The sequence below is a fragment of the Acinonyx jubatus genome, chromosome B4 (assembly GCF_027475565.1).
Source record: "Acinonyx jubatus isolate Ajub_Pintada_27869175 chromosome B4, VMU_Ajub_asm_v1.0, whole genome shotgun sequence".
NCBI classification, from domain to species: domain Eukaryota; kingdom Metazoa; phylum Chordata; class Mammalia; order Carnivora; family Felidae; genus Acinonyx; species Acinonyx jubatus.
In genome coordinates, this window is record NC_069387.1 from 116,559,109 (window position 1) to 116,631,197 (window position 72,089).

The window sequence follows — 72,089 nt, forward strand, 5'->3', positions numbered from 1 at the left end:
TATATAAACACATCACTTGAGTGGGTCAGAAATCCAGGCATGGTTTAGCTAGGTCTCTGTTTCATGGTTTCTTGTAAGTCTACAATTGAGGTGTTAGTCCAGGTATGCAGCCTCATCTGAAAGCTCTACTGGGGACAAGATTCACTGTCAAGCTCTGTGGCTGTTGGCAGAATTCATTTCTGTGTGCACTATTGGACTGAGGACACTAATTCTTCCCTGTTGGCTGGAAGCGGCCCTTGGTTCCTTGCCATGTGGACCTCTCCAGCATAGCAACTTAGCAACTTGCTTCATCAAAACACACAAGCCAGGAAGACAAAAGAGAGAGCCTACTTGCAAGATGGACATCATAATTACCATGGAAGTGACACCCCATCATTTTTGCCATACTAATAATCCCATTACTTTTGCCAGTCCTGGGCAAGTCACTAAGTTCAGCCCATTATTAAGGGGAGGAGATTATAGAAGGGCATAAATACTAGGAGGCAGAGGCCATGGGAGCCCTTATTAGAAGTCAGCCTACCCCAAAAGAACTCTTGAACTGATCCTTAAAGCAGAAGGAGTCAATATGAGTCTGTGTGGGAAGAAAGTAGAAGGTTGCGGAAGAGACAGAGCAAGCAAACAAGAAAAAGGGGGGAAAGATAAATAAGTTATCTTATTTCTTAAGATGTTATCTTAGAGGAAAAGAATGGGGAAAAAGAGGCTCTTAAATAATGGAAGGAAATTTGACAATGGATATAGATTAAGGGAAGAATTGGGGTGAATTTTGAAAGGAAAAACAGAGACTATTAGTCTTACCTGTGGAGTAGTTTGAAAGCCACGCTGCTGATGAGGGTTATTTTCTTAAATTTATTTTGAATTAGTAAGTGGATAGGAGGTCAGAGTGACAGAGGTGGGCATGTGCTGAAGCAAGGGTGGCAGTCACAGTTTGTTCCCTCAGCTTTTTATTTTTATTTATTCAATAAATAGACCTCTTCTTTAGACTACACTCTGATGGCCATTTAATTAGTTAATTAATCACTTAATGCCAGTCATGATACTTTTCCTGTGTCCCTTTAGTTTTTAGTGTACCCTATGTTCTCATGTCCTTATTGATCTCCTGATGTACTTGTAAAAGGAAAGCTTGCAAAGAATCACTAGAATTTGACATTCTTGCTGGTCCTCATTATCCCAGCCAAGATTTAAGTTATAATGAGGAAGAATTGAACTTCGGGGTTCCATTTGGTCACTCTCTTCTGCCTCAATATCCATGGCTATACAATGGGAATAACAGGACCCACCACCCCTGTCTTTTCTGGTTGATGCCAATATTGAATGAGATAATGTAGTAAATACAGTTTTTAATTTTTAATCATACATATAATATACAAGAAAGTAATTCACTCCACAAATGGTTATTGAGTGTACTGCACAAGACACAATGGAAATTGTGTACATGGAAATGTCTAGAATAGAACCCAGTCCTTATGTGTGAGCAGTTAACAGTAGTAAGAGACAGACAGATTTCAACATATCCTTAGAATACGATTTCCTCAATGTGATAATAGAGACTTATACAAAGGCCATTAGGGCCATGGACAAATTTATCACATTGTATTTTAAATATTTGTTCTACTTTCGTGAGGTCACACAACATTTAGCAAATACTACTGAGCATCTGTTTGTGTGGATGTGGCATAATGTGCTAGTTAAGCACATGGACTCTGAAGAGAGCCCGCCTGAGTTCAAGTCCTGGCTATGATCCTTACCAACCGTGTGAAGTGGTCGAGTTACTTAACCATGTTATACCTCAGTTTCCCCTTTTGTAAAACGTGGATGATAATAGTAGATCTCATAGAGGTGTTGCAAAAATTGAACAAGTTAGTGTAAGCAAAGTTCTTAGAACAGTGCATGGCCTGTAGCATGCACAGCCCAAGTGTGTGCTTTTGTAACTTTAGGCAAAGACATATGCGAGGCCCAAAGGATCTAACACCAAAAAGAAGAATATAGTCCCTGCCTTCCAGTAACTTTGAGCTTATTGGATGAGTCCCATGCTCCTTCCACCCCAAATCATTCAGGCCAGGGACCTGGAAGTTACCTGAGACGGGTTGCTCTTCCTCAGTTCCACCACTACACTCCCAGCTCTCATAATTGATCGCTGAGTCAGATCATCCAAAGATCTCTTATCTGTTCCCTCCTCCCCCACCCCAGTCCCAGTGACTTCCAGTAACCCATCTTCCCTCACCTAGACCAGTGCCTCCTCTGTGCTTCTGGCAGCATGTCAATCTGAGCATCTATACCTTTCATTGAAAACTCTACAGTGTTTCCCTACCGATTCCTGGAACGAATTCAAATTCCTCAATGAGACCTTTCATAATCTCCTCCTTGCACACCTCAATACTTGCCCAAAGACTAGGTTGTGTAGTGGTTAAAGACACAGACTCAGGGGCCAGACAATTGGGATCCAGTTCCACCATTTGCAAGCTATACAACCTCAGTCAAGTTATCTAACTTCTCTGAGTTTCTGCCTGTCTTAATGGTGATAATATCTATCTCTTGGGGTTTTTGTAAGGATTCTATGATTTAACATATATAAAGTACCCTGGCATGGATTAAGCGTTATCTAAATGTTAGCAGTGATCATTCCTGCCTTGAGTCTTACCTTGACTCACTCTTCCTTCACTCCTCCATCCCATTGCAGCTATACAGAACCATTGTTCATTCCCTACACAATCTCTTATCTACCTGCTTCTCCCATTCCTCTTATCACCCCATGTGGGGCACACACCTTAGGGTGACCCCCAATGAGTTGCTCCTTGTGTTCATGCCTTTGTATAATCTCCTCTCCTTGGGTGCAGGTAAGACCTGTGATTTACTTCTAAACAATAGAGTATGTCAAAGGTGATGGAATGTCCTTTCATGATTTTGTTACATTACATAAGACTCTTTTAGCAGACTAGACTAGAGACTATCCTTGTTGGCTTAATGAAGTAAGAAGTCATGTAGGAGAAGACCACACAGCTAGGAACTTCTGGCAGCCTCTAAAAATGAAAGCTGTCTTCTAGGACCTGAGGACAGCCTCTGTCTAATAGCCAGCAAAACTATGGGGCCCTCAGTCAGACAACCATGAGGCAATGAAAGCCGACAACAATGTGAATGAGCTTCAAAATAGATTATTCCCCAGTCAAGCCTATAGATGAGAATGCAGCCCACCCAATATCCTGAATTTAGCTTTGTGTGACCTTGAACAGAGAACCAAGCTCACGTACACCCAGAGGCCTGACCTACAGCAACTATGAGATAATAAGTGTTTATTGTTTTAAACTACTACAAAGTGGTAATTTGTTACATGGAGACAGAAAACTAATATACTCCCAATCCTGTTCGCTTGTAGAATCCTACTCAAACTTCTATCTAAGTGTTATCTGCCTAACCCAATGCTCCCATGCACAGATAGACTCTCCCTCCTCATACCCCCATTGTACCTCTTGCACCCTTCCATAACAGAACAGTTGCATTGCATTATTACTGTTTATTAAACTCTAAGTCCTTAAGAGTCCTTCATTTTCTTCATCTTTAAATTGCAAGTTTCTGAGATACAATGCCAACTTTGTAGGAGAGAGGAAGAGAGAAAATGGGGTGGGGGGAAGACAACAAAAAGAAAGAAAGGGAAGATAGCAGGGCAACTAGATGCTCAATAAATAAATAAACAGTATTTTGATTATTTTCTTCTCAAGTCTATAGAGCTCTCCAGAGATGCTTTCATTTCACTCTTCAAGGCATCTCAAAAACTGAGGCTTTTATCATAACAGAAGATATTGAATTATCACTAAGTTAGATTGCAAGCAAAATAAAAACAGAAAACAGCATTTAGAGAAAAAGATGATACACTGAGGAAAAATATTTTTATTTACTTTTATTTTTAAAAGAAAAACCTTGGCAGAATGAAGTCCAAATATTAGATTAAGAAGTGATAGGGGCAATTTTTCCAGTAGGCCAAATGCTTGAAATGCATATCGAAATAGGCCAATTGATGGGAAACATGGATACAACTCAACCAACTTGGAAAATATGTCATTTAATTTCATTCAACAGTTGTTAACAATAGAAGAGCTGGTAGATTCTCAATCTCTCAAAATTTTTGCGAGAAAACAAGGTAGAAGTATTTAATTTCCTTGAAGGAAAAGGAAAACAGTTAAATGACCACTTCTTCTTTTTCTAGGATCCTTGTTACTTTGGAGCTTAAGTCATCTATTCTTATGTACATACTTACTGTGTACTGTGTGTGTCATGCTGTGTCCAAGAAGATACAAAAGCAAAAGCCGTCCACTATGGTTTAAAAATAAATATAGTAGGGGCGCCAGGGTGGGTCAGTCAGTTAAGCGTCCAACTATGGATTTCAGCTCGGGTCATGGTCTCACGGCTCATGAGATTGAGCCCTGAGTGGGGCTCTGTTCTGACAGGGCAGATCTTGCTTGAGATTCTCTCTCTCTCTCTCTCTCTCTCTCTCTCTGCCCCTCCCCTGCTCGTGCTCTCTCTCTCCAAATAAATAAACATTAAAATATATACATTAAATTTGGTCCAACCATAATTTAGCCACAGGTAAAGCCTGAATTTTTCCTGGTGTCTGTTTTCTGCACATCACAGCCACTGCAGGCAGGCAAATAGACAATCCAGCTGCTGATGTGGTAGGGTCCCTCCCTAAGAAATGTGGTGAAAACCTCAAGACAAGGGAAGGCAACCTGGCTATGTGCACGTGTGCACTATTCCTCACAACTCTGCAATGCAGACTGCACATTCAGACTGTATGTTACCATATATGGAGACAAAGGGGCAAAAATTGTACAAAAGGCAACTGACCGCTGTGCTCAAGTCTCAGCCTTTTGGGCTGAGTCTTAGCCCGCTGAGCCCAAGCTGGCATGAATAAAGCTGCCTCCTGGAAAGAAAAGACTCAGTGTCCCCGGGTTCTCTCTGTGTGACACATCACTACATTTTGTGGGGACATCGCCCGGGAGGCGGGGACGGTGTTTTACCTCCCTTGTCACCAAGCACGAACCTCAGGGCACTGGGAGAGGCAACCTTGACTGGCGCTGGTGGACCGCTTGGTCCATAGGAGATTAGCGCCTCCCAGCACACTGGGGCGAGGGCCCCAGATCCACAAAGGAAGCTGGTGAGGCCCAGGAACCAGCTCAGAGAACATCGCCCATCAGACTGGTAAGAACCCAGGTTCATTTTGGTAGACCTGCCCCTAAGAGGCCGAAGGGGAGCCTGATCACCTCCCAGAGTTGCCCGGGTAGTTCCATAAGGAATGAAACCACAACTCTAAGATACCAGGCACTGGGCAGCGGGTTGGAGTCACTGTGTGACTGTGTGTAAATGAGACGGACAGAGGAAATTTTCTGACCCTGACCCATTAAATGGGTCAAAGTGAATTCTGAGTCCCAGTCTGTGGTTCCGCGGCAACCTCATATGGCTTAGGGCAGCGTCAGACTTCCTCAGGAGTCTGATCCGGGTCAGCGCTTCATACTGAACCCACCAATGCTAAGTGGCGCCTGAAATATCTCTGAGAGGAGAACAGCCGAAAATGGACGAAGCAAGTGTGTGTCCTCTCCAAATTAGTCCCTTCTTTCCCCTTTTTTCCTCTCTTGTGCATGAAAGTTGTCCATTATGGGGAGGAAATGGGTGGAAAGCAGAGTAAACGACTCCCATAGAGTGTATTCTGAGGAATTTCAAAAAGGGATATTCAGGAGATTACAGTGTGAAATTAACTCCCGGAAAGCTCTGGACATTCTATGAAATTGATTAGCCACCGTTTGGGGTGGGCTGGCCCTCTGAGGGCTCACTTGATAGGGAACTAGTTGGTCCAGTATTCAAGGTCATTGTGGGGGATTCAGGCCACCCCCAACCAATTTCTTCACATTGAATGTTGGCAAGACCTAGTCCTATCCCGGTCGCCTTGGCTAAAAGTCTGTATTGAAGAGAACTATAAAATTACGATGGCTCGCATCATGGCATCCTCCAAATGCTGGCCAAAAACTGAAAAACCCATACTGTTGGGAGAGCCTGAGGGGACCCCACTGCCATATGCCCCCACTGTACCCCTCACTGCCACCTGTGCCTCCAGCCATCCCAGCTGCTGAAACCCCACAGGAGCCTGCCCCTAGTCCTGACACCTCACCACCTCTAGCACCACCGGCTTCTCTGGATGTGACCAGCTCAACTGGACCACCCGTCCTAACCCCATATATCCCTCCTAGAGGGCGATTAGAGGATCAGGCCAGCGGAGACAGTCACTCCCTGCAGCAACACTGGGGACCCCTAAAGATGCCACTGAGGGAAATTAGGGGACCCATCTATGATGATCAGGAAAGCCAGATCCGAGGACACCAGCATGTTTTTGTGTACCAACCCTTTACCACTATGGACCTCCTAAATTGGAAGCACCACACTCCCTCCTGTACAGAGAAGCCCCAGGCTATGACTGAACTAATGCAGTCCATAATTCAAACCCATAAACCTACCTGCATGGACTGCTGCCAACTCCTCCTGACCCTCAAATTACCCAGGAGGCCCTAGCATGGTTAGAGGAGAATGGCCCGGCTGCGACGCTTATGCTCGGGCTCACTTCCCTGGAGAGGACCCCAAATGGGACCCAAATGACTCATGTGTAGATGGAGGGCTCATGAGTACTAACCAGTATCAAGAAGCCCTTCTAAATGGCATGCAGGAACCGGGGGGGGGGGGGGGGGGGGCGGCAAAGGCCCAAATCTGTCAAAAGAAAGTCAAGTACCTTAGCTTTCACCTCTCCCAGGGGCAGTGCCAACTCGGCCCAGAGAAAACACAGGCCGTTTGTTTGATCCTGGTCCTGTTGACCTGACATTAGGTTTGGGAGTTTTTCAGGGCTGCAGGTTTCTGTAGAATCCAGATACCTAACTTCTCAGTCTTGGCAAAACCTCTTTATGAGGCCACAGAGCAGGGAGGGCGGGAACCTCTAATTATGGGAGCAAGCACAGCAAAAGGCCTTTGAAGAGATCAAATGGGCCCTCACCTACGTGCCTGGTCTGGGGCTCCCAGACATGTCCAAGCCCTTCTTCTTGTACGTTCATGAATGTACTGGCATCACGTGACAGTCCTAACCCAGATGTTGAGGTCCTGGCATTGTCCGGTGGCATATCTCTCCAAACAGCTTGAGTCTGTTGCCCAAGGCTGGCCACACTGCTATAGGCACTTGCAGCCATGGCCCCCTTAGTGTCTGAGGCTGACAAGTTAACTATGGGATAAGAATTGACTGTCTGAGTGCCACATTCAGTATTGACGTTAATGGAGTACTGACTAACCAATGCCAGGATGGTCAGATATCAGGGAATGAATGCTATGTGAGAACCCATGCATTCACCTAGAAGTAGTGTGGACCCTAAACTCTGCAACCCTACTGCCTGTTGGGCCAGATCAACCAGATTATGACTGCATTGAAATCATGAATGAGGTGTTCTCCAGCAGACCAGACTTGAGGGACCAGCCCCTCAAGGACCCTGACACTGAGTATTTCACTGACAGTAGCAGCTTTGTGAAAGAGGGAGAATGCCTTTTGGGGTACTCTGTGGTGACCCTGAATTCTATCATTGAGGCCAAATCCCTGCCAAAGAGGACTTTGGCATAGAAGGCAGAGCTCATCACATTAACCCGAGCTCTCCAACTGGTGGCAGGGATAGGTGTTAATATATATACAGACTCTAAGTATGCCTTCACCACCCTCCACGTACATGGGGCTTTATATAAAGAGAAGGGTCTAATAAACTCAGGAGGAAAAGACATAAAGTATGGTAAGGAAATCCTTGAACTCTTACATGCTGTGTGGGCCCCTAAAGAGTGGCAGTCATGCATTGTTGGGGACATCATGGCTGCACAGGGAAACCGTAAAGCAGACGGAGAGGCAAAGCTTGCAGCTTCCAAAGGACAGCGGAATCTGCGACTTTAATGGCCACACTGTTCCCTAGTCCACTGGCAAAATGGGACCCTAATGACACAACATGAGAATACCTGGTTTAAGACTGAAAATGGAAGCTACCTCCCAGGTGGATGGTAGAAATTTGAAGACGGCCAAGTTGGCAATTCCTGAGGCCCTGGCCCAAGCTTTTGTCAAGGAGTTCCATCAGGACACTATGCTGGCCAGACAGCTCTCAAGACTACATTGAGCCAACATTTCTACATCCCTCGACTGTCCAGCATAGCCTGAGCAGTATGCGAGCAATGTGAAATGTGTGCCCGGAATAACCCACGTCAGGGACTCAAGGCTGCCCTTGGGGTGCAGAGTGTTGGGGGAGCCCCATTTGAAAATATGATGGTGGACTTCACTGATCTTCCCTGGGTCTGAGGCTATAAATATCTGTTGGTCTTTGTGTGTACTTTCTCAGGCTGGGTGGAATCCTTCCCTGCTCACATAGAAAAGGCACAGAAAGTGGCCCAACTTCTTCTAAAAATATCATTCCTCTATTTGGAATCCCTATCACTATGGGATCAGATAATGGGCCAGCATTCACGGCTGAGGTGATGTGGCTAGTGGCAAAGGGGTTAAAGATTACCTAGAAATTACATACAGAATACCAACCCCTGATCTTTGGGAAGATGGAACGAATGAACCGAACCCTGAAGCTGCAATTAAGTAAACTATGTCAGGAAACAAGGTATTGCCATCACCTTGTTAAGAATCAGGTGTAGCCCCACTAAGCAGATGACGTTCTCCCGTTAAGAAATCCATTCTGGGTGCCCTCCCTCCATTATCAAGGGCATAAGTGGGGATCTAAATTAGATAGGCAGTTTAACCCTGAGGCAACAGATGTGGGCCCTTGGCTCTACCCTAACCACCTTACACCACTGGGTTGGGGAGGGATTACCTATGAGTCTGGTCACAGACGCTCACCCCTTTAAACCAGGAGATGCTGTATGGGTGAAGGAGTGGAATGTCCAACCCCTAAAACCCTCCTGAAGGGCCCATTCACTGTCACCTAGTGCAGTAAAGGTAGCCGAGGTGGGTCCCTGGATTCACCACAGCACAGTGAAGGCAGCGTCTCAAAACTGGGAGTACATTCCTGATCCATCAACACCGTGCAAGCTGACCATATGGAGGGAGCAATCTGCAACTCCAGAGGCTCTGGGATACTACAGCCCTGCTTTAGTCACTCTAGAAGCTGACTAATCTATGCATGGCAGAACCCTGAGGAATCGATGGTCTGGTGGGACAAATCCACTGTCCTTATTTTCTATATCTGTTTCCTTACTGGGATGCACTGTCACCCTTGTTTCTTGCTATTACTGTGATTCTTGCTTTACCTTTTGCCATAGGACTGGCAGTGGCTGCCCGGCTGGCTGCATGTGTGGTGAGAGGTTTCTGTTAGCGCCACCTTCCCTTTGTGGAGAGGATGCTTCATTGGTATTGGTTGCTTCTAATCTGGACCCCTTCTGTAGACCTAGATCCCTCATCATGTGACCCATGTATTCATATAACCAGGTCAGGCCAGAGAGTCACTTGGACTTTACCATACCCACTTCTCATGCCAGGGAAAAGGCCTGGGGACCTGCAGACATAAGACCACCTATTCTATCTGCCAATGGGAGAGTCAATAACACTTGCTTCACCCCACAGTACTCCCCCAGTGAAGATTGGTTAGAAGTCTGATCCTACCAAGGTTCCAGAGGGGGAAGGGAGGCCTTGGTCAGCTGGACACAAATTACTAACCCGAAAAGACCAGTGTCAATGTTGTTAGACGTATGTGTCGTTATAGGTATTGGCGCAGAGGCATCTGTCATAAGAAAAAAGTGGGCACTTATCACAGAGGGCCCAAAAACTCTTTATATACCATGTGGAGGCTTAGACTGGGAGTGGGTTTACTGACTCAATGACAAGTGCATGTGTGAGGAAAATGGTTTATGTGCCTATACACCTGAGTTTTTATGCCCCAGCTGGAGCTGTGTTTCATGGGCTACTTGGAAAAAAGAAAGCACAACAGTGCTCCTTCAGAAGGGGGCTGCTATATCAGGTTGTCAATGAAAGGTCTGTAATCCTGTTAATTTTACCATCATTAACCCAGGAGATTCCAAATGGCAATGGGGCACCTGAATTGGCATCCGGATCCCTGGGGGAGGCAGAGACCCAGGGACTGTGCTATATTTCAAGACAGTCACTACCGCCCATCCAACCATGTCCCATCAAGTCTTCCACTCCTTCTATGAAGAAATAAGAAGTAGCCCCACTCCCATTTCAGTCACAGCAAGGAACTTGTTTCTAGCCCTAGCAGAGACTATAGCCCAGACTCTGAAGATCTCTTATTGCCATGTATGCGTGGGAACCAACATGGGAGATCAATGACCATGGGAGGCTAGAGAATTAGATCCCCGCAAACCTGCTAATGGAACAGAATAATCCAGTCCTACCAGGGTTTGGCTCTTTAAAACCTCAATTATTGAGACAAACTGCCTTGCCTGGTGGGGAAGAAAGTTCACCATCTCTGTTGGAAGCTTCACGTGTCTCGGCCAAAGATTTTATAACTCAGCCCCCCCGGGAAACACAATGGTGGGGATCCCCAGATCACCTTGAGTCAGACAGATTCCCACCCCTTGTCTAACTTCTCTCATCTCCAAGAGGCCTGGGAGAATGTCAATGCAGCCATTGAATGGCGGGCCCCAGGTTGACTATACTGGATATGTGGAAGGATAGCCTATATAGTACTCCCCTCAGGCTGGTCAGGGTCATGTGTGCTGGGAACCTTTCATCCACCTTTCTTCCTGCTCCCCCTCGCCAGAGGGGAGGATTTGGGAGTCCAAGTGTATGGGGACAGGGAGACTCAAAGGAAATGACATGCCCTACAAATTGGCAATTAGAAAGATGATAAATGGCCTCCCAAGTGTATAATCCAATATTATGGCCCTGCCACCTAGCAGAGGATGGGTTAGGAGGGGTTAGAGGATGGGGTAGGATTGCTACCGCAATCCCATTTACATGTTAAACCACGTAATCAGACTGCAAGCAATTGTAGAAATTATAACCAATGAAAGTGCCAGAGCTCTTAACTTACTAGCCAAGCAGCAAACCAAAATGCACGGTGCTATCTATCAAAATCACCTGGCCTTAGATTACTTGCTTCCTTCTGGGGGAGGAGTTTGTGAGAAGTTTAACCTGAGCAACTGCTGCCTACAGATAGATGATGAAGGAAAAGTCATAAAGGAGATCATAGATCGAACGAGAAATGTTGCTTGTGCCAGTCCAGACCCGGAAAGGTTGAGACCCTGGGGAGTTATTTGGAGGAGGGTTTTCAACTCTCTGGGGGATTCAAAACCCACCTAAGTATTATCTTCTTGATTTTGGGAGCTTGCTTAATCCTACCTTGCTTAGGTCCCCGGCTTATACAGTCTGTCTCCAACCTCACTGAGGCGATAGTCAAAAGGGAAACAGCCACACGTGATGATGTTATGGAAGTTTAAACCTCTAAACCAAGATGATGCTCTTTGACCCAAAATAGGGGGTCCAAGCATCAAAGGGGGGAATGTGGTAGAGCTTCTCCCTAAGGAATGTGGTAAAAACCTCAAGACAAGGGAAGGCAACCTGGCTATGTGCAAGTGTGTGACCTTCCTCACAACTCTGCAATGTAGACCACTCATTCAGATGTATGTTACCATATATGGGAGACAAAGGAGCAAAATTGTACAAAAGGCAGCCCCCCCCCCCCGCTATGCTCGGGGCTCAGCCTTTTGGGGTCTTAGCCCACTGAGCCCGTGCTGGCACGAATAAAGTTGCTTCCTGGAAAGAAAAGCCTCAATGTCCCAACTCCCTGTGTTTGACACACTGCTACACTGAGATGGAATGATGGACTGGTATACGGACAGGTACCTGCTGCTAACATTCAGTGACAGCAGGTGCCCTACACTGTTAGGTCAGTTGCTGAGAGGAATAAGTCACCTATTAACTTCTAATAATAATGACTATTTCACACTGCATGTGTATCCAGTAATTGCAAAGTTAACCCATCGTGTTGCTTGGGGATCTATTCCAAATGTCAACATACAATGGTTCGTACCTGGCACATAGTAGGGATACAACATCAGTCAAACATAAATCTAAACTGAGGCTCTAAAACTGTTCCCAGCCTTTGGGATCTGAATGCTTGCAATTAGAGCTGGCATTGCCTGTGCTTCTGTTAATTTGAGTGATATTCTCGCCTGGTAGGCGAAATGTTGTGAATTTAAGGGTGTGACCCAAGACCTGATGGAGAACTGTTTCTTTTTTTTTTTAATTTTTTTTTCAACGTTTATTTTTTTGGGGACAGAGAGAGACAGAGCATGAACGGGGGAGGGGCAGAGAGAGAGGGAGACACAGAATCGGAAACAGGCTCCAGGCTCTGAGCCATCAGCCCAGAGCCTGACGTGGGGCTCGAACTCACGGACCGCGAGATCGTGACCTGGCTGAAGTCGGACGCTTAACCGACTGCGCCACCCAGGCGCCCCTGAGAACTGTTTCTTTTAACCTTAGGCTTGTGCAATGCCAATAAGGATAAACAAAAACATTGGATTTGATTGCAGTCTTTTGTATTCATGATGGGGGAAGAAAAGGCCAGTGAGTTGGGGAGAAAAACAATGAATTGAATTAGTTGGTTCTATCAGAGCAGCTGATAAGACTGTGTTACTCCAAGCTCTGTGTTGCCTGGGGCCCTCCAGTTTGGGCCACCCTGAGTCGGCTACACAGGGCTAAGGATTGCATTAGTTTCCTAATTCTGCTGTAACAAGTTACACAACTTATTGGCTTAAACCAAAACACATTTATTCTCTTACAATTCTGAAGGAATTGTAAGCACTCCAAAATCAGTCTTACTGGGCTAAAATAGAGGTATATACAAAGCTGGTTCCTTCTGGAATTTCTGAGGAGTGAACTGGTTTCCCTGCCTTTTTCAGCATCTGATGGCTGTGTGTATTCCTTGGCTTTGGGCCCCTTCTTTCATCTTCAAAACACATCACCCAGTCTCTGCTGCCCTCTTCACACTGCCTTCTGCTCTAATAAGGACCCTTGTGATTACATCAGACCCATTCAGATAATCCAAAATAATCTCCCACATTTCAAGATATTTAAATTAATCACACCTGCTAGGTCCTTTTTGTCCTATCGGGTAACATATTTCCAGGTTCTGGGGATTAGCACATGGACATCTTGGAGGACCTTTGTCAACTTACCTCAAGATTTATCCACAAGTCTAACTGATAGACTTCCTGTTTAAATAAGACGATGCAAATTTCGGATCAAAACCAAATATTGAACTAACAAATGCCCTTTTAAGTGTAAATAAGGCATGTTGCTTTGATTCTCTCAGCCAGCAGTTTCTCGACCTATTTTTCTTCCACAGGACAAGGTAGTGTGCCTGAATTTCTCATCAATAAAGATTACTCACTCTGCATCTCCACAATATTCTGTGGTTGAGAACCACTGTTTTTAGCCCTTTAGAGGTCCACAGAGAATGCTGGGATTAGTAATTTCCTCACTTTTGCTGTGAGGATTCTCTCCTGGTCCCCTTTGTGGTCCCCTGTTGACCTGAGTACGTGCATTTATTAGCAATCACGCTTAACAAACTCTGGGAATTTATTTACCTTTATCAGCATGAAAATGTCCCCACATCCTGCATTCTCCTGGCTGGCTTCGTTTCCTTTCTCAAGCTCAGCCAACGCAAAATAAAATCAGCTCCTAGGTTTTTACGGTGTGTAAGTTGTGTTCATCAGGTCTATCATTGCCTGTGGGTGGGTGAAAATTGGGAGCAAGGGGATGGTGGGCTGGGCTCAGCATGATTCATTCCCCCGGTTTGTCTGGCTCCTGATGTCATCACAAAGACCAGCATTCTATTATATTTCCTATATTAGACAGGGGCAGACTGCCAGCTGGGAGCAGCTAGCCCTCTGCCCCTGTGATAGAGCCAAGTAAAGTTTGACTTGCCAATCTCGTGCCTCATCAGAACATCCATGGGCAGAGACTTTCTCTACTTAATTAGAATCTGTCTTAGTGGATGTGCCAGGCCCTGGGAGCCCAACGATGTTCCTACACAGCAGTTTTCTTTCTCTCCCTCTTTTTTTAGTTTGGCACCACCTTGTCAACAGGTGCGATCAACAGTAAGGAAACATGTGGTGCCAGTGCTCCCATTCTGGTCCAGCATGAGAACCCACTACTGGAAAGATGGCACTCACAGCATTAGGCAGGCTGCCATGAAATCGTCCTTCCTTGGCACCGGTGCCCATGGTGAGCGTCTAGGCAACTTTTGATTGGGCACCACGCCCTCCAAACAGATGGGCATGAATGTAGGCAGGCAAGAGACCATTTATTTATATCAACTGTATTTGCTGAGGGCAGGGTTCCCAGCTGGGAACATCAAAACAGCTCTTTGTCCTGGCCGTCTGCAGCTCTGATGGAGGTGAGGCAGCCTCGCAAATTCAGCAGGATTAATTTTGAAAAATAAGAACAATGTTTCTATGGACACCAGGGGACATTTTTGGCTCTCTTCAATGGTTCAGAACACAGAGCAGGCTGGGCCCAAGTCATTTTAATAAAATCTCCCATCCCTGTTTGGATTGGATGGGAAAAAGCCAAGAAAGCTCTCCAAATCAGGCCAAATGTAGGTGAACAGAGTTAGCCCCACATGGAAGCCTGCTTTGTGAGTCCTTTTACATACAATGGCAATGGCTTCCAAAGAAAATTAAGCTGAAGTCACCCAGACTCAGGCATTAGGAAAGGCATTCTGGTTGAGCTCACCACTGCACTGTTGTTCTAGGCATCCATTAACCTTCTTGTTGTCCCTCCTGTAAATGATGAATGGGATCAAGTGTGAGCTGAAAATGCAAGGGTGGACATTAGGGCTGACCTTCATAAAAGCCTCACTTGGCTTTGAGGGTAAACAGATAAATAAACAAGAACTATTATCTGCGTTTAAACATCCGAGAAATTGCAGTGTCTGAAGAGTATAACTTTATCAATGTTAGTATTAACTAACTAATAACTAACTAACTAACTAACTAATATTAAAAATATTGCTTGTTTACAGTGCACCTGGCATTGTCTCAAGCACTTTACATGAAATCTGTCAATTCATTTTCCCAATAACCCGAGAGAGGTGGGTACTATTATTAGTATCATTACACAGGTGAGCACACTTAAGCTTAGAGAGACTTTCCCGAAGTCACACAGCTACTGACTGACATAACCAGGGTACAAACCCAGAACTGCCTGACAATAGACCCCACGGTTACACCCCACTTCCTCCAGAAACACCGAGAGAGGCCAATCTGTTCAGCAATCGGCTTACCTAATTTAGGGATGTCTCTTACAATAATAGCAGTTTAGGTCAGTTTTTCTCCAACTTCAGCGTGCCTGCAAATCACCTGAAGATTTTGCTAATACACAGATTCTGTTCAGTAGACCGGGTGCAACAGATCTAGCTGATTCAGTACATTTCTGAATTTCTAACAAGCCCATGAGGCTGGCACCCAGCTACACAGAGTGGCAAGGTTTCAGGTTGGGGCACCCTGAGCCTCGACCTTGGCTACGCATCGAAATGACCTGAGGAGCTTTTAAAAATACCAAATGCCCACAATGCACCCCCCAGAGATTCTGATTTAATCGCTTGACAACCATTGGGTGAGCAATTCTCTTACTCACCAGCATTTCATTGTTTATTTGAGATGGGAATGATGAATTGTAAAAGGCCCTTGGCTGCATTCCTTAGAGGTGGAAAATAAGACAATAGATGAAGATGTGGTGCTCTCAGTCCTAGTCAGTTCCTTTTCCTGATACTGATTATTTATAACAATCTTGGAGGTGGGTGATGGGTAGACCTGTTACTCACACAGTGGTCTTTAACGTGAACAGCTGGAGCGAGAGCAGCCTGAGAGCAGCAGAACTGCTACCATCGTTTAAGAGCAGAGTATGACGAAATGTGTGATGATGGAGGTGACAAGGAATTACAATCAGAAACATCATCCTTCTACGGCATAGGTTTTGTTGATTGTCATTTTTTTGGTTGAGAGGATCTGAATATGGAAAACCTGGGGCCACTAAAATCTTAACTATGTCGAAACTTTAATCAATTACACGTAACAAGCAATGTATGGATCAGGTGTTCAATGATTGCATTTATTAAGAAGGAGCAATTGATTCCATGTTGGTGGATATGTGGCCATGGCTCTTTTTGGGGTTTCCTGAGAAGTGTGATCAAACCAAAAGGACTACAGATTATTAAATCCAAATCAATGTTGGTGCTGGCAAAAGCAAAGCATTCAGTGAGGGGGGAGAATAGTATCCTCTTTTCAGAAGATCTCAGCTTCATGTATTATTGATGCAAAGATGATCAGATAAAAACTGGAACTTGGCAAGCTGTCAAATAAAAAATGCAGAGTGAATCAAAAATTTATAAAACAGTATTGAGTTATTACAATTCTATTATAGACACCAGTAATCATTTTTACTGAAACAAACCTCTTATATGACTGTACAGCTGGGATGTTAGGATACAAGGATTTAGGACTTGACCTCATTTGGGGTGAGAATATCGCAAAATTAAAAATTAAATACGAAGAGTAAATGATTTAGTCATAGTTCAGTAGCAGATTGAATAAAAACAATAGAGTTCTTAAAAAATAATGGCAGTGTTTTCCTTCTTGGGCTACATTTTGCTGACTTCCTTGAAAAATTACTGGCATTAGATTCAGAGCAGGATGAATTGCTTTACAGAATCTGTAAACTTAATTTGTGCATGTGCCAAGCACGCGCACAATGCCAAGACACTGGGGAGGAAAAATGACTTGGTGAGATATTTTGTCACTTATGGATTTTCTTTTATAGAAAAAAAATCCCACCACTATAGTTTTATTAGCTATCTCCTCTTGTATAGGAGCCTTCTTCCTCCCTTCCTGGGACTGAAGCCCCAACAATGCCAGAAATATATTCAAGAATGGAGAGAGACGGCTGTCACCATTCCTAAATATTCAGAAGATAATTGCCAACCAAAGTTAGAGCATCTTGACATAAAACATCCCTTTCACTCCCAAGCCAATTTGCCTATCCAAATCAAATAAACAGCTATAATTATAAAACCACACATCCTGATACGTAGTCAGCATTAGGAAAATGACACCGAAAACGTTTGACAGCGAGGCCTGCTTTCTGTCCTTGGCTTTTTCTCAGTGTCTGGGCAGAGAACAAAGAGGATCTCTTGGAACTGAAAATGACTCAGAAGCAAGGTAAGTGTAGAGCAATGAGAAGCATCAGCCCTGGGTTTTCCTGCTTTGGGGCTGAAACTTAACATTGTTATTATTATTTGAAAATGAGATAACTTTGTCTTTAAGAAACAGAACTGATTCCACTTAAATGGACTTTCATCAAGAGGCAGAAAGGGGGAAATGCTTTGCTTAAGCAGACACAGAGCCGACCTACACCGTGACATGACCCACTTCAGTTCCACTGGGGATAAGAGTGTATGGTCAACTTTCATTGGACTTTGAAAGGCAAAACCTTCATGTGTGAATTACATATTGGCCAATTAGTCTTAATATTACAGGCTGAACACTTTACCTAAAGTGCCGACGTCAGGAATACCTGAGGGATTCATCAATCCCTATGCATAAAAGAGCACAAAAAAACTCAGCTTCTCTGCTATGACCTATGAATTATGTTGAATCATTATTTTTTGACTTGATGTTTCATTCATGTCACCGTGGCTGTTTTCAAGAACGTAAGGAAAATGCAAACGCAGGGAGAATTTTCATTTCCCACTGAGAACCAACTTTAAAAGGTTCCTATGACACTTGCATTTGTTTTGGGTAACTGGTTACATGCTCTGTTGTGTTCATCTTCCCAGGATTAGGGGTTAATGATGCAGTGTTGGCCCTCCCAGTCACTAGGCTGGGGAATTCAGCACAAACCAGAGGAGGGCTGGGAAGCCAGTGGGCTGTGACATCTCAGAGTGAGAACAAACTCACTGTTGAAATAGGCTTGTGTGTGTGGTGTGGTATGTGCCCTGCCTTGGGGTCTGGTCAGGAAGGCAGAAACCGCACCAAGTATTTCACACAAAAGGGATTTAGTACAAGCACTTGGGTCCATGGCTGTAAGTAAGGGGCACAGGTTCTTATGGACAAAGTATAAATAAAAATCTCCAGGGCAAAATGCTTTCAAACTGCACACAGGAGTTGGGTCAGCTCAGCCAAACACCCTGATTCGAACTACATTCCAGCCATTTGGATCGCCCGACTTGCTTCTGTTGGGAAGTATAAAATCTCTCCTCATTTCCTGTCGTCAATTGCAGCATGGAGTAGCTGAAAAGTGTTCAAGCAATTACTGGGCTTCACCAACTGGGTGCCTCTGGCCATAAGGGGCCTTTTGGGTTTGCAATAGCTCCGCTGTCATTTCCCTTCCTTGGCTGATCCTGGTACAAATTGCTGATGGCTCCAAGAGTGTGTCCTCTTGCTCACTGGAGGGGAAGTCAGGTTCCTACAAAAATGCTCTTTGCTTTTAGATGTGTGTGGTGCTGGTGGGGGTGGAAGGGTGGTGGTGGGGGAGGCTGGGGACAGAGGAGATCGCTCACCCACAATGCTAATCAAACCACCACTGTTGGTTCTGTTTCCTAATTATCTCTTAAAGTCATCCCCTTCCCTATTCCCATGAATGTTCCCACTATGTTCCTTTAGGCCATTTCATTGCTCAGCTTAAATTTCACAACAACCTCTTAACTGGTTCCTCTGCCTTCCACACAGACTTCTTCCTATCCACAGTTCTCCAGTGCAGTGATTCTCAACCAGGGGCAAACTGCTCTACCCCCACCCTTGCCCCCAGCAGCAGCAGACACTTGGAAATGTGTGAGAGCCATTGGGATTGTCACATAACTGGGGGCAGGGGGTGGGGGGCCATGCTGTCATTAAAGGAATAGGAGCCAGGGAGGCTGCATTATCTAGTGTTCTCATTTCCTACTGCTCGGGTAGTGAAGTACCACAGATTCAGCAGCTTAAAGCAACATCCATTTATTACTGCAAAAGTTATGTAGGTCAGAAGTCTGACAGAGGTCTAACTGGGCTCAAATCAAGGTTTCGGAAGGGCTGCACTCCTTAATGGAAGCGAGCTCCTCTTCCAAGCTCAGTAAAGTTGTTGGCAGAATTCAGTTCCGTGGGATTGTAGAACTGAAGTGGCAGTTTCCTTGCTGGCTATCAGCAGAGATCATTCAAGCTTTTAGGGTCTCCCATACTTCTTGGTTCATTTCTCCCTTCATCTTCAAAGAAAGTAATGGTGGATTGAATACTTTTCATGCCTTGCGTCTCCTACCACATCTTTCCCTGATTCTTCTGTCTTCCTCTTCCCTTCTAAGGGCCCATGTGATCAGATGGGGCCCGCCCAATCTAGGTAACCCAGGATAGCCTCCTTATTTTAAAACCCATAACTTTAATACTATCCATAAAGTCCCTTTTGCCATGTGCTATAACCTGTTCATAAGTTCTGGGAATTAGCACATGGGTATCTTTGGGAAGCCAGTAATCTGCAACCACAGCTGGAATGATCTCCATAGTAGAGAATTGTTCCACCCAAAATGCTACTAGCAGCCTCTTTGAAAAATATGGAGTGGGTGATTTTCCTAAAATGCAAATCTAATTTGTCTCTTTCTTGCTTTGAACTCCTTCAGGGAATCCTCATTGCCCTCAAGACAAAATCCAGGACAGAGCTTTAGCATGCCTACCAGAGAGTTCTCTACGATCGGGCATCTCTTCAACCCTAGTTCACAAAGGGCTCCACCTCTGTCTCACGGCTCCGGCCACAGTGAATAATTTTTGACCATCCTGTGTTCTCTTACCTCTCATTCTTTGGGTAGGCTCTTTCCTCCATCTGGGATGCTCCTCCCTTTAACTCTCACCCACTTCCTTTAACCTAATTCCAATTCAACTTTCAGATCTTACTTTAGACCTTATTTCCTCATGAAAGCCTTCCATGACCCTGCAAGCCTGTGTGAGGCAACACTCCTACATGCTCCCATAGCACCCACATGCCCATCCATACCATTTATCACAGGGCTTTGTAATATCTGGCCTGTTTATCATTCCTTCATCAACTCTAAGCTCTGAGAGGACAGGGATAGCGTCTGTCCTGTTTGTTGTTGTATCCATAGCACTTAGCTCACATCTGCCATATACTTATCTTCAATACATATTTATTCATTAAATAAAATTACTTGGTCATGTCTACTTTGATATAAAAGATACAGTAAATTTGGTTCCAACCCTTCTCTAATAGACATAATCATAGCAAAGTTGTGTTCCAAACTTTTACAGACAGCATTTCATCTGAACTCCATATCTGCATGAAACTATGATTATTATTATCAAATTGGTGTTACAGAGGAGGAGATCCAAACTCAGGGGGGATAAATAATTCCTCATAAAATTATGTGGCCCACAAGTGGCTAAACTAGGACCCAAGTCTGATTTCTGATTCCCAAGCCAATACCACGGTACCTTTCTGCAGCAACAAGTAGCATCTCATAGTTTATAAAGCACCATATCACAGAATCCTCCTATGTCCACTATAAGATAAAAATATTGATCCCTTTTTTAAACATGAGGAAAGAGACTCATTGAGCTTAAGGGACTAAGGTCACACAGTTAGTATGTGGCAAATTCAGAACTAGAAACCAGATGTTTTAAACCCATTCCTCTTACCCTAATTCTACAACCTCTGAACTGGGAAAATGGCAGAACTTGGAGGTTAGCAATTTGTTCTTAACTTCTTCATGTCATCATCTCACACCTCCATGCCTACGCACAACCAAGGAACTTAACCAATGAAAAATCTATTTGGACAAAAGGGAACTCTATTCATGAATCGTTTGCATATTATATATGAGGTGAAAAGAGAGAATTATATTATATGAATTTAACCTCCAAAGAGATGATAGGTGATAAATAATGGCAATTACCTTATGAACAAATATTGATTACCATAGTGATCAGAATACCTATATGGTATAAAATCTATCCTTGAGGTAGAGACATCTGTCACCACAATGTACCAGTCAGGACTCTTTTGGTTCCATCGTAACCAGCCTCCAAGACAGCCTCCAATAATCTTCACCTCTTAGTATTCATGTCCTTGTATAGTCCCCTCCCATACTGAATCAGAGCTAACCTATATGAACAATACAATACTGGAGAAGTGACAATGTGTGACTTCCAAGGCTAGGTCATAACAGACATTTGCTTCTCCCACCTTGGCCTCCTGGATTACTTGTTCTTGGGGAAGCCATCTGTCATGTCATATGAGCACAAGCAGCTCTGTGGAAAGGTCTGTGTGAAGAGTAAGTGAAACCTCCCACCAACAACCAGTACCAATGTGCCACCATGTGACACAGATCCTCCAGCCCCATTCCAGGCCTCGGGTGACTGTAGTGCCCACCAACATCTGAATGAACAAATCAATCCCAAGCCAAAATCACCCAGAAAATCTGCTCCTGAATTCCTGACCCACAGAAACTGGGTAATAAGATAATAAATGAGCATTGTTGTCTTCAGTCACCAATTTTTGTAGTAGTCTATCATTTGGCAATAGTTAACAATAAAGGCTGCAAGTGACAGAACCTTAATTTCAACTAGTTTTAAACAGTGTAAACGTTTAACCTATGTTCCTACAGGAAGGTTTGAGGGCATGTGGTTTCAAGGACAATGGAACCAGGGCCCCAAAAGATGCCAAAACACTTTTTCTTTATCTCTCATCTCTGCTTCTCTCTGCACATATTTTTAATTCTCTCAGACAGTCTTCTTCGATGTAACAGAAAACATGGCCACCAACATGATCAGGCAGTACATCTCACTTTCTCTCATCCCAAGTTCTAAAAGCTGGAAAGTGCTCCAAATGGCCAAGCACAAATCATATGTTTATCCTAAATCAAAGAATAGAGGCCAAGTTGATGAGATCCATAAGAATATGGCCATTTCCAGGGCACCTGGTTGGCTCAGTCAGTTGAATGTCTGACTTTGGCTCAGGTCATGATCTCATGGTTTATGGGTTCAAGCCCCACATCGGGCTCTCTGCTGCCATCACAGAACCCACGTTGGATCCTCTGTCCCCCTGTCCCCCCCACTCTCTCTCTCTTTCAAAAATAAACATTAAAAAAAAAAAGAATTTGTCCATTTCTATCCAAACCACATGATTAGGATGGGGCAGGGGGGACATTTCTTAGAAGCAGAATAGGATAAGTACAGTTTTCCTTGGAGGAGAACAAGAGGCCTACTCACTACTCATTGTATGTTTGCATAGGAGCGTGAGGACACGTCCATGGGTAACTAATTCTAATCCTCTGGTGACACTTGAAATCATTGTTTTCACATGTCTCTTTATCACCTGGCCATAAGGACAAGCTTCTCTCCTGCCAGGAAATCACATGAGCCAAATTTCCAAAGAGAAATAAATCTTGGGGGCACCTGGGTGGCTCAGTTGGTTAAGTGTCTGACTCTTGATTTTGGCTCAGGTCATGATCTCACAGTTCATGAGATTGAGCTCCTCATTGGGCTCTGTGCTAACAGTGTAGAGCCTACTTGGGATACTCTTTCTCCCTCTCTCTCTGCCTCTCCTCCACTCATGTTCTCTCTCTCTCAAAATAAATAAATAAACATTTTCAAAGAGAGAAATGGAGAAAAAAAAAAAAAGGAAAAAGTATCCCAAAGAAGCCCAGTATTACAAAATACTTTAAAAAAAGCTTTTCTGGAAAGCAGTGTGGAGGTTCCTCAGAAAATTAAAAATAGACCTACCCTATGACCCAGCAATAGCACTGCTAGGAATTTACCCAAGGGATACAGGAGTACTGATGCATAGGGGCCCTTGTACCCCAATGTTTATAACAGCACTCTCAACAATAGCCAAATTATGGAAAGAGCCTAAATGCCCATCAACTGATGAATGGATAAAGAAATTGTGGTTTATATACACAATGGAGTACTACATGGCAACGAGAAAGAACGAAATATGGCCTTTTGTAGCAACGTGGATGGAACTGGAGAGTGTTATGCTAAGTGAAATAAGTCATACAGAGAAAGACAGATACCATATGGTTTCACTCTTATGTGGATCCTGAGAAACTTAACAGAAACCCATGGGGGAGGGGAAGGAAAAAAAAAAAGAGGTTACAGTGGGAGAGAGCCAAAGCATAAGAGACTCTTAAAAACTGAGAACAAACTGAGGGTTGATGGGGGGTGGGAGGGAGGGGAGGGTGGGTGATGGGTATTGAGGAGGGCACCTTTTGGGATGAGCACTGGGTGTTGTATGGAAACCAATTTGACAATAAATTTCATATATTGAAAAAAAATGCTTTTCCTAGAAACTAGGGCCTAGATGATGAGAACGAGGAAATTAATAATAGATATAGTCTAGCAAGCACATGTTAGGCACATGAGGTTCCTGGATAGCACTTAATTTGCCTCATGTCACACAGGTGATAAATGCCAAAGTTAAGACCACACCTAGGTCTGCCTCTCACCAAAGTCCAAGCTCTTAATCACTACACAAAACACCAGAGAAAGGATCATACAAGCCCAAGACTTACTCAAGTTCATGTTTAGCACCTAAGCTAAAGAGAGGGAGAGCAAGGCAGTCTCAGCTCAAGATCCATTCTCCTATAGGTTCTGTATCTAGCTAGACCTCACCTCATCACTCCCCTGGGCTCCAGCTGGGAGAACCAAATTCCAGCCCAGTACTGCTGCTTTTGTCTAGGAAGCAAAGCAAGACCCAAGGCAAAGGTTTTCAGAATTTTGTCATAGCAAAATCTCTGCTTTTCATTGTCCTCAGAAATAAATATTGCTAAACCAGTTCCATCTTCGGGAGGTTCTCAGAGGCAGTTACATAAATTGAAAACCCATGTGACTTATTCCAGTTAGAAGTGGGCCACTCAGAACAAAAATGTTGAGCATTTTGCAATGGTCAGGGCAATCTGTAGTTGAAGAGACCATGCCTATTGCATGCCATCTGTGTCTTGGGACAGTCGACATCACCATCACATGGTTTCTTCATCTGAAAAATGGGCATAAGTCACATATCACGTAGAGTGATGGTGAAAACCAAGTAAGGTACCATCTGTGAAAACACCCAGCATGGTACTTGATAAATATTGGTGGAATTTTTCTTTCATCAACAGGGCTTTGTTTTGTTCTGTGTGCCGGTGCACGAGACTTTTCTCCTCAAGATTATAAATTCCTTATGGCAGAGACGCTCTCATTGCTGTTCTGTACCCTACACATCACCTATGAGCAGGTAGTGTTTGATGTGCTAATGCAGTAGGCTCCACAGGGAGCAAATTAAACCAGCAGGTAACATGCTTTCTGGCATGCTGCAATATGCCTTCATCTCAACCAGATAACAATAATGTGGATGAACACTTCAAAATTTGGACAGACAGATCTCCAAGTTAGCAGACTCAGTGACTATAAGAGGGAAGCCTATGGATACATGTAAATATTTTAATCCTACATGTCAAAAATAGTGTTCATGGGTATGAAAGTTCAGTTAACAGGACCTACCCCTCCATGCCTGATCTGGGCAATGATGCCCTCTCTCGAACCCCTTTGATCAGGAAACCCAATGTGGCCACATTGTAAGATACATGATCCCCCTAGCCCTAGTGAGATGTATATCGTTCATTGGACCAGAGACAGAAAATTATGATGCAACCAGGCACAGAATGAAGAACTGACCAATTAGATTCTTTCCCTTGGGAATTTGTCTTAGTCTGTTCAGACTGCTGTAACAAAATAGCATAGATTGAGTGGCTATTAAAAAAAACCACACACATTTATTTCTCACAACTCCAGAGACTGGGAAGTCCAAGGTCATGGTACTGCTCAGATTCTGGTGAGGACCCATTTCCTCATTGACAACTGTCTTCTCACTATAACCTCACATGGTGTAAGAGGAAAAATTTATCTGGGGTCTCTAATAAGGGTGTTAATCCCATCATGAGATCTCTACCTTCATGACCTAATCACCTCCCAAAGGCTTCACCTCATAACACCATCACCCTGGGGTGGTAAGATTTCAGAATATGAATTTGGGGGGACAGGAATATTCAGTCTATAGCAGAATGTGTATTTAGAAATACTGAGAAAATGAAAGAATGGGAGTTAAAACTGAAAGAATACCATTAGTAGGCATATTACAGTAGGGAATGAAGATTGGATCTAGTCAGCCTAGATCCTTATACCAGTTGGCAGTTCTGTGTGATCTTGGCCAAGGTACGTTATCTCTCTGCACTCAGTGTCTTCATCTGTAAAAATGGAAATGATAATAGAACCTGCACTGTGGCCCTAGTGTAAAGTTCAAAGAGTAAATGAATGTGGGAAGCACTTGGAATGATGGCTAGCATACAGTTAGCACCATGTAAGTGATGGTTAGCATTATCAGGTAGACTCCAAGACCAAGGCAAGTCCACGCCATCTGCAGGCCATTATAAGAAAGCAGAAACTGTGAGGGAACATAGGAAGCCAGTCAATACCGAGAGCATGTGCAGACAGAAGCCATGAATCACAAAGACCCCCCTAGCCCAAGAGAGAGATACACAGAGCATAACTTGTCTTCAAGCTGATCCTGCTCTAATTTCCTTAAAATAAACTCCCTGAAGCATGGGTCACCTGTCTGTTCTCTGAGCTAAGCCACATAAAGAACCTAAAATTTGGTACAAGAAGGATCCTGAATAAGCAGAAACATTGTGTCTTTCTGCTAAGAGGTTTGCAAAGGCTTGATGGAAATGACATATCCCAATTTTTTCAGTAAAAGAGAAAAGAATGAGGCTCTGGAAAAACCCCATCAGCATGCCCCTTACCTTGCCATGAATTTCTGGTAAAAACCCTAAGCTGGCACATATGAGCTCTCTACATCTAGCAAAGTGATAACCCTTATCAAGAGGCAGAGTCTGAAGCAAAGAATGTCTTGCAGCCCAGATAAGCTCCAAGGCGCTGGGCCAGGGTAATGGACCATAGGAGATGGAGCAGGGGTCTGCCAAGCTCAATAATACAGCATTGTTGCTGCACTGGAAAGTGTTTTCATTTACATTTTCAAGTGCAAAATATTTTCCCCTCATGCTTTGGCTAAATTAGGTAGTTAAAGTCTGTGAAGTGGCAGTAATTGGAAACAATGGATTTTATATTTGACATTTATTATTTTAGTGGAATCTGTTTTACATTTACATCAAACATCCAAGGACCCCTGCAGAAGTTTCTTCTGCTATTGCATTACCATTTAGTTCTAATAATGTACTTTGAATCCCCAATTCTTGATTATAATTATATCATTTCAGATGGAGTAAGAGATAAGGTAAAGATAAACTTTCCATGGAAATTGTACCCCTGTGCTCTCTTCTCCTTTTGTTGAACTTTCGTGAGCTGTTAATTCATTCAGTATATTTTTACTTAATTCTTCACAGTTTCATTTTATCCTGTAATTACTTTATATACTTTGGTCTTACTTCACCGAAGGGCTACTTAAGGACAAAGACCATGTCTTAAGCCCACATAGCACTTGCTTTGAATCCAAGCACATAAAAATCAAGGAATGTTTGGTTGACTGTTCAAAATATATTAGCGTAATAGGAAATTGGAGTCGATGCTAGGGGAGGAAACTGGAAGGACAAAATTCCAGCTGGATACAAGGAAAACTTATAACCACCCAAGGTGGATTAGGTTGATTTAGAAAGTGATGAATCCTTTTTTCCCAGTAGTGTTCAAACAGAAACTCAGTGACCAGAGTAATTCTTGACATAAGCCAAGAATTAATAGGTTTGGAGTCAGAAAGAATTGAGTTTGACAACTAGCTCCATACCCTAAAATATGTGGCCTTGGGCAAGTGACTTAATCTCCCTAAGTCTCAGTGTCCTCATCTTGCAATGGGGTTAATAGTCTAGAAAAAATCAGGAAACCTATCCGTGTAATGAACCAGATGTCCTGGGGGGCCACAGATATTCAGTGGTCCTTTCTTTCATGGTGGGGGAAGGTCAAAAAATACCATTTCATTCTTGACTTTGTTTTTTATTTATTTTTATGTTTTTAAATTTTTAAATTACTTATGTATTTTAATTTACATCTAAGTTAGCTAGCATATAGAGCGACAATGATTTCAGGAATAGATTCCTTAATGCCCCTTACCCATTTAGCCTATCCCCCTCCCACAACTCCTGCAGTAACCCTCAGTTTGTTCTCCATATTTAAGAGTCTCTTATGTTTTGTCCCCCTCCCTGTTTTTATATTATTTTTGCTTCCCTTCCCTTATGTTCATCTGTTTTGTATCTTAAAGCCCTCGCATGAGTGACTGACTTTAATATTTAGAGAAATATAGACTGAGCAAAGTTTTAAAATACAACTCAAAAATAGCCACTAGAAATAAAAATAGAATGTGTAACTTCCAAATCACAGGAGAGACTGAAAGTGACAGAAAACAAGGGAAGAAAATCTAAGATGACAGAAACTATATAACAAAATGGCATAACAAAAATAACCTATATCTATTTATGCAAATTGAAGTACTGGTGCCCAGAGCCATAGCAAGGACTTTACAGACCTTATCTCCTTTAGCTCTTTCAGTGTCCTAGAGGCTGGTGTTATTATTGTGCCCATTTACAGGTGAGAAAACTGAGGCTTAGGAACGAGGGAAATTGTTAAATTTATCCAAGAGCTGCCTGGAAATTGAATCCAAGCAGTCTGACTGCAGAGCGCCTACCCCTAAACATTACACCATCCTGTAGGAATAAAAGAAGGGTGCGTGTGTTTGTATGTCTCAATATGCTCACATATGTACATTGATAGGAAAGAATGAATCAAAAATAAATAAACATGTTAAACAGTGTTTATCTCTAAGTAGTGGGATTTTGAGGAATCTTAATTTTCTCTTTTACAGTTTTCTGTATTTTTCAAAATTTTTCTGCATTTAGTATATATTTTTATAGTCAGGGCAGAGGCTGTAAAATTTACAATAGATTCTCCCTCTTCTTGTTATACCAAGAAGCCTTAAGTCATGGTATAAAATTCTTGAGTTTTTCATGGGATTTATGTCCCTGGGGGGAATGTTTCCAAAGCGTTCTCATTATTTCTTCCAGGGGAGCCAGAACGAAAACTAGTAGACGCAGCTGTTTGTTTTGTTGTGTCTAGTCCATCCAATATGGATTTTAAAAAAAAAGAAGAAGAAGAAGGAGAAGGGAGGGGTTTAAGTCAGAGGAAAATTTCAACAATCCCTCATCCCATGCTGTAATTTGATTCACAGTAAAATTTTTAAAATACAGTTGTCAGAAATCCTGTAAGTTTTGAAGCTCTGCTGTAATGCATGTCTCATCTGAGGAGGTCTAAGAGAATCCCCAAATTCAGGAAAAGGCCACCCCAAAAGGCGGGATGTGAGAATACATGTCTACACACCAGTCATGTGGCCACACAGCAATACACTCTTCCCCAGAGTATTTCCATCCCATCAAACCACAGAAATTGCCAGAAAGGATCCTAGTGTTGAACTTAGCTTTTCTCTTTGCAGATGAGGAAACTGAGGTCCTGAAAGTCTGTGATCAGTTTGTCTCTAGCATTACCTCCCTAAACCAATCTACGGCTATGACTCGCCTGGATTCCTCCTGACTGATCTGACCCATACCCTCTCCAGCCACTCTCAAATCCAGTTACCACAATGCCGATCACCCCCCCCCCCACAGGTGCCTTCTATTTCCTAAAATAAAGAACAATGTTCTTTGTTTTTTTTTAATATTTATTTATGTTTGGGGTGGGGGGGGAGAGGAGGAAGAGAGAGAGAGAGTGTGAGCAGGGAAGGGGCAGAGAGAGGAGACACAGAATCCGAAGCAGGCTCTAGGCTCTGAGCTGTCAGTATAGAGCCTGACATGGGGCTTGAACTCATGAACCATGAGATCATGACCTGAGCCAAAGTCAGATCATGAACTGACTGAGTCACCCAGGCATCCCATATTCTTACAGTGTTTGACAAGTCCCCCCATAATCTGACCCCTATCCCTCCTTCATTATCTAAATTGTCCTCTTTAGTTCTCTCACCTCCAGCTGCACTGTTCTATTTTCCAAACTTTCCATTCTCCCTCCCACCAAGAGATCTTCACACATGTCCATTTCCTCTACCTGCCATCTACCTAGATTATTTCCACTAAAGAGCCTTCCCAGATTAAGTCCAAATTGGCTCTCTCACCCACCATCTACATGTCCTTCCTAGACCTCATCCAATTCATAGCTTTACATTTCTGGACCTATTTTCCCCCACTAGGTTGTAAATCTGAAGAGAAGGGGACATGCCAGTTTCATTCACCATTTGGTCACCAGCACTAGCCTGGAGCATGCCACATGGCAGGGTTCCGCTAACACTTGTTGGGTGAATGAAAGAGTGGTACACAGTGAGTCTATGACAGAGCAGTGTTCGTTCTTTATCCAACACTATTTCTTTTACACTTTGGGGGAAAAGAAAGAAACATCTGGAATCTCAGGGATCACAGTCTAGAATTGTCTATTTCTCTCCTATCTCAGAAGCATACAGTTTTAGAACGACTTTGGACATTAGATGTTGCTAATCCAAGCTTCTCACTTTCAAATCAAAGAAGCATGGGCCCAGAGAGGTTGTGTAGTTCTCTCAAGGGCACAGGTGGTGATAGACTCAGGACTCAAATCCGTGACTCTAGCGCTACCTCCTTTAGGGCACACTGTCTCTTTCAAACAGCCCTGCCTTTATCCAGCAATGGTAGCTCTAGCCAAATTCTTGTTTTTCTCCCAGATTTAAACTGCCAGAGCTTCTCCCTCCAACTTCTCTCAAAGTCCTCCTTTTCCACCTCCAATCCCAAGTTCCCATTAAATTCCTTCATCCTACTTAGAGCTGCAAAATTACTTGCTCGTGTTTGTTTGTTTCAATATGCTTCCCTGACATTCTGGACTCTCAATAAGCCAACCAGTCACACACACACACACACACACACACACACACACACACACACAAGTATTCAATCTGTCCTGTATGTTTAAGACTAAGTTGGGTGCTACAGGAAATAAAAGGAAGACACAAATGTCCTTCTGACCCTTAAGAAACAAAAAAGCTATTTGAAGAAGTAGAGTTTGCACAGCTAACACCACTAGCGAAAAAATAAAAAGTGGTAATGACAGTAATCTAGTTTGTGGAATATGGACTCTGAGTGCTATAGAAATTGAGCTAAAAAGATGAGGAAGACTACACATGAAAGGTAGAAGTTGACCTGAAGCATAAAGGAAGGGAAGCACTTGGGCTTGCAGAGAAGAGAGAGAAAAAGCAATTGCAGTCACCATATTCCAACAAGGAAGTGTCATTAATAAATTTTGTAAACTATCAACTCAAATGGAGAGTAGTGCCAGATAGGAGACTTTGAAGAAAGTAAGGGCGTATAGTCTTTTCTAGATCCCCCAGGGACTGGTGACAGAGAAGTTAGGGCAACTTGAAAGCCAGTATGACTCTCAAACCCTACAAGGGCCTCCCTACTGCCCAGATGCCAACATTAACAGATAATAGTAACGTTAACTCTTAATGCCTCTAACTAGGTGCCATGCATTGTGTTAGGTGCTTTGATATGTTATCTCATTTATTCATACCTAATCCTCCTAGCATTCCAGTGACAGTAGGTAGTATTATTATTGTCAGCTTCCATATGAGGAAACTGAGGTTTTTGTCAGAGTAAATAAGCTGCCAAACAAGATTGCATAGCTGGATTACATAGAGCCAGTCAAGCCAAATTCTCTGACTTTGGAGTGTGAACAAAAATAAAAAAACTCAGAAGTCCCCAACTCTGTTTTAAAAAACCTAAATAATATCACAGAGCATGAACTCAGAAGGCTGTCCATACTATCTCTGATGGATAATCTTGAGGAATTCTATACATTCCTCATGAGAGGAATTTTACAAAATACTCACGAGAGTGAGTCATGCAGGAATAGAAAGACGCAAAGGGGTCAGTTCTCACAACTCGATGGCCTCAAATTTTCATTAGTTCAGGCCATTAAGTCATGACTAAGAGGGGGGAAAAGCTACAATGTATCTGAGTTGGTGGCCTCTAAACTACATGAATTCTTCTCCATTCTTTCCCCACCACTGATTTTTCCTCCTGATGTTAATAAAAGCATTTTAACACACCCGTTACATGTAACATAGAGTACGTAAATTGCGGCATCAAAGGAAGGAAGGAAAAAGGGGAGGGAGGGAAGGAAGGAAGAAAGGAGAAGAAGAAATTCAGAAAAATTGTCTCCTGTTGTCCAATGATGCTAGCCACTGCCTCTTAGCTTTCCTCCATCTCCAGTAATGTATGTTGACAATAGTGACACCTCCTGGCGAAAACAAACTTGACCTCCTGCAGGATTTCATTTTGCTCACTCCCTGCAAATTACTCTCGACTCTTCTTGTTGCCTCCAGGTGCAATTTTCTTTTCCTTATCTGGAAAAGCATAAACTGACACAGCCCATCCTCAACCTTAGAAACTCAATAACCCAGTGCTGACCTGATCACAGAACTCCGCTATGCAAAACCCCTGAGTTGCATCCCTGAACATGTCAGCATGATTAGCCCAGAGACCCAATTCACAGTCTTCCTACTTACAGCTACATTAAATATAAATAAAGCAAACTAAATATCAGCTACTGAAAAATAGTTCAATTAAATTCTACAATGAGAGTGCCTCTTGGTTTTAATGTGTTTAATCCCCTAGGAAGCATATTTGGTGTGTGCCCTTTTCTTGTAGGTTTTTGTTTTGTTTTTTTTTTTTGTTTTTGTTTTTTTTGGGGGGGTCTCAGACTTGTGTGAGTCACACAGTCACCAAAATGACTAAAAGCTGTTGTAATTATTGTTCACCAAAAACACCAAAAGATTTGTTTAATGAGTGTGGAAGGTTTCGTTTTATCTCACTGGCATAACATTCTTGAGTGTGATCCCTATGGTTACTAGCCTTGAGAATCGTATATTGGAAAATACAGTAAGGTGTTTTTTCCATACTTTGAAAGCAGTCCAGCATTTTTTTTTTCTAAACTAGACCACTGAACAAGCACAATTAAAGGAAAGAGGAGTTGGCCAATCACAGCAGAGAATAAAGCCAATCTCAGACCCCATGGTATTTTCTCAAATTTTATAAAATAGCTGAGGGCTTCTAGTGTTCTCTAGAAAGAAGGCATTCAGTGATTCAGAGCATGAAGAATTTACCTTGAAACTGGCTTGCTTCTATTCCATTCACAGTCTTACAATGAAATCCTTTCATTTGGTTAACTAAACTTTTAAGTTCATAGGTTGGAAAATATCTATGAACTTTCTCTTAGTTGTACTCTTATTTTGAAAAGGTTCCTATGAGAGATCTGCACATTAATTCTCAGGTGAACTTGCATTTCAAATTAATAAAAATTCAAACCTTTGCTCCTTTTCACATCTAGTGATTCTTTAGGCAAATAAACCTTGGAGATTAGATTATGTCTTTGCTATGCATGAACAGAAAACACTTGTATTAGAAAGAACAAAAGCCCTTCAACTGATCAAAAAGGAAAAGGCAGTTGAGTTGTGGAAGTTATGTTTTTGCTTCTGTTTTATTGAAAACTATGGTTGAAATTTTAACTTCGTTCTGACACAGTGAAAATTCCAAACATGAGCATTTCGAATCATTTACGTAAAGGCTAATTGTGGTGAAGGCGGTCAATTCCTAAGCTCTCTGCTTGCTTTAGAGCCCAGTTGAAAGATAGATAATCAACTAGAAGAATGTGTCTCATGATTAACATAGCATCAAAATGAAAGATCTGGAACATGTCAGCTAACATACAACTAATGAATATATATTTGGACTTCATTAGGTAGTTTATTCAATTAGCCAACAGTGAATAAAGTGTGTGCAGTGGGTTAAGCAAAATGCGAGGTATTGGGAAGTAATGATGGTCCCTGCCCTCAAGTGAGAGCAGTCTAATAGAAGAAAGGCTTGCATGGGACATACTTATTCTAAAGAATTGTTCACTGTTTATCTGAAATTCAAGTTTAACCAGGTGTCCTGTATTTTTATCTATTAAATCTGGTAAGCTTAGGAGAAAGTAAATGGGCAATTGCAACAGTGTGAAGTGGTAAGTATGATCTGAATGCTAAAGAAGTGGTTAAGGATGTATGAGTAACCCAGACTGGGGAACCAGGATCTGAAAGATGAATAGGAGCTAACCAAGAAAAAGGAAAAGTTAAGAGGTTTCAAGAAGGAATGCAAGTGCAAAGTTCACATGCAGAGAAAGAGACTGGCTTATGCCTATCACTGTCATACAAAATAACTGGGCATGGGGTGATAAGGCAGGAGAGATTGCAGATGCCCGACCATGGAGATCCTATAAAGACATTTGGACATCTTTAGGACAATGGAAAGTTGTAAAGGTTTCCAGGCAGCAGTGTTATACAATTGGGTGTTTGATTTAAGAAGACTGTTCTGGGTGAATGGTGGAAAATGGATAAACAGCCGGCAAGATGGGAGGCAAAGAAATCAGTTGAAATAATTAGCCTAAGGGACACTAGCGGCTTGAACTAAAATTCTGGCAATGTGGATATAAGAAAAGGACAAATGAGAAAGACACAGGAGAGATGGATTAGGAGGGGGGTTCAGGAATATTTGGTGATCAACTGAATAAGGGTTATCTGAAAGGAAAGACTCAAGTGTAATTAAAAAAAAATAGAGCATTTATCATAGATCACTATACAAAGTGCTACAAACATATTTATAATGTTCTCCCAAGTCTATGAAACAGGCACTACTATTCCTGTTTTGGAAATGAAGGAAATAAGACTTAGAGACAAATACGTGATTAGCCTGTAAACCTAATAAGTAGTGCGGTAAGGATGACATCCAGTTTTGGAGGCAGGGCTAAGAGCTGAATGATGGTGTCATTGAAATACAGGTGTCATTGAAATATAGAAGGGGCAAACATTTGCAGAAAAGGTGCTGACTCCTTTTTAGACTTGGTTGATCTCAGGTGCCTGTGGATGATGTCTGAGGGCAACTGAATAGATGGGCCTAGAGCTCAGCAAAGGGACTGGACCAGAAATTGTGATTGGGAAGTGGTCAGAGTAGCATCTAAAATTGAAACCATGAGAGTATAGATAAGATGGCCTGGAGAAGGTATACCAAGTGAGACCAGAAAGGAGCATAGGGAAGAAGCCTGAAAAACACCAACATTCAAGGGGCAGGAATGGACACAGCAGTAGGAGAAAGACCAGAAGAGCATGGTGTAAAAGAAGACAAGAAAAGAGAGCATTCTAAAATGAAGGAAGTGTCAGCATTGTGATAGGAGTTATACAAAATATACCAGTGAGAGAGGAAGTTCAGAGGGTCAACCTGTTGTACATAGCAGAAGAGAAAATCTTCAAAGCTAGCTAGTTGAAATAAAAAAGAATTAAATTAACAAATTTAGGGGTAAAGCATACTAGTACAAAAGGAAAACCAGATAAAATAGGTGGAAGAGGATGGTCAAAATGTGAACTGCTGTGCATTCTTGACAGCCCAGGAATGAAATGAGTCAAGAATGCAATGGGAACATGACCAGGTAGGGTTAAGGTTAGTTTCAATAAAGACTACACTTCACATTTTAATGAAGTTAAATAAAGACCGAACCCACCCCTGGTTGACCTAGTCGTGAGTGAACTGTATCCCATACCAATAGTATTATTATGAAAAACAAACTAGGGGAAGATCTGAGTGCATTTTAGGGGAGAGAGGTGAGAGTTGTATGCTACAGACAAAAGGTGTGGTCTTGAGGGAAAGAAGGCAAGTTCTCTAGTTAGGAGGTAAATTCAGCCTGCCTGCTGGAAGGTTTCTAGGTACAACACTGACCTTTTGTTCTCTTATTGTCTCTGAAAAAAAACATGCACCATAATTTTGTATATTATTAAGAGAGAAAAACACCTCTGCCTAGAGCTAGAAGACAAAGGGCTACACTCTCTGTGGAAGAGTAAATGAGAAATAAACCCACCACACAGAAGGGGACAGTAAAGAATGGGTACCTCAATTTTAGCACTAATTGGGAAGGAAATCAAAACCTCTCCCATAAAAATATGAGCCAAGACACAGATTTTTATCTGAATTTACACCGTCAGTGTGGTCAAAAGAAACCTCAACCTGAGAACTTATTTTAAAGTGGTTTCAAGTTGATAGTAGACCAAGTGACTGGTAAAGGAAACTCAAATCCTCCAGGGAAGAAGTCAATGTCAATCCAGGCTAACAGTGATTCTAAATGCCATGAACAGTAAAAAAGGCTAAAAATGTTGGGGAGAGGGGAGGGAATGTGCCCTAAACTCAATGGAATAATATAATTAATTCATATTTCTAGGAGCTTGCCTGAAAGGACACGTAGACTTCATCTGGTGACCCAAGAGGTTGACTCTAGATCAGAATTTAGATGGTTACCCTGAGATCAGAGCTTAGTTATTCTTACACTCTTACTCTCATTCAACAGCATGGGGCCTGCCCAGAAGAGGTACTGAAAGAAGAACACAGAGTTGATGGCTTGGATCAATGATCAGGGTGACAGAGGCTTCAGGCCATAACTATTCCAGTCCAGTGGAATTCTCAGGGCAGATGCCAAGATGTTTTACTGGACTACTGCCGGGACTGGATCAACCTTCTTCCAAGAACTCAGTTAAATAAGTACTAAAAGAATCCAATGAGTTTAGCAACTATATCACTGCTCCTCTCCAAGAATTTTGATGGAGATGGGAAGAAAGAAGAAACATTGCATTGGGTTGAAGTTGGGAAGAAGGTGAATAAACAGGCAGTCCATGGAAACAATGCTTATCATAAACTCAGTCCTGATAGGCAGGACAGAGATTTTAATTCTCAAAGATGATATCAGTCCATTTTATCTATTATTGAAGGTCAAAATAACACATTCCTGGAAAACCTTTCTGGGGTTTCACAGGGGAGGGAACCCAGTATAAAATCAGTAGCTATATCTAACCAAAAGCTCTTGAAACGAAGGATTTCTTTATAAACACGTCTCCAGATGTGTTCAGTTAGACCACTGAGGAGACATAATAAATTCTTGCATATTAAATGACTTCTGTCTCTTTAGTCCAGTGCAAAAGAATGTTAAAATTAGTTCAGATTGCTTTATTCCAATAACTAACATACATTGATACCTTACTGTCTAGTATGCATTCTAGTTGACACCAAAGTGCTCTTTAAAAATTTCCCACAACCACTGGGGCGCCTGGGTGGCGCAGTCGGTTGGGCGTCCGACTTCACGATCTCGCGGTCTGTGAGTTTGAGCCCCGCGTCGGGCTCTGGGCTGATGGCTCAGAGCCTGGAGCCTGCTTCCGATTCTGTGTCTCCTTCTCTCTCTGCCCCTCCCCCCTTCATGCTCTGTCTCTCTCTGTCTCAAAAATAAATAAACGTTAAAAAAAATTTTTTTTTTTAATTTCCCACAACCAGAATTTCAGCTGTCTCTGTCCTTCTCCACACTCACATCATTATTCTAAACTAGTGAAATCTTGCTGCCGATGTAATGATGGTGTTTAGAGATATGTGGAATCATTCTCAAAGTTCTGTTTATTTTTTCTAAGCTTAAGAATAAAATGGAAAATGGGCATTGTCCCAGCTACAGGGGCTATCCACCAAAAAAGCCTACTTCTTCCTCTCCGTAGAGAAATAAAAAGTCATACGGATACGTTTATAGTCTGATATTTCAGACTTTTTTAGAAGATATATGTTTCATAAATCTAGGCAAAGAGATGTTTTGATGTGTTCTCTTACCGAACTCGTCTCCCTAACTGAAATGGACCTGGTAAGGCCAAAAGTAGGATGTCTTAGGAGGAAATTGGCCAATGAGAAGGTGCTTCTGATTTAACTTGATGGAAAAGACATTAAAAGTCAGGGCTTCTTTTATTTGGGGAGGAGGGGAAATCCAAAGATCAAAGGTCAAGGGCACAGTAAGGGACAGGAATGCTATACCGTGCATCTTGCTGGACCACCTGTTACTCTGAGACCTAAGGTGACAATTTATGGCTTCCCCTACAATAACATGGCAAGAACTAAAATTATGGACACAGCAGCAGCCAGATCCTCATCTTAGAGGAATTATTTATATAATATCCAATGCCATCTATTTCCTTCCTGAGAAAGAACATCTAGATTATAAGAACTGGTACCTTTAGGCTGAAAATAAGAGGGAGGGATAAACCCATGGGTACCAAATTTATATTTTTCTTTTGGTCTATAGCCCTTAAGTCACTAGGTTTTTTTTCCTTTTTGTTAAATATTTTGTGCTATTGCAACTAGTCTAGAAGATCATTTGCAAACATGGAACTATCAGATACGTGGGGATTCATTTGCCTGGCTAGTGGCCCCAGTGTTTGAATGTTATGAAAATGCCTTCCTCCGTCAGTTTCCTATTGCAACTGTAACAAATTACTAGATTTTTGGTGGCTTAAAACAACATAAATTTATTTCCTCACAGCTCTGGGAGTCAGAAATTCAAAATGAGTATCACTGGGCAAAAATCAATGTATCTTAAGGGCCACAGTCTCTCCAGGTAAAGTCATACTTCTTCCAGCTTCTGGTGGCTGCTGACATTCTTTGGCTTGTGGCCATATTACTTCAATCTTCAAGGCCAGTATCTCAAAACTTGACTTTGTTCCATCTCCACATCACCTTTCCTCTGTGTATCAAGTCTCCCACTGCCTTCCTCATGTAAGCATACATGTGATTGCATTTAGGGCCCAACTAGATAACCCACCATAATCTCCCCTTCTCAAGATTCTGAATAATATCCACAAAGACTCTTTTTTTCCACATAAGTTAACATTCACAGGTTCTAGGTATTAGGATGTGGAAATCTTTCGAGGAACCATTTTTCGGTATACTATACTCACTGCTTGCCAAGCGCTCACCACATACAAAATCAAATAGAGGGAGAGATCAAAGCCAAAACCAAGTGATAAACTATCAGTTAACTCTTCTTCAAACTTTTAGATAAATTCAGTTATCTAAAAAATTCACCAGAAAGGAATATTTTATTCATCCAACGCTGGGTGAAATAAGGTGCCTTAAAAAGAAAAACTCTTCAGTAGTTTTCTGCCTCATGCCTTAGGAACACCTTAACATGGAAATGCTAATGAAAATGGAGAACTAGAATGTCCCTACAATCTCTAATAGTGCTACATTTATTTACATCACTTTCTGTCAATTTAGACAGGTATACGAGGAAAGGAGAAGGATGGAGTTGTCCACCCTTGGACACCAATATATCCTTCAAATCCCTACAGAAACTGTGACAAAATGAAAGCCATTTGCTTCTGTATTGGAAGAGGACATGAGTCCCTGGGGTAATAAACCTCAGCTCAATCCAATCCACAGCCCAAGGGAGGTTACAGAATTGAATTCAGAGTTAAACCATTCAGAATTTAAATACATCAAATGCCCAATATCTTAAAATGTCATGTTGGTGAGTCATCCAGGCAAGATGGTGTGGTGGATGAGATTAGGGGTGGGGGTAAATCGAGAGCAAAAACATGACCCTAGAGCCTGCAACTCCAGAAGTGCCCAAGTGACCCTGAAACTCAAAGACAGAGAAGAGGAAAAATGCTGCCAGTGAGGTCTTCAAAAAGAAACTTTTGGGTTTTTTTATTTCCACCTTTTACTTCCACTGTTGTCTGTCTTCTATTAAATATTTTCTAGTCTTATAGTAAATTTGCTATTCTGAGTGGGTATAAGAGGCATTCTAGGATTTAAACCAGAAATCACCCAGCAGAACACACACACACACACACACACACACACACACACAGCTGTGAGAAGACTGTGTGAGGACACCAAAGTACTGGGCCGAGGGTAAAGTGACTCATGAAGCTAAATCATGCTGATGGTTTCTAATCCCAGCTCACCAGGGATTTAAATTGTACAACAGGGAAATGACTTGTTGGATGACTTCCAGAGTTTGTCTTAAAATTTAATTGCAGCATACCTAACACTTTTATAAAACATATACATTTTACTTATGTTTCCTAGTCAAAATATTCCTCTAACCTTTTTTTTCAGTAAGTGACAAAAGTGTTCTTGTTGTAATTAATGGAGTACAAAAATATTGGGGAAACATGCCTAAAGGCTTAAACTATAATTCTATTACTAATATATTCCCTTGGCTTGCCTTTTGAACTCTGCTGCCTCTTGCCTTGCAGCTGTGTTTAATGAGTGGAGAGATTATTCAAATGAGCCCACAGCAAAGCATTATTTCGGAAGCTCTCGCCATCTTGAGCAGGCATCTTCTCTCAGAGTCAGGCAGTCTGAGCAGACCATTCTTCTTTAGTTACCTGGCCATGTATGTGTACATCACATCCCTAGATTGGGAGAGAAGCTGCTAATGACCCTGGGACCAAACCAAAGGATGGCAGAACAGCCTTCAAGGTGAAAAATGAGGACATGCCTATACTAGCCTCCATTGTGCTTTAGCTTCCAATGTGTCTCTACCAGGCAGTGATGGAGATTGTTGGTGTCTAATAATGAAAAGATGCAGATGTACAAAATAGTCTGTTTAGGAAGCCCTGTTTGAGGGCATATGGCCTTTGCCTAACTAACACTGACGTGGAACACACTGCAAATGGGCAAGCCAATGTTTAATGATTTTTAGGATGTTAAAGTGTGTTTCTATTCATGTAAGATTTAAAAGTAAGAATAACTCTCTGGGGGAGAACCCCCTGAGATGGTTACAAAGTTGCCAAGAAAATTTAATAAGAACTAATTTTGAACTGATAAGCATTCAATCCAATATGGTGGGATTAAGCAATAAGAATTCTTCCTGGGAATTTACAGAGAGATAAGCATCTCATGAATAAGTAAATTCTGAAATAGGAGGCTACAGGGTGTTTATTGATTTTGAAATCATTTGTTTGAGAAACTGCCCTTGAGGAAAAGACTATTATGGCTGATAATATAATAGTTATATTCAGAGACAACCCACTTCTTTGGCTGATGGCAGAATATAAAGATTACCCACCCACTACAAAATTTATAAGCTAAAGTTTGATCTGCAAAAGCCAGGCTACTCATAACCTTTCATTTCCTAATTCTTAGATGTTAATTTTCAGATATAAAACAAAAGTCAAAAATAAGTAAAAGAAAGAACGAGGATCCTCAATTCACTAAGTAGTTGTGCTACAACTGGAATTAAGTAATTTTTTTTTAAAAAAGGCTGTCTCTGGGTACATCCTAAATTCCATACCCATTAATACTAATCCCTCATACCATCTACCTCTGCAACTCAGTATAATTAAATGAAAATGAGGAGGAAACTTCTGAGGCATTTCGAATTTGTTAAAAACCAAATGTTTTGTTTTGTTTTTTTTTTCAGTTGTCATTCTCCATTAAAGAAAAAAATGCCATCACTTTTAACGATGTTGGAAACAGAAAGGTTGGTTTTTTTTATTTGGTTTGGTTTTGGTTTTGGTGAATTCTGAGTTGGCCAGAAAATTCCATTACAGCACCCTGTGTTTTCTAATAATTGAGTGGTTAAGTTTTTTTTTCTAAACATTCCTGCTGAAGAAAGTCTCCCAGTTTCCACCTTTCTTAACTGCTATCCAGCATAAAGTGAGGTAACAGGATTCAACTGACGTGCCAATAGTGACTCAGCTTCTATAATAGTTCTGTCTCCTACGACTTCATGAATATTGGGTTCCACACAAGTGAGAGAAGCTTAAGTCTAGTCTCTGAAGAAGATTAAGGTTTTCTTTTCCTTTCAGAGGAATCCCTCCCTCCCTGTCTCCGTCCTCTCAACTTTATCTCTTCTTGTCTCTTCCAGAACTTCATTGTATCAGTTGTGCCTTCTTCCGGTGTTTATTCTAGCCTCCTCTGTTGGCTATTTCCCCTTAGTGTTCTAATCCTCAAGTGATCTTAATTCATTAAAAATTAAAACCATCCTCCATCAAATTACCAACTCATCTCCATCCAGATTCTTAAGCAACCACACACGGGTCTCCATGCTGTCACGCCACACACTGCTTCAACCTTTGATCCATTTTCCATCAACACCAACACACTGAAATGTCTCTTAAATTTCACCCATACAGGGGCGCCTGGGTGGCTTGGTCGGTTAAGCGTCCGACTTCAGCTCAGGTCATGATCTCACGGTCCGTGGGTTCGAGCCCCGCGTCGGGCTCTGTGCTGACAGCTCAGAGCTTGGAGCCTGTTTCAGATTCTGTGTCTCCCTCTCTCTCTGCCCCTCCTCTGTTCATGCTCTGTCTCTCTCTGTCTCAAAAATAAATAAACATTAAAAAAAAATTTCACCCATACTAAACTGCTTCAGGTTCTCTTCAACCCATCAATCCCTCTTTCCACCTTCATTGACCCTGCATTCTTCTGGTTCTCCTGCTCCTATCAGGTCCTCTTGATGAGCTCTCAGCCTTGAAGGCTCTAGAAGCCTTCCAGAAGCCTTCTAGAAGAAACACTGTATATCCTTCAAGATCAACCTAAAATGCCACATCTGTGGAAACTGAGTCATCTACGAAACCTTTCCTGACTCCAAAAATAGTCATCCATACCTTGCACATTCTCTTTAAAAGTTCTTATCACACCAAATGGACCTTCTATTCATGAATCCACAAAACATTATTGAGCATCTTCTTGGTGCCAGGTACTGTTCCAGGCACTCAGGATATCTCGGTGAAAAAACCAAGGTCCCTGCTTTTAAGCAGTTGCATTCTGATGAGAATAACTGACATATAAGAACACTCTATAAAAGAAAAGTACACCAAGAAAGTAGAATGAAGAATGGCATGGTAGAACAACAGAGTGGTTGTTAAAATCAAATATGGTGTTTCATGTATGTCTCTCCTGCTAGATTGTGATTTTCTTAAAGGCAGAAATCATGCCTGATTCATTTTTATATATCCAGGGCTTAGCCTGGTGCCTGGCACATGGTACATTATCATTAATTCATTTGTTCCTTCTACAAACATCTACCAAGGAGCTACTATTCCCCCAGGGTCTGTGCTGGGCACTGTGAATAATAATAACAGCAACATTTATTGAGTGCTTATTCTGTGCCAGCTACTTCAGTTTTTATAGATTAAGAGACAGAGGTTCAGGAAAATTAAAAATCTTACTAGTCCTAGGTCACAATGTTAACAAATGGCTGAGCTAAGCTATGATTTGAACCCTGCTACTCTGACTCCAAAGCCTATGATCTTAGCCACCATGCTACTCTGACTCTCTAGTTCCTGTCCTCAAATTGTTTAGAACTAGTAGTGAAGACAAATATTAACAGACAGTTCTAGGGTGACCAACTATCCTGATTTGCCCAGGACTGATCCAGTTCTAGTACTGAACATCCCACATCCCAGGAAATACTTAGTCTCAAGTAAATTAGAACAGTTGGTCAAAGTCTGCTCAAATTTTGCTTTCTCAGTGAGGCCCACTCTGACTTACTGTAACTGCCTTCCTGCACCACTCCTAATCTTCCATATCCTAGGCTACTTTTTCCTATCACACTTACCATCTATAGCATACTATACAATTTGTTTATTTGTTATGTTCAGTATTTATTGCCTATCAATTAAGCCATAATGCAAGCACACAGAGTTGTACCTAGCACTCAATAAAGAGAAAGTACCTAGCACTCATGAACGATCCACTCAACATGGCAAGTGCCCTTGAAATATGCCTCTCATTTTATGGAGTCACGAAGGAGTGTCAGAAACACCTTCCTGAAGTAACTGTGGCTAACTCCTGAGTAGGAGGAGTTTGACTACCTGACAAAGAGGAGCCCAAGAATATGGGAAAGATATTTCAAACAGAGGAAAAGACAATTGTAACCTAAAGGCTAGGACCAGCATGGTGGTATGTGTGTGGAGGTGGGACAGTAAGGAGTGTTTGGAGTTTCTGGGACACAGAGAGTGAGGCAGGAATTGGCCACACATAAGACTAAAGAAGTAAGCAGCTCTCTAGGATGACGTCCAAGCTTTCTACATATACGGTCCTTTATTACCCCAACATCTGAGTCCCCGTTACTCCTTCCTATATCCCTCATTCCAGTCAAGTTGAACAATGTGCTACTCTCAGTTCATGGTCTAGATTGCTGTGCCTTTTTTGTCTTTGCAGAGAAATACTACTACTTAAAATGTTCTTCCCCTCCAGTTCTTAGGTATTCTCCTTCAAGGTACAATTCAAAACCACTTTCTCTATGAACACTGAATGTCCATACCAAAGCAATGTCATTTCTCTCTGAATACTCAGAACCACTAATCTGCATCTCCCAACTCTTACCTGCTTTCTTCTCTCTGTTAAGATTACCTTTATGAAGACTGTTGACTCTCTGTTCACCTCTCTGACCTCCTCTCTGACCACCTACCTCCTCTAAAGACTTTGACCTCTTTCTGCTTCTGCAGTTGCTCACTCCCACCTCAAGACCTTGACACTGGTGTTCTTTCTACCCAAAACTGGATCCCTCCAGGTCTTCACTTAACTGCTTCCTTCACATCATTCACATCTGCTGCTCAGATAAGCATCCCAGAACTCTTCCCCCATTTCAGCCACTCTCTATCATGTTATCTCTGTATTCATTTCTTTATATGATTAATCAGTACCTATTTAAAAGAATGTTTGGCTAGAATGTAAGCTCAACGACAGCAGGAGCTTTGTCTGTCTTGTTCCCTGCTCACTCCCCAATGCTTATAACACATAATAAGACTCAATAAATATGTGTGGAATGAATGAAAACTTCATGTCCTCTATTAACTTACCAGCTACTTTCAGAACATAGACATTCTTTGGTAGGTCATTGATTCCCCTATGGTACATAGTCTTTTTCCTAATAGTAGTTATTCAAATATTTATTGAATAAATAAACAAGAGTTCTTTGGATGTATTCTCATGATAAAAACCCTGAAAACCAATGGCTTTCTGCCTAATGGAATCACCTGGAGAACTTTAGAAATGCTAGTGCCATATGGCCCCACCCTTTGATATTCTGATTTAATTGGTCTGGGAAGGGGCTTGGGCATCAATATTTTTTAAAGGTTCACATATGATTCTAATGGACAGCTAAGGTTGAGAACCATTGCTCTATACCCTACAAAAGAATGTGAATCCAAATAAAATTATGTTGAATTTCAAACAAGCTTCAGGACATAGCCATTGATTTAATTCCTGAGTTGCTCTCTCCATGAGGAACTGGGAGCAAATACCCTCTTTTGCAAATACTTGTTGAAAAAGAACATTTTGAGGGGAAAACACTACTTTGTACCACACACTGAAGAAGGTGGCCTTTCAAAAAAACAAAAACAAAAACACTATTTAGACCCATCTACTGTTTGCAATTTCTTCGGAAAAAATCATTGGCTTTAGCACATGCAGGCCTCCTATAAGTCAGAGCGGGAAAATGCATACTGTGTCATAAAGGCATTTAGTATCACTCTTGAAACAATTTGGAGCCTATATGCAGAAGGGTGGATTATACCTCCCTATCATGGTATTACTATGAATGTGTAAGCCTGTTGTATTCAGGATGCAATAGACCTGCAATGATTTAGGCAGAGAGGGTGTTTGTAAAGCAGAAGAAAGCCTGCCTAATTAGAAAATGAGGAATAAGAAAATAAATAAAGGGGTTGAACAAAGTCGGCTCCAGCACTAATTTGCCTGGAGACATCCTAACACTTGCTGCAAAATAAATCGAATTTTTGCTGTGTACATTCAATATTTGTTAATAAGCTGCCAGCTAGCATTTTTTCTGTATTTCCTGCACATGCAAGGAACGGTGTGTTTATTGGCAGACTGGCACATGCAATGAGCCACATGGAAGCAGCCTGGCTCAGGGGAAGACTGTCCCCAACCACAAACCTGGAGGGGTGGGGGGACAGCATGGGTGGATCCACGGGACTCACATATTATCTCAGGGAGGGAAATGATTTTTAGAGGCAATTTGACAAGGAATTTCTCTCCTGCTAGTCTGGGTTAGCGTTTCTGAATGTGATAAATAACAGGGCTGTAGGACAGCCCATTTTTTTCTTTATTTTGATACCCTTACAGCAGTAATCATGCCTCTTGTCAAGCGTTATAAAGATAAAGACAAATGTTCCCTATTGCTATTCTGTCAATGCAGCTCAACCCAAGCCGGATGTATGGAAGTTACCATTTGTCTTGTCTCCATCACAGATTGAGGCACATCCTGTCCCAACAGGATCCTCAGGTCAGAAAAATAGAAATCTGCTGTTGATGGCATTGAGGCTTTCTCTGTCTCTTCTAGGAACTAGCACCCCATGTACATCCCTCTATGCAGACACTGAGATTTATCTTCCTTTTCTGGGACTATCAATTAGACAATGCAACATATCCATAAGGTCAAACAGCAAAACGAGCCCTTTGTCACACAAGATGGGCTTTGGCACCCATGATTTTTTTTTTTAATCAGAACGATTCCACAGTCATCATTTATTGATGGTAGCAATATTTGCAAAACATAAAATTATTTCCAAAGATATAGTTCAGGAACCCATTTGAAAAAAAAATGTGTATGCCAAAACAGATGGAGTTTGGTTTAATTGTTGAAATAAATTGCCATATGGGATAAAACACAGCTGATTATTGCATTAACACTAACGTTAATATGCTTCGTCATTCTGTTGCCATTGTAGCTACAGTTGTCACCAGACTTTAATCAATATGTTTACAAGGAAACTCAAATTGTCTAATTTGGGACCCAAAGCAGATCTCATAGATTATGTGGTCATTTTACAAATAAAAAAACTGGGGCTTACAGAGGATAAATGATTTCTGTAACGGCATATACCCTACAACTTGGAAATGAATGGAATTCTGAAAACATAAGGCACATATGGGCAAGGCATTCATAAAGAGCAAGGTTATTATGACTCAAGATAAAAAATACCACTATTGCATATGATCGTGACAGGAGATTTGGTGCAATTAGATGAAGTAGACATGACTACCTAATTTGGCAAGATTCTTTCTCATGCTTAGTATTTCTTAGTTAACACCCAAGATACTATGTGTATTCTCTTCTGGAACTTTCACAATGATTTCTCACTTAGTGCCTTCTTCCCAGGACATTCTCAATATAAAATAAAAGCTACTGTGGATGATAGAAGGAAAACACAAATAAGCCACAGGATATGGTTGGGGGTGGGGAGGGCGGGGAATGGGACACAGGAACAAAGAGATATCTTCCATTTCCAGGTGTGGTTAGTGGAGTTTTTTCCTCTAAGTTTTTCTCATAACTGTTGATCCTTCCTTGGTCCTCTTTTCTCTGTAAAGTGGGAAATGAATGGGAATTGATCTGAAAAGCTATTTCAAAAGTTATTACAGGATTGTCAGTAATCCTCTAAACCTAACCTCTGTCCCTATTGCCACCCCTATGCCCAACACACAAAACCCTTTGAAAAGATAGTGTTGGAAGTCTGAAGTGAGAAAGCAGTAAGCCAGTGGCCAGCCCCTACCCCTGCCCCAGCTCAAGGTCAGTGACCCAGAAACAAGCGAGAGGAGGCTTCCAAATTCTGTAAAAGTAATTGTACAGGTGCATTGAATGGCTGCTTCGTTTCATGATTTGTGTTTCATCCTACTACAGCAAACTTTTAAAAGATCTCCAAATCCTTTCATTTTCTCTGGATACCACCCCTGACAGAGTCCTATGTTACAGTATTCTTCACCTTTAATTCCTTTCTTGTTTGTTTGTTATGTTTTTCTATCCCTGCTCATTTGTCCTGCCCCCCTCCAAAAGCTATTATCTAGGCAACTCTAGGCTTAATACACAATATAATACACAATAGGAAATCAGTAACTGTTATTGAATAAGTGCATGAATCTAACATTAATTGAGCTTCTGAGTTCTAAGTTGTAGGCAGTGTGTATTTGCTATTTTTATCTGTTGATTATTTGTTATGTACAAGTTAGGGTAAAAGTCAAGTTGCTGTAACAAAGAGACACGAAAATATAGTGGCACACTTAAGATGGTTACCACATAACAGACCAGTGGTAGACAGTGGTCCAGGACGGGTAAGTAGGTATGATATGCAAAGTAGGTGTGTTCTGGGCCCCAAGCTAGTGGGTTACATCTGCCATCTTTAACCTGTGGCTTCCATCTCCTGGTCTGAGGCTGCTCCATTTCCCAGCCTGAGGAAATGGGGAGGGAAAAATGACAGAGCAGACGAGTGGACAGCAAGAAGCTTTCTTAGCACACATTTTGTCCATTCATGTCACATTGGCCACAATTTTGTCACATGACCACACTTTAGCTGCAAGGAAAGGCAGGGAATTTAGTCTTAAGTTGGACAGCCATGGGCCTGGATAAAACTCAAATGTGGAAAGTTGGAAGAAAGGGAAGAGGTCTGTTAATAAAACAAAAAAGATAAAATGGATGTTGGGGTAGAGACACTTGTCCCTACCACAGTGTGTTTTGGAGCAAAAAGGAGCAAAAAGAAAACACATTTCACAAAATATAAACAATTAATAGGGATACTAGATCTGTTAGATTTTTCTATACCAAATTTAGAGTTTAAAACATGTATTTGCTCAGAATTCAGTGGATTAGCTGGGTTAGGCTCAGCTAGGATGGTTCATTTCTGGTCTATGTGCTGTTGGTCAGGCTCAATCATGTGTCAGCTGGCTGACAATAGCATCATTGGCATATCTTGTAGTTGTCTGGCTCTTGGCAGAAGCAAAGAAGGTAATTGGCCATATGTTACTCATCATCCAGCAGGTAAATTTAACCTTGTTTACATGCTATTGGCCACAGGGTTACCAAGAGCAGTAAGGGAGGGTCCTGTGCATGGTACTTTTCAAGGGTCTAGTTGTATCACATGTGCTAATGTTCTATTGGCAAAGCAAGTCACATGGCCAAGTCCAGAGTCAAGACATAAAGAAATAGATATCAGCTCTTAATGGGTTGCAAAGTCACATCAAAGGGACATGTATATAGGAAGAAAAAGAGTTTCTGACCATTTTTTGCAAACATCTACTATAAAAGCTAGACTCAAGGTATATACACACAAAAGTATCACACAGAACATTCTGCAAAGCTTCAAAATTCTAAAATTGTTGGCAAAATTTCATAAAGGGAATAATTATGTATTATCTGTAGCATCATGAAAAGTACAAATCTAAGTATAATTAACCATTTTCACGTTAAGAAATAAAATAAGCTCTTTAGGGGTGCCTAGGTGGCTCAGTAGGTTAAGCATCCAACTCTTGGTTTCAGCTCAGGTCATGATCTCATGGTTCGTGAGGTTTTTTTTTTTTTAATTTTTTTCAATATATGAAATTTATTGTCAAATTGGTTTCCATACAACACCCAGTGCTCATCCCAAAAGGTGCCCTCCTCAATACCCATCACCCACCCTCGCCTCCCTCCCACCCCCCATCAACCCTCAGTTTGTTCTCAGTTTTTAAGAGTCTCTTATGCTTTGGCTCTCTTCCACTCTAACCTCTTTTTTTTTTTTCCTTCCCCTCCCCCATGGGTTTCTGTTAAGTTTCTCAGGATCCACATAAGAGTGAAACCATATGGTATCTGTCTTTCTCTGTATGACTTATTTCACTTAGCATAACACTCTCCAGTTCCATCCATGTTGCTAAAAAGGGCCATATTTCATTCTTTCTCATTGCCACATAGTACTCCATTGTGTATATAAACCACAATTTCTTTATCCATTCATCAGGTGATGGACATTTAGGCTCTTTCCACAATTTGGCTATTGTTGAGAGTGCTGCTATAAACATTGGGGTACAAGGGCCCCTATGCATCAGTACTCCTGTATCCCTTGGGTAAATTCCTAGCAGTGCTATTGCTGGGTCATAGGGTAGGTCTATTTTTAATTTTCTGAGGAACCTCCACACTGTTTTCCAGAGTGGCTGCACCAATTTGCATTCCCACCAACAGTGCAAGAGGGTTCCCGTTTCTCCACATCCTCTCCAGCATCTATTTGCTCCTGATTTGTTCATTTTGGCCACTCTGACTGGCATGAGGTGATATCTGAGTGTGGTTTTGATTTGTATTTCCCTGATGAGGAGCGATGTTGAGCATCTTTTCATGTGCCTGTTGGCTGTCTGGATGTCTTCTTTAGAGAAGTGTCTATTCATGTTTTCTGCCCATTTCTTCACTGGATTATTTGTTTTTCGGGTCATGGTTTGTGAGTTTGAACCTTACATCAGGCTCTGCGCTGATGGTGTGGAACCTTTTTGGGATTCTCTCTCTCCCTCTATCTCTCTCTCCCTCTCTCTCCCTCCCTTTCTCTCTCTCTCTCAAAATAAATAAATAAACAAAAAAATTAGCTCTTTAAAAAGAGTATTAAGAGAAACATTATGAAAACAAAAATGGCACAACTTTCTGGGTAGAGAGTGATACTCTCCAGGGAGAGTATCTTTTGAGCTCAGTGAATAAAATTATACTAGCCCTAATAAAACTTTTTAGCTACCTAATAGAACATTTTACATCTCTCCTCATTTAATTTTCTAATTCAATTCCATAGGCCTTTATTGTGTGCCTACTGCATACTATGCCCTGTGGCAACTGTGTAAAGACAAAGAATCTTGTAATATTATGAGTTTGCACATTTTTTAAATTTTTTTCTTGCTAAATCATTAATAACATGAGTTTTGTGAAAGTATTTCCATTTTTTTGATCAGAGAATCAAATAGGAAGTGTAACTTACTGAAACTATCCAAGGATGCAGTGGCAGGAGCCAGGACAGAATCCAGAGCTGTCTTTACATTGTGCTTGGGCACTTTAGATGGGAAGAAGGCAAGCAGGACAGAAGAGGGGGACATGTCTTATTTTAGAAATTTATGCATGCAAAGTGGGATCATAAAGTAATATGTGGAAGTAGTAAAATTAACCCTATGAGGTTAGTGTAATAACATGCTTCTAGGGGCACCTGGTTGGCTCAGTTGGGTGAGAGTCTGACTCTTGATTTCAGCTCAGGCCATATTCCAGGGTCGTGGGAGCAAGCACCACATAGGGCTCTGCACTGAACATGGAACCTGCTTAGGGTTCCCTCTTTCTCCCTCTGCCCCCTCCCCTACTCATGTGCTCTCTTTCTCTAAAATAAAAATAAATAAATACTAATAATATGCTTCTAGAAGCTTACCATCTCACTCGGAGTAAAACCCAAAGTCCTTACTGTGCCCTATGAGGGCCTGAAAGACCTACCTATTCTTCTAACCCCATCTACCATCTCCTTCTCCCTCTATCTGCTCCCACCACCCTGCCTCATCGCTTTCCTCAAAAAAAAAAAAAAAAGTTAGAGAGGGAGAGAGCCAAACCATAAGAGACTCTTAAAAACTGAGAATAAACTGAGGGTTGATGGGGGGCAGAAAGGAGGGGAGGGGGTAATGGACAATGAGGAGGGCACCTGTTGGGAGGAGCACTGGGTGTTGTATGGAAACCAATTTGACAATAAATTTCACATAAAAAAAAAAATAAAAGAAATTCATTGGGAAAAAAAAAACAAAGAAAAACACAAGACATTCACCTCAGAGCTTTCACTTCCTGTCCCCTCTGGCTGGGCCACTTTTCCTTCCCAGATCTCTGGAAGCCTTTCCTCAAATCTTTGCCTTACTAAGGAGGCCCTTCCTAAACATATATAAAACACAGCCCTCCCTCTACCTCTCATTCTCCACTTAATGTGTCCTCTATTTTATTCTTAGTACTTATCATCACCTGACTTCATGTATATTTATTGTCTGTCTCCTACTAAATAGAAGCTCTTCAGGCTATGATCTGTTTTTTTGGCTGTTTTATCCTTAGTACCTAGGAGAGTGTCTGGCATACATTGAGCGTTCAGTAAACATTTGTTGAATGAATTATCTTTTATTTACATATATTATGTATTATATTATGTGTATATACCTATGCATATATACACAGATGTATATATGCATACGTACTCACATATGTCAATGCTGGATAATTGCTACAGTGTGGTTCTGGGATTCATTAACGGTCTCTTCACAGGGCATCACTGTCACTCTGTAATTGTTAACTTTATGTTTCTACCTGGTTCTGATCCCCTTTTGTTATTCTGTTGTAGTGTTCACTGATTGGTTTCTGGTTTGTATTTTACACAGATTCATGAATTTCACCTTCTTTTGTCAAACCAGGTACAACTAATTAAAGAGAATCAGCATGACCTTCAGTTTCTTACGATGCACTCTTTCAAGTAAAGAGAATATCTGCCCTGCAATACATAGGTGCTGCCTATAATAGTTATTTCTTTTGACCTAGATGGTCCCTTTCCTATTTGCTATTACACAAACCCAGGCAGTGATGAACAACAGTGCTCTCCATACCACAGATTCTGCAGTATAAAATGCCCCCCACAAAATTCCTGCTACACAGTATCTATTGCAGATATATAATGAAGAGGTTTAAATGCACCTTTCAATAGTTGCGTTCCTGCAAGTAAAGGAAGGCTTTCAGATTAATTATTGCTTGGAAGCCTCTCCCCCATTAAACAAAAGCTATTTGTTGTGTGATTGTCTTCTGCTTCTAAAATATCCTCTCCCTTAAACACAGGAATAAAAGCTGATGGCTTGCTAGCTCACTGAGGGCTTGCCATTTAATGCTTCCATGACTAGATAGTGGCCCATGTGGGCCACTGGGTACAGGTAGATCACCATAGAGAGAACTCCACAGGAGCTCAAAAGGTAGACAAAGAGAACCAAGCAGGGAGTGGGGGGGGGGGGGGGGGAGGGGGAAACAGTGGGCAGGTAGGAGAGTTTCTAAGACAACACCTATCTTCCCAGTTCTCAATCTTAGCCCTTCTCTTTATCCCAACAGCCACTTCTCCAATTTAGACCCTTAAAATCTCTTACTCAACTATCCCAGTGGTCCTTGAATGTTCTCCCTGACTGCATTTTCTCTTTCCTCTAATTTCTCTTTGATAGAATCACCTGAGACTTTTCCCAGGCTCACAAATGGGATGATATCACTTCAACAATCTTCAATGCTTCCTGTTGCTGGTGGAGTCAACCCCATACTCCTTGCTGAAGCACTAAACCAACCTCTTACTGATCTAATCCCAGGTCACTCTCCCAACTTCATCTCTCAGTACACACCCTCACTCAGCACCAACACTGCAGCTAAAAAGAGCTACACATCAGGTACTTTCTGAATTTTTTCACCCTGCCTCCTTTTATTTCTTCTACCAAGAAGAAATACCTTTGACCCCTTGAGAGCCAGTTTACTCCTCCTGGCCCAGACAACACTGAGCTAATTCATGAGACCTTCCTTGGTCCTTTCAGTAGGAATCAATTGCGCCTTCCCTAGTGTTCCATCAGGTTCTGCAATTTCTTTCTACTGAATATACATCATACTTTTCTTTGTTATTTGGTATATGCCTTAATCTCCCCCCAGTAAATTGCCAGCTCTTTAAAAATGCATTCATCTCCATATCCCTTATGGGGCTTCCACCATGTGCTAGGCATGATTTCAAATGCTGCAGGTGTGTTAGTCATTTTTTAATCCTCCTAATAACCATACAAAGTAGATACTTTTATCCCCATTTCACAAATTAGTAGAACTAGGTACAGACAAGTTAGGTTATTTGCCTACCCTCCAGGAGCCAGTAAGTGTTGAAGCCAGTCAAACTTACCCTAGAGAGTCCACACTTAAACACTATACTATGCATATATTTAAATTTATTCAAAGAAACCATTTAAATAGTTCCAAAGGCTGATAGAAAGTGCTATAAAAGAAGGTGATAGGAAGATTAGGGAGAAATTCAGACCAAGAAAGCCCAGAGAAGTTAAGCTGCTTACCTGAGTTCACACGGTGAGGTACCGAGAGAGACAAAATGAAATCTAGGTCTCTAGAGGCTGGCCTGGTGTTCTTTAAACGAGATCATGGCTGCCATGTGGTTCCTATGGAGTGTCTGGGCAACAAAAAAAAGAGATGTGAAATATAATTGAGTCTCATGTAATTGTAAAAAGTAATGAGAAACTCAGGCAAAGATGGATCTCAAGATACAACAAACTCTCTAATAAACACATCTCTGCTGATGAATTTTCTTCAGTTCTAAAATGCAAAAACCTAAATCCATGGATCCAAGGAAATGCAAAATGCAAATGGACAGAACCTAGAAAACAATAGCAAACTCTTTTTTAGGTGCTTACCATATGTTGGGAGCTGTGCTAGCACTTGATCTAATTTCATCCTCACAACAAACCCATCATCATCATTATTATTATTATTAACCTCATTTTACAGAGAAGGGAACAGTCTCTGAGAAACTGAATGACTTTCCAAAGGTCACAGAGAGGGTAAGAAGTAGCACTGGGATGCATATTCCGAATGAGTGTAATTTTTCAGAAAATAGAAGTTTATTCCTTGAAGTCCTAAAACCATTTTGGATTTCAATACTCTCATATGTCGTACACACTTTCTTGCCTTCCAAGGGAGAAAATTGGAATATATTTTAATCTTTCACTTCGTTCCCGAAATCATCATTTTGTGTGTCCCTATGTACCAGCTCCCTTCTAAATGGTTGTAAGGAAGCAATTATCATACAATGCATTTTTCAGGCAGGTATGTCTAATGTCTCACCATTTTAAAGGGTCTTTAAATTTCTTAGTTTTCTTAGTCCCTGTGCCTACTTTTGTAGTTTTCCCATCTTTCCTCTCATCAAAACACAGCAACTATTATTTCTTGCAGTTATATGCCTTCATCACCCCCTCTTCTTTCTGCCTTGGGTTGGGAAACCACCTAAAGTATTGTTAGAATTTAATAAAACTTTAGAGCTTTAGAAATTAACTGAGGTGCTGAGATACTGTACCTCAAGTGAAGTTCCTGAGCAGAAGGGAAGCCATATGTTTTCCCTTTACTGGTCAAACCCTTTTCTTTAACTGTATCCTGATTATTTAAATCTAGACAAATGCTGGGGGCTTGGTGGGAGTTGGATACACACATATAACATTTCTGTGTAACGACAGACTTATCAGGAAGAATAAAAAAGCAACCATTTAAAAATAATAACAATACAAAATTCTAATAGGATCAGATTGTAAAATTTCAAATGTTATTTTTATTCTTTATTAAATATCAGAGAGGTGATATGGTAAGAACCTGGACTTTAGACCTAGAAATAACTAACTATACAATCTCTCTCCACTGCTTTCTGACAATTGACTTGGGCAAGTTACTTAATTTTCTCTGAGCTTCCATTTCTTATTTTCACATCTTAAATTGTGGATACTGGTAAAAACCTATCTTATAAAATATGTAAAGTACCTGATATATAACAGTTAGCTTTAAAATCCCATATAATAGACTTGAGATCATATTTTTTTACTTGAACTTAAAATACACTTTGTCTTAAAGTTATATTCATGGTCTAAAATTTACCATGATCATTAATCACTAATGATTATATAGCACAAAAGTTTCATGTTATCTTAGAAATTTTAAAGCTAGCAGAGTTTTACCTTCAGAGTATCTGTATGGTTTGAATTTACCAATCATCATTTGAGCCAGATGGTTTAAATTCAGTAGATTCTTACTAAATATCTGTTGGATGGATAAATGGATGGATGGACGGATGAAGAAAGATACTTGGACACATAGTTAATACTTAAATAGGATGGATTATGGATGAGTGTGTGTGTGTGTGTGTGTGTGTGTGTGTGTCCATATCTGCTAAGAAAATTATTCTAACTATATTAGAAGCATCATCTAATACAAGAAGATCAATGTGGCAGTACCTACCTGGACTTGAGCTTGAAGTATGAAAGGTCCTCAGAAACATGTAACTGGAAGAAAGAAGAGAGAAACTAAGTAAAGTAAAAATGGATGTGAGGGTAGCACAGAATCTGGTCCAGCTACAAAGACTGGCCCAGGGAAAGGAAGCTGGATAGTCTAAGGCCTAGAATCCAAGGGGTATAGAAAACATGGCACTATTCAGGAAACCATTACAAATGCATGGTCTGGTCTTACAAATAGAGTGCACAGGAATGGAAGATTCAAAAAGGAAGAGAGCAGAGAATCTCAGGAAATGGAAGAGGACAGTCCTGGGAGATTTTCCCATTCCCTACAGAGTTGGGGCCTGCAGTCTGATATACCAGGACAGCGCCCAGCTCTCAAAGAAAGAGACTGGAAGGAACAGTCTGGTATTGGGGGCCAGAGGGTCAGAGGAAATAGGCAGAGAAATACATGGCTGACAAGGTATGGGCTAAGGCAAAAACTTGAGAGGATGAAGGTGCCAGACCAGGTAAAAGAGAGAGTAGCAAATACTATAACTCTACCCATGTGACGACAGAGCAGTGGCCATCCCAAGTCTAAGTGTTCAGAAGATTCAAGGAAGCAATGGAGCCTAGCACCCATGGCTGGGCTGAGTCCTGGATTCCAGGTCCAGAAATGAGACTCATTTTCACGTCCTCCTAAATAGTGCACATGAGGCTAATATGTCTGCCTTACTCAAGATTAGCTTCAGAATCAGGAAATAGTTGGTGCTGGATATGGTGAATCAATAGCCCTAGTTATAAGAAATAGGGAAGGCAGAAGCAAGAGAAACGATGCTGATGATATGTTTCTGTTAAAAATATATTTTGAAAAGCTGCTTGAGGGCAGGAACCAAGTCTTCTTTATCTGTTCATATCTTATAACACAGGTTTGCATAGGTAGGTAGGATTAACTGTAATTAATCCTTAGCAAAATTTACAATACATCTTTATTCATAGGTACAAATTAAGACCTCCAGTCACTAATCGTAACAAGACCCACTTACATTTTTTTCTCCTGGTGTCTGTAAACAAGTATGTCCTACCATATCCCCCCTTGCTTCTCAAAAATATTTTCAGTTTCTGAACTCATGTCTATGTGGACCCTGACTTCTTTTCAGAGGAAAGTGTTAATTACTTCCATAGGAATTTTCCGTTAATCTTAAACCTCTTACCATAGGTATTTGGGAGACTCATCTAGACTCATAGACTAGAACTCTGAGCTTCTGCATAATTTTCTCTTCATAGTAGTGCCAAGTTTAATGAAACAAACATTTGTTTAGCCACTACTATGGGGATTAGATGAAAGGATACAGAAGAATAGTGAGTATTGGGGGCAAATATGATTATGACAAGGTCCCTGTCCTCTAGAAGCTTTACAACTAGTCAGACAAGCAAATAAAAATAATGAAGTATGCTAAAACTGAATGAAACAAATACCATAATGAAGATGCAAAGAACAAGGAAGCAGAAACAATTAATTCCAACGTAAAGGGTATATATTTCTAATTTCTTTTATTTTTATTTTTTTTAACGTTTATTTATTTTTTTTTTAATTTTTTTTTTAAGTTTATTTATTTTTGAGACAGAGAGAGACAGAGCATGAATGGGGGAGGGCCAGAGAGAGAGGGAGACACAGAATCGGAAGCAGGCTCCAGGCTCTGAGCCATCAGCCCAGAGCCCGACGCGGGGCTCGAACTCATGGACCGCGAGATCATGACCTGAGCTGAAGTCGGACGCTCAACCGACTGAGCCACCCAGGCTCCCCTAACGTTTATTTATTTTTGAGACAGAGAGAGACAGAGCATGAACAGGGGAAGGGTCAGAGAGAGAGGAAGACACAGAATCAGAAGCAGGCTCCATGTTCTGAGCTGTCAGCACAGAGCCGACAAGGGGCTCGAACTTACGCACCGCGAGACCATGACCTGAGCCAAGGTCGGACGCTTAACCGACTGAGCCACCCAGGTGCCCCTATATTTCTAATTTCAATATCACTTCCCCTGTGCATTTCCTGGACCCTGAAACAAATCGCACTTACTCTCTTCTCCAAAACTCTGTAGTATTTAATTCTAACCTCTGAAGGAATTTTCGTAGACTTTCTGCTACCTCAGTTATATGTCTCCCACCCTCAAAGTAGACTAAAAAATGATGGAAGACTTGTGTATCTAATACAGGTTCTTGGACAATAAGGGGCATTAAATCTCCATTTTTTTTAAATTGAACAAAAAAGCATGTGCACGCATACACAAAATGAATGCCTATTGTTTGGGGATAATAATTATTCTTAATACTCTGATTCCAAAATATTCCCCCTAAGCATCCATGATTAACATGTTGAATTAGAGATGGTTCATATCCCACTAGTTTCAAAACAATTGCTTCAGTTATTTTTAATAAAGAAACTTACAAAATCATTATTCAATTTTCTGATGTAGCAGCACAAATAATTTATGGAAAATCTAAACAAAACACTACTTCAATATATACAATGTATGATATCCATAAAATGAAATTTTATTTATATCTAAGCATAAAAATATTCAATAAAGTTATGATCAAAAACAAAACCTTACTCTTTGCAGGAGACAATAACTATATTACTCGATTTTTGGTTATTGGTTTAGACCAATATTTAAATTCATTAAAAGAAAAGGCAATAGTATAAGTCATGTATACTAATTAAAAATAATTAAAATCTTGAAATCGAGACCAAATCCAGAATGTGCAACACTGAAACCAATAAATGCATAATTTCCAATAAGTATTCCAATAAGAATACAGATGATTTTTGATGTAAGCATTCTATTATAAAAAGACCTTGTCTGACCCTTACCATTGTAAACTTCTTCTCCAGGCCACACTTCCCACTGAGAATCCAAGATCTGGCATTCAGTTCCCACATTCAGAGTTCTTAGATCTCCAGTCTTTGCAAGTTATTTCTCCAAAGAGTTTAATATGGCTATGTAGAGCTAGAGGCCCTAACAAACATGTGTTGGAGGAAGAAAGAAAAAAAGGAAAGAAAGAAGAAAGGAAGTTAGTGGGAAAAGAAGGAATTCTGGCAAGAAGGGAGGAAGTAAAGGAAGGAGGGAGGGAGAATGAATTCCATTTTATCCAATGGGTTTAAAATTTTAAAGCCTGAAAGTTTTCCTATGGCTTATAGCAAATTGAGAAACATTTATTCAAGAGAAATTTAATAAATCTTGATAAGAATCAAGAATCCATGGCATTTGACCTACAACCTGCTCATTCACTCTACATCCAGCTTAGTGCAACAGAAGCTCAACTCTGGGTCCCTACAGCCAAGATGGGACAAGAAGGGAGGAAGAGAGGAAGGAAGGGAGTGTGATGGTTATTTTCATGTGTCAACTTGACTGGGCCACAAGATGACTAGCTATTTGATCAAACATTATTCTGAGTGTCTCTGAGTGTCTCTGTGTGGTGTTTTTGGATGAGATTAACATTTAAATCAGTAGAATCAGCAAAGCAGATTTCCCTCCCTGATATGAGTAGGCTTCATCCAATCAGTTGAAAGCTTGAATAGAACAAAAAGGCTGACCTGTTCCCCAGTAAGGAAAGATAAAGCAGTGTATATAGCATAGTGAATTTCAGAGTTGGTAGTAATGCCCCTTCTTTCATTTCTGAGTCCAGTAATTTGAGTCTTCTCTCTTTTTCTTGACCACTCTGGTTAAAAATTTGTCAATTTTGTTGATCTTTTTGAAGAATCAGGTTTTGGTTTTTGGTTTTCACTACTTTTTTTTTCTATTCTCTGTTTCTTTTATTTCTGTTCTATATTTACATATATTTATATTTATTATTTCCTTCCTTCTACTTGCTTCAGATTTAGTTTGCTTTTCTTTTTTTCAGTGTCCTAAGGTAGATGGTTAGATTATTGATTTTAGATCTTTCTTTTTTAAATATAGACATTTATTATAATTTCTTTCCAAATACTGTTGTAGTATGTATTTTTCCCCAAGTATTGCTTTTTAATTGTATCCTATAAATTTGATATCTTCCTTTTTTGCTTTGTTTTTATCACTTCAAAGTATTCTCTAATTTTGCTTGTAATTTCTTATTTGACCTATTGGTAATTTAGAAGTGTCTTATTTTTTCCCACATATTTGTGAATTTCTCAAATTTGTTGTTGTTGTTGAGCTCTAGCTTCATTCAATTGTGGTTTGAAAACATTCCTTGTATACTTTCAACCTTTTAATTGTTATTGAGTTTTTTTTTTTTAATGACCTGGCATATGATCTATACCTGTAAATGATCCATGAGTGCTTAAAAAGAATGTGTATTGTGCTTTTGTTGGGTAGAATGTTCTATTGTTGCTAGATCTAGTTGACTTATAATGTCATGAATTTTTCTATGTATTTGTTGATCTTCTGCCTGGTTGTTGTATATACTATTGTTAGTACAATATTGAAGTTACAACTAGTATAGTTCAATTGTCTACTTCTCCCTTCAAATAGTCAACTTTGCTTCTGAATTTTGAAACCTCTCTTGTTAGGCGCATATATGTTTATAAGTGTTACATCTAACTGATGAATAAATCCATTTGTTATTATAAAGTGATTCTCTCTAGTAACATATTTTTGTTTTAAAGTCCATCTTGTCTGGTATTAGTACAAGTCGTTCTAGCTCTCTTACGGTTATTCCTTTCATGATAACACTTCCATTGAAATGAGCTGGAGTGTGTGAGGTAATGGAGTGGGTCATGGCTCAAATGCCACAGATTCTTGCTGTTCTTATCAAGATTAATTAGATTTCCTTGAATAAATATTTTTCCATTCCTTATATACTATTAAGACAATTTACAGAGACTTTATTTAAAAAATAAACTTCACCAGTTATGATTTTGTTGGGGAGATGATCCATGGAGATTCTCACACCACTGTTGTAGAAGTTCTCCTCAAACTTGATTTTAATCTCATCTCCTTCTTCTCACCACCCTCTCCATGCACCTTTCTTTTCAGATTTAACTAGAACTTAAAATATCTGAAATGGGAAAAAAATATGGAATCTGCTTTTTCGTTATTCCTCCCATTTATTTTTCTAGATCTGGAAGAGGGATTAAGGGGGCAGATGAAGGTATATTTATCTTTTTAATGCTACTTCTGATCCTCTTTTCTCCCTTTTTCATTCCCTCTTTACCTCTCCTGGTTCACTTTGGATCAAATGTAAATGGATTCACAAATATTTCCGTTCTTTGATTGTTGTTGTTTTCAAGAATGGAATGAGGGAAGTTGGTCAGGTTTTTTTGTTTTGTTTTGTTTTTTCTTTTATTTTTGTTTTATTTTGTTTTGGTTTTTTGTTTTATTTTGTTCTGTTTTTATTTATTTATTTATTTACTTATTTATTACCAGGCTTGAAGGACAACAAAGTGACAGGCGTGACCAATAGATCACCATTTTGATGCCAATTGTGAATAATGAGTTTTGTCTTCCTGGAACACTGAGAAGCCCATGATGAAAATATATTCTATGCCTTAATCTCCCATCTGCAAAATGGAAATAGTTATATCTCACCTGCCTGCCAACAATATTTTCATAAGAAGCAGATGAGTTAGAAAATGTGAAATTTTTAGGGAAAAAAATGTAAAGATATTACACTAACAATCTTCTTTGACTTATCTATATTCTTTACTCAGTGAGACACTGAATTTAAAACAATGAAGAAGTTCACAAGTCCCTTCCACCCTCCACTCACCCCTCCTCTAACTCAAGCCAAAAAAATTATCATTCATTCTTAAATTGAATGAAGATTTTGTTTACTCTTCAGGAGAGTATCACTGTGTTAAAGCAAGAGTAATAATTCATATGCATTTCACTATTAGCATTTCTAAAATCTTCAAAGTTAGAACTCTGAAATTTATTGCAGCTTTAGGCAATGCTGAAGGTGCCCCACAGCAATAATTGATGCTCTGAAAGCACACACAGAAAAAAATCATCTGAATTCTTTCAAGTTGTTTCTCTTCAAATTTATGAAATATTGATAGAAAAATATAAATAGGTATTTAATGCTGTTTTAGTAAAGATTCAGTCCAGTGGAGACAGAGCATGATTTTTTTCCAGGCTGCAGGATTAACACTGGAGTTGCCACTGATTCTGCATTAATAGCTAGAAATGTGTTTTATTGGTCTCTGTGCTCCAAGTTTCTCAGGCAGGAAATGAGCCCTGAGCTTCCAAGACATGTCTGTGGAGGACACTGCCTAAAGACCTCAAATTCTATAGACTTGTCTTGCCCACAAAATTATAGGTCAGAGACTCTATCCTGTCCTCTTTCCACTATTTTCCCAATGCCTATCTATATCAGTCAGAAATGGCATTTGGTTGTGAGTCTTAGAAAACCCAATTGTCTGAGCTTATACAGGAAATCTGAGGGTAATTGCTTGCGTGGATTCATTAGGTGGAGGATATTAAGGCCATAGTTGCTAATTCTCTTGGTCTTACTTTATGCTCATGAGATAGCTGCTAGAGCTCCAGACATCACATCTTTATCCCAGGCAAGATAAAGGAAGATAGGGTATAGAATAAAGGCAGATGGTACTATCCATGTTATCAAGAAAGTGAAGGCCTTCTCTGAAATCTCAAGCAACATTTCCTTCTTATGTTTCATTGGCCAGAACAGTGTTACATGGCCACCCATGGCTTCAAGTTTGCCTAAAAATGTGAGTGTTTAGCTTTGCAACTTCTATGGAAGGAGGCAAGGGAAAAGAGTTTGAAATGGGTACTAAGAGAGCTAACACAGCAACTGTCTTATAAGCTCTAAATTAACATTTGGTAGATGAATGAGATCATCAGAACTGATTCCTGCCTCACCAGTAACTGGTGGAGAGTCAAAATTTTGTAACTTCTAGAAATATTTTTGTCAGATCCAAATTAGTGTTTCCCAAATGCAACTATAATTGGGGGAGAGTCAGTAATACAGATAATACCCTGACACAAAAATCAGATAAATAGATGAATAGATGTGAGAGGGAATGAGAGGGATGGATGATGATGTGTGTACATATATAAAATGAAAAGCATATATTCTTTATTAAACAAAATAAAACCTTTTTTGTTATCCAGCTCAGGCCCCCTAAACCACTATCCTCTCCCACTCACCCAACCCCCCAAAACATACACATACACATCAAATATATGGCACATTGAAAGTGTAAAGAAAAGTGTGGGAACGTTAAAGACAGCCAGTGTACCCCAAACCTTGTACGTGTGTGTATATTTGGGGATGGGGTACAAAATAGACATGGGGAAGATCATTATGAATTGTATCTGTTTACCTCTCTGTTCTTGAATGTGGGAGATACTCTGCATCCATAGACAGAAGAGAAAGAAACACCATGTCCCAGCAGGAAGTCTATGGGTCCCTTTTTTTCCTTCCCATGGCTTCTCCTATCTACTCTGCCTCCCTTTCCTCCCTGCTTTCACGCATCCATTCCCAATGAAGGTGAGCTAGGCTAGCAGGAAGTCAGGCAGGGGGAGGAGACGAGGACATGAGGCAGAAAGCCTGTGTTTATGAGCACTGGGTCCTGTTCCTTCCATCTCCTTAGCATCTCCCAGATCAACTGATTCCATTTCTGTGAACAGCCTGGGTTCAGGTCTGAGCATTCTCTGGCCCCAGTCTGTGCAGGAGTCACCTGTTAACTGGTCTCCCTGCTCCAATACTTGATCCACGCTGTCCCCAGGGATATCTCCCTCCTTAATCTCAAAGAATGTGTACATACATATATAGATGTATGTACACACATACATACACATATGCATGTATGTGTGCATTGATATATACCTGCACACAGACATACGCACACACACACACACACACACACACACATTTATGCATATATGTGCCTATGATATTGCTTTATATATACACATACCTGATTTTTAAAAATCAAACAGAAATCATGGGGCACCTGGGTGGCTTAGTCGGTTGAGCGGCCAACTCTGTTTCAGCTCAGGTCATGATCTCGTGTTTCGTGAGTTCGAGCCCCACGTTGGTCTCTCAGCTGACAGCGCAGAGCCTGCTTGGGTATCTCTCTCCCTCTCTCTCTGCCCCTCCCCCACTTGTGCTGTCTCTGTCTCTCTCAAAATAAGTAAATAAATTTTAAGAAATTAAAAAAAAATCAAACAGAAATCAAAGGCTTAAAATGACAAGCAAGCTTCTCTGCCACCCTCCATACACCTCCCACTTCTAGACCCAATTCCCAATTCCCAACTGCTTCAGACCCTTAGCCATTTCTTTAGGTAGTTGCCTCCATATTGCTAAGTAACCTGGTTCTGATGTTTTTTGTTGATGTATCAATTCACCACCACTAAGGCACAAATCTGATCATGGCTCTCTGTCACCACATATGGCTGTGGAAGCTGAGCACTGTGGGTCATCCATAGACGCCCTTCACTCTGGTACTTCCTGGAGACAGGCAACATGGCAGCCTATCTTCTTTCTAGATTGCAAGTCTCCAAGAGCTGCAGGAGGCCTGGGCCAGGCTCGCCTAACTCAGTCTCTCCTGGGCCACAACAAGGCAGCCACAACCACAATAAGGGTGAGGGCATGTGACCACTAATTTTTTCATGTCAGCTTGACTAGGCCATGGATATCCAGACACCGGATTAAACATTATGTGCAGGTGTGTCTGAGAGGGTGTTTCCAGAAGAGATGAGCATTTGAATTGGCGCTGACCTGAGTAAAGCAGATGGCTCTCCCCAGGGTGAATGGGCATCATCCAATCTGTTGAGGGCCTGAATAGAACAAGAAAGCTGAAGAAGGTTCCGTAGTCTCTCTCTCTGCCCAACTATATCAATGAGCTTGTCCACAGATCTTCCTTCAACGCTCTTGGTTCTTAGGCCTTCAGACTCGGAATCTATGACATCAGCTCTCCAGGAAGCAGGCTCCAAACAATACCCCGGCTCTCCTGGGCCTTCAGCTTGCAGACAGCAGACTGTGTGCCTCCAGTACCACATGATCCAATCCTTATAATAAATACAGATACAGATACAGATATAGATATGTAGATGTATAGACATAGCTCTAGACCTTCTATTGGTTCCATTTCCTGACTATACGCTGTGTGTATGTGATGCTTATGATGAATAGCAGCCTTGTTACAGTAGTCAGAAATTAGGCCAGAATTTGGGTGTTAGATCAGGGTGACACACAAATTATATAAAAACCTCTCAGGGCTTCCAATAATTGGTGGTTTCCATTCCTGACAGGAAACAATCATCACCACCACATCATGAAATCTCTCACAAGGGAATTGGCAAAATCTAGAAACTGCTCATCCAACATCCAACTGCTCATCTAGAAACTTCCAACCTGGAAGCCATCTCATGCACTGTGTTAAAAACTCTACCATTTGTGCGTAGCTCAAAAAGATGTAACTGGTAGAAAATATATGTCGGAGTGTGGGCCAATTTCAGGACAGGGGCCATGCTTGTCTTTTTGACTGAAGACAGCTCTAAGCTCTAAGTCTGGGCCTGCTGGATCTGGAAGGAGTAAACATTGCTTCTATGAGATGTCATAAGTGTTTGTTTCCTGCTTCTGTCTCTTTAGCAGGGAGCTTGCTCACTCCCCAGGAAGCTGGATCCCACTTCTAGGAGGTCAGACAAAAATCTAGAGCTACACAGAGTTCTCTTTCTTTCTCTCTTTCTCTTTCTCTCCTTCCTTCCTTCCTTCCTTCCTTCCTTCCTTCCTTCCTTCCCTTCTTTCTCCTTTCAAATTTAAGTTTGCTTTGAGAATCCATAACAGTTTTCTGTGAACTAGACCTAATCTGAGGCCTAAAATATGGGAAACTCTGATCCCAGCAAATAAGGAAATCTTTGATCCATCAAAATAAACAAAGTAGTGTTTAGCCTTTACAAAATAATCAAAATATATACGACTTTTGCCAGTAAAATAAATCTCAGTGGGCTAGAATTTTGAAATAGCTATTCAACAATCTCCTCAGATAAAGCTGTTCTTCTTTGTAATATGGAACTCACTACTGTAAGAACTTTGGTCAAAAACAAGTCAGCAAGGTCTCAGAATAGAAAGGTACATAATGTTAGTTATATCATAAAGGTAGCAGTGATAGGGGATACATCTTCAAGCATCAATCTGTATGGCTGGATTTGAAAGAATATATGTGTATATGATCTGTTTAAGTTTACCTCGTTTTTTATTCTCCAATATTTCACTATTAGAAATTCAGCCATTTTCATAGATGTTGCCAGTCCCCACATTTAACATCTAACTATTTCTGAAAGAATTAACATATTAAGTGTCTAAGGAAGCATGAGTAGGCTAAAAGTGAGATAGAAATGGGAGGTGAAATGCAACAAAGACTCATCCCCAAGGGTTTACCCTAGGGTGTTTTTTAATTAGGTTTCCATTTTTGCAAATGAAAAGTAATTAAAATAGAAATCTAGTAAAGGCTTCCATCAAATATTAGAAAAAATGAAAAAAAAATGAGCATTCACAATGATATTTGATTAGCATTTTCATTACCAAGTTTCTTTATCCTCGTCTACAAATGTCAGCACATAAACTGGGCCTCTTTGGTTTTGCTTTCTTCCATAGCTTCATGTTTTAAGCCCAGAAAATCTGGCCATTAGAAATTTATTTTTAAATGGATTAAGTGCTCTCCCAGGAGCGATCTTTAAACTTTTCCATCTATATTTTGATAAAACTTCACATGAAGTCAATAACAAATTAGAACATAAATATTTAAGCAGCTCAAAGATAAAATGAGAGCTTCTTGCTTTCTCTCTTTTTTATGTCACTGGTAATGTGCCAAGCAGAGGGGAATTAAGGGTCTTGGGGAATATGTCAAAAGTCTTTGCTTGTGCAAACAAGAAAAACCAAGCAAAAGGTCACTAATCTGAGAGAGGCTGGTGTCACCCTGGAGTTGATCTCATTCACTTCAGGAATCCCTAATATTCTCCAACAGCCTCTCTCCATCTTCTTCCTAGAAGTCTTTAATACAGGAGGAAGTGCACTAATAACTTTTCTGTGGAGCTTCTGCCTTGAATGAAGTTTGTTGTGTTTCTTTTTAATGCAGGAGGAAGTACACTAATAATTTTTCCATGGGGCTTTTGGCCTTAATGAAGGCTTGCTATTAGAACTCTGCTGTTTTTTTTTTTTAAGGTACAGGAAATTCTATTTATTTTCAAAGGACACCTAAAGAAAAAAAGGGTTCTTCACTTCAAAAGCAAATCAAATGAAATAAGAAGCAGAGGAAGTATCCCCCATCAAAAGAAACAAAGAATCAGTGAAATGAATGTATGCTAATATATGCAAAGACGATTTCAGGAAGTGATGAACTTAAACAGATAACCCTCCCCCCCCCCCCACACACAATACAGCTACTCATTTGCTAAAAATCACTCTGAAAAGACTGTTTACTGGAATCACCTGTGCATGGAAATTGTTTATCAAGGAATGAATCTTATCTGCTCTGTGTGCTGAGATAAGATCTCATGCCAGGGAGGATTTTTTTCAGGCTTTCAAGGTAATTGTAGATATTTGATTGCAAATCAGAATGTTTGTTCTACCTAATGAACAAAAGCACTGGATTAGTCATAGCTGGTATTAAAAGTTGTTTTTGTTTACAGCATGATTTAGACTTCAACATTCTCTGAGCACTCAAAGAACATCCTCAAATGTCATATTTGTAGCACATGCAAATAGTTCCCACTTTGAGTGAGCTGGAAACTAACAAATTGAGTCTCTGCCTGCCTTTGACTAACAGGAGAGCATCTCCACACTGTGCTCTGACTAATGGGCAAGAGTGGGGAACAGTCCTGGAGGCAGTGGTTTGTTCTGGTTCTTCCATTCCCTTAAGACCAGGAGAAGGCATTTGATGTCACGTCATGTCATTAAAGGTGTACTTTCAGAGGTAACCACGATATTTTCATCTAGCCCAAGGATAATAACACAAAGGATACTGAATGAGGATATCCAGCCCATCTCTCCAATCCATCTTCACGGGAAAGCAGGATGACTACAATGCATTCATTCATTTACTCATTCACTCATTCACCTATTCATTCATTCAACAGATATTCATTGAGCAAATGCCAGGCCCTGAACCTGATGTTACAGATATAACAATCAGCAAGAAAGATGCATTCCCAGAGCACCTTCCTCTACACGGGAGCTTACATTGTGCAGCTCTATGAAACTTGAGCGAAAATAAACGTAAAGCCCACAGTTTTTACATCCAATATCCAATATGTCCAATTAGCAAAGTAGGGAGTCAAGGTCTGCTTCACATAAACCAGAATGTTAGCACTGAGAGAAAAAAATTAGGACAGCATCTTTGTTACCAAAGTTATGAAACAGGATCAAAAATGTTAAAGATACCTACCACCTGGATATTTTAGTGGTAAAGTTAAGATTAAAACTTAGACTTTCTATTCTTCATCTGTGGTTTCTACACCACCCCACAAGGTCTACTTCACCACCCCCCCCCCACTATCCATATATACTTCAGAGAAAGAAAAGGTCTAATTTTTGAATGATGGCTACATAGATTGCCTCACCATACAGTTAACGATAAAAGCAAGACTTCAATACACGCATACTTTAAATAACGAATTAGGCTTATCACTGATGATATCTTTAATTATGCCAAGGCAAAACTGGAGATGGTCTAATGGGAAATACAGATTACTTGTTAAAATTATTAACAGAGTTAATGTGCTTACATTTGTTTATGTGTACCAGAATCAGCTCAGATATTTGACTGCAATGACAATATGTGTAAAGATCAATTAAAAGTCATAGAGATGAGATATTGGCTTTCTAGACCTTAATAGGATTTCATCTGCACTTGCTATATTATGTTACACAATTATAATTGAGCTTCCATCAAACCACAGAATCTGTCACCTCACCAATTTGTTTTCCAAGCCCTAATGAAACTTATTTCCTGTTGAGAATGCTTTTAAAAGCGTAACCCTGAGGAAGCAAGGTGGCATGGGGCGATAGGCTTCTATTTACTTAGCAAACCCAGGTGAAAAAAACATGGACATAAGTAAAGTGAACTTGACAGCATTAGGAAGTCCTTAGCAGCCATTTGTTCATATTATAAAGAGCATGCAAGTGCTCTCAAAAGGAATTGTAAACAACGCATATAACTCATGTTCACTTTGAGCCCTAACATCAGATTGACTCTCTGAATCTTCATTGTAAGGTGGTCAAGCTAGAGATAGAGTTGATACAACATTTTCCTCTGGATCTTTCTTAATTTTTATCCCCAAATTGAAAGCATGCATTGAATTACAAGACAAACTTCTCTGTAAAAGAACTTGGTGAGGTAGCTTTCACTTGATAAAATGTGACTTCTCTTTCCAATTTTGTTTAGAAAAGCAAAGACGATATCTAGAGGCCAGGGTAATAAAGCTGTAAGATGGCAAATGTCTGGGATGACAGAACAATGATACTCTTTGGAGACTCACAGCTCCTGTAATAATAATCTTGCTCCTTATACTGGCTTGTGATGGTACAGCCATGAATGAGAGATGGACAGCTTCCCGTCAGTGGAGGGAAGTGTAATTCCTTACAAGTATTTATTTACAGATGGTAATAAGGAACACTAGAGATCAGGTGATGTGGCCCTCAGTAGGACGCCCCTGCCTGAGAGATCTATAACAGATCTGCTTGAACGTATCTGAGAATGAGGAGTTCACCTCTCTGAAACAATTGCCAGAGAGCTCTTCCTTAAGCCTTGCTGATATCTGCCTCGTTGACACTTTAGTCCCACCCCTGGAAGCCCCACAGCTCAGTTCAGGAAGGACTTACTCTGTACCCATGGGTGCCTGACAGATGCATCAGAGGACTGGAGCGCAGCTGCCCTTTTCTTCAGCACCCCCAACTCTTCTTCCTCATCCCTGAGTTCATAGTGGGGAATCTTAGGGCTGAGAAATACTCACAGTTCACACAGGTCTAGGATGCCACGCGTAAGTTCATAGAACACCTTGTTTTGTTGTGCCAACATAATATTTTGATAGATGCACTCAGTTGATCGCTCTTTCGGGAGACAATAAATTTAATCAAAACATTTTTAAAGTGATTCGATACTAAATATTTGAAAATACCTCACGCGTTTCCTCCTCAGTCTACCTCTCCTGACCGAACACACAATTCTTGGAATGAATTTATTCTCACTTCTCCAAAAGAGAGTTTCCTGGAGGTATCTGGTCACTCTCATATACAACCAGTGGCCAAGTCCTACCAGTTGTACGTACCTCCTAGCTCTCTCCTGAGCCCACAGTCCCTCCCTCCCCTGGCTACTGCAGCAGCCTCCTCACACATCTCTAGACTTCCCTCCTTGCTGCTGCCTTCCAGTCCTGGCTTTAGACACCTGTCAGGGACGCTTCCGAAACACTACTCTCGCCGTGCCGCAGCCTGCTGAAAAGCCTCAATAGTTACCAATGGCTCTGAGCATGAGGTTCAAAGCCTTGGTCTTCCCTAACATAAACTCTTCCAAATATGATTTCTCCTTGACTTCTCTCTTCTCATCTCCCTCCAATCTTCCCTTTGGAAATATGAGCCCCAGGCATAGAACACTTCTTTCAGCAAAGGGGCACCTGAGTGGCTCAGTCGGTAAAACATCGGGCTCTTTGTTTTGGCTCAGGTCATGATTTCATGGTTCATGAGTTCAAGCACCACATCAGGCTCTGCACTTGGGGTTCTCTCTCTCCCTCTCTCTCTCTCTCTCTGCCCCTCCTTTGCTCATGTTCTCTCTCTCTCTCTTTTTCTTTCTCTTTCTCTTTCTCTTTTTCTCTCTCAAAATAAATAAATAAACATTTTTTAAAAATTAAAAAAAAAATAAACTTCTTTCAGTGTCTGCAACAAGCTACACTCTATCTCGCATGCAGGCCTTTGTCCATGCTATTTTCTGTTGCTAAAACACTCTCTTCTAGGTCTACACCAACAACCTCATCACCAGGCCAGTGTGTACTTCCAGTGACCTTCCGCAAGGACACCCTCTCTCTGCCTCGGACACCCAGCCATCCACTCCCATGGCCTCTTGCACTTTTCCAGGCCTCATGCTCATCACACATGCTGGTAAGTACTTATTATGTTGCTTTTCTCCCTCACTAAAACATTAGTCCTCTCTAAGGGCGAAGCCCATGCGGTCTTGTTTGCTGTTGAACTCTCAGAGCTTAGCGTGGTACCTGGAGCATAGTGCATGCCTCACAAATATTTTTGAAGGGAGAAGGAAGAAGGGAGAAGGGAAGGCAGGAAGGGAGAGGGACATGTCATATGCCGTGTAAAATACATCATCCAAGGCATTGAGGAGGGCACCTGTTGGGATGAGCCCTGAGTGTTGTATGGAAACCAATTTGAAATACATTTCATATTAAAAAAAAAAACCATCATCCAGAGCTAAGCATAGTTGACTAGAGGGGATCTTCCAGGAAAAGTGAGAAAAGGAGGCCAGGCAGTTCTCTCTCAGGGTCTCACGTTGCCCTTCATAGAAGACACAAAGTTCTGAGGAAGATTTGGTTAGTCATTTGACAAATATTTGTTAGGTATTATATTACAAAAAATATTTCATATCATAAATACAGTTTAGAATTGTGGCTTAGAGCCAATTTCAGAGCCAGGATGTCTAGTTCTAATCACAGTAACAGCACTTACTGTGTGATATTGGGCCTGTTACTGAACCTTCCTGGCCTCACTTTTGTCATCTGTAAAATGGCAACGCTAACAGGGGCTTCCTAGCAGTTGTGAGGACTTAACTGATGCACGTGTGTAAAGCACTTGGGATGATGCCCGGCTCATGATAAGTGTTTTACAGGTGCTTGTTTTGAATGTTAGAGATCACCTCACCCAGTGCTGAGCCAGTAAGAGTCCTCAGTAAACAAGAAGTGTTTTCCTTTGAGAAGTAGTAACACCAACTTAAAATATCAAATACAGCACCTGTTCTCAATAAATTATATCTACCATAATTATTATTTTATTTATGTGTTACATTTATAAATTCCTTTCTATATGCATATACTTATAATTTATATTACAAATTTTATATTAAGTTTATTTTTAATATAATATTATATTTCTACATATACTTACTTAATGTAAAACATAAGTTAAATCATGATTACTGTCTCATTTATTCCTCAGAACAATTGTCTATGACAGAATCAGCAGCAATTATCTTTCTCATCCTAAGAATGAAGAAATCTCCACTCAAGCTTGACCAATAAGTGACTCCAAATCCATGCTCTCCTCTTTCCACTTGAAGATGTGACACCCCCCCAAGACCCTGGACTCACGTGGGTGTGAAAATCTCTCACTGAATTCTCATAAACACCCCAAGATATGGCAGGGCCATCACCACTTCACAGATGTAGGAATTAAGGCAGAGCAGTTCATGACCTTGCCTAAGGCTCACCTGCAGGCCAACAGTAGAGCTTGTGCTCTCAGCCCTGAAGGTAAGGGCAACACCCCGCCCTGGTGGGGGGGGGGGGTGGTGGTGGAGGGAGGGGACATCCATTTACAGGATGCTCCCCAACTCAGAAGCTCCAGTTCAGGCCGAGAGTGCAATTCAGGAACCCACTTTCACAAAGCCCCTTCATAGCCCTGAGCCAGTAATTAGGAATCACAGAGCACCCACTTACATGGTGGGCCTGCTCCTGTGGAGTCCGGAGTGTCCAAAGGACAGAGGACGGGAAGGGGAAGAGCAATTCTGAAGACAAACTGCCTTCCTCACCATTTGCCCACGGCTAACTCTAGCCACTTCCATACATTTACTGAACTACATTCCTTAAAGTTGGCTTGTCAGCAAGAATTCAAGTGTTATCTATTGAATGCACTGTTTATTTAGGCTTACTTTATCCTTCTCTCTCTTTTAATTTTTAGCCAAAAAGAAACATCACTGATAACTGAGGGTTCTATTTGCCTTAAAATTTTCCCTTCAAGGCATGGATATAGGTATGCTTTCAGCAGTTGCTAGAAATATACTATGCACAATTTGTGGAGTGTGGAGGGTAAATCCTGGTTACCATATTTCTATGGTGAACTTAAAATGCTGGCATGGTGTGGGATACATTGTCATGGAAATTGCTCTCTGGCCTCCAATGACTTGGATGGAATCAGGACAAGGACTGTGAGATTTAATAACAGCATGGTTACAACTGTAGTTTAAACCCATAAGCCACAAATGCATGTCTGACCGGAAATAAAAAGGATCTGAACGTTACATCCTCCTAAGCGGATTCTTCCATAGAGTAATGTTGGAGAAGAGTCTAGCCCCGAGTGTTTAACTTTGCAATTCAAAAGAGTTGTGACTTAGCTTCCCTTATATAACATGGGCAGCTTTTCATTATGTTTATTTGATGCAGTGTTATTGAGGCAATATTTCATATGAAT

The 72,089-nt window shown here is 41.0% G+C and overlaps 1 long non-coding RNA gene across 1 annotated transcript; it reads right to left on the reverse strand.

Annotated features, from left to right (window-relative positions):
* Positions 1-15,837: 15,837 nt before the first annotated feature.
* LOC113602879 (uncharacterized) lies at positions 15,838-58,004 on the reverse strand. Its single transcript, XR_003424409.2, has 3 exons — positions 57,559-58,004; positions 54,715-54,758; positions 15,838-16,372 (listed from the first exon to the last, which is right to left on the reverse strand). It is a non-coding gene; the product is annotated as an uncharacterized LOC113602879 (long non-coding RNA).
* Between the last annotated feature and the right edge of the window lie 14,085 nt (positions 58,005-72,089).